At 34.7% G+C, this 67443-nt stretch overlaps 5 protein-coding genes and 1 non-coding gene across 9 annotated transcripts; 1 reads left to right on the top strand and 5 right to left on the bottom strand.

Moving 5' to 3' along the window:
• Positions 1-7186: 7186 nt before the first annotated feature.
• Positions 7187-10023, bottom strand: LOC112091736. Of its 2 annotated transcripts, none has more exons than XR_002902285.1 (3): positions 9644-9664; positions 7579-7712; positions 7187-7488 (listed from the first exon to the last, which is right to left on the bottom strand). XR_002902285.1 is itself a non-coding variant. In XM_024166010.1 (3 exons), the coding sequence occupies exons 1-3, from the start codon at positions 9988-9990 to the stop codon at positions 7354-7356; spliced, it is 558 nt and encodes a 185-aa protein (XP_024021778.1). In that variant the 5' UTR covers positions 9991-10023; the 3' UTR covers positions 7187-7353. The 2 variants fall into 2 exon arrangements, 1 of the variants encoding a protein (XP_024021778.1); XM_024166010.1 differs by having other exon boundaries at positions 7579-7654; positions 9644-10023.
• Positions 10024-19195: 9172 nt separating this feature from the next.
• LOC21387156 (kinesin-like protein KIN-12B) lies at positions 19196-30176 on the bottom strand. Of its 2 annotated transcripts, none has more exons than XM_024166007.1 (2): positions 29639-30176; positions 19196-19429 (listed from the first exon to the last, which is right to left on the bottom strand). In XM_024166007.1, the coding sequence occupies exons 1-2, from the start codon at positions 30107-30109 to the stop codon at positions 19379-19381; spliced, it is 522 nt and encodes a 173-aa protein (XP_024021775.1). In that variant the 5' UTR covers positions 30110-30176; the 3' UTR covers positions 19196-19378. The 2 variants fall into 2 exon arrangements, with proteins under 2 accessions (XP_024021775.1, XP_024021774.1); XM_024166006.1 differs by lacking the exon at positions 19196-19429 and adding an exon at positions 29041-29245.
• A 2586-nt stretch (positions 30177-32762) lies between these two features.
• Positions 32763-32834, bottom strand: TRNAH-GUG. The gene has a single exon. It is a non-coding gene; the product is annotated as a tRNA-His (tRNA).
• An 11160-nt stretch (positions 32835-43994) lies between these two features.
• LOC21387157 (transcription factor bHLH110) lies at positions 43995-47506 on the top strand. Its single transcript, XM_010098729.1, has 7 exons — positions 43995-44149; positions 44576-45269; positions 45937-46065; positions 46209-46274; positions 46412-46477; positions 47111-47170; positions 47396-47506. Exons 1-7 carry the CDS (start codon positions 43995-43997, stop codon positions 47504-47506), a joined length of 1281 nt encoding a protein of 426 aa, XP_010097031.1.
• Positions 47507-48155: 649 nt separating this feature from the next.
• On the bottom strand, positions 48156-51874 carry LOC21387158 (phosphatidylinositol/phosphatidylcholine transfer protein SFH12). The gene is made up of 13 exons (XM_024166005.1): positions 51732-51874; positions 51539-51638; positions 50776-51042; positions 50616-50693; positions 50398-50499; positions 50264-50313; positions 50074-50173; positions 49878-49976; positions 49673-49750; positions 49120-49243; positions 48636-49021; positions 48336-48419; positions 48156-48212 (listed from the first exon to the last, which is right to left on the bottom strand). The coding sequence occupies exons 1-13, from the start codon at positions 51857-51859 to the stop codon at positions 48195-48197; spliced, it is 1614 nt and encodes a 537-aa protein (XP_024021773.1). The 5' UTR covers positions 51860-51874; the 3' UTR covers positions 48156-48194.
• Positions 51875-64563: 12689 nt separating this feature from the next.
• Positions 64564-66967, bottom strand: LOC21387160 (thioredoxin domain-containing protein PLP3B). Of its 2 annotated transcripts, none has more exons than XM_024166009.1 (9): positions 66856-66967; positions 66631-66733; positions 66323-66397; positions 66147-66194; positions 65877-66019; positions 65697-65769; positions 65443-65504; positions 65085-65179; positions 64564-65013 (listed from the first exon to the last, which is right to left on the bottom strand). In XM_024166009.1, exons 2-9 carry the CDS (start codon positions 66712-66714, stop codon positions 64904-64906), a joined length of 690 nt encoding a protein of 229 aa, XP_024021777.1. In that variant the 5' UTR covers positions 66715-66733; positions 66856-66967; the 3' UTR covers positions 64564-64903. The 2 variants fall into 2 exon arrangements, with proteins under 2 accessions (XP_024021777.1, XP_024021776.1); XM_024166008.1 differs by having other exon boundaries at positions 64565-65013; positions 65085-65182.
• Between the last annotated feature and the right edge of the window lie 476 nt (positions 66968-67443).

Here is a 67443-nt window from a genome sequence, read left to right on the forward strand (position 1 = left end):
TTAAAAAAATTCCCCCTTTTCCAGAAAAAAAAAAAAAAAAAAAAAAAAAGAAAGAGGACCAATTTATCCTATCGAATGACAAGAAAGCAAAACATTATCCTTAAAATTGCATTTCTTGCTTATGGAGTTACATGACCAAATGATCCCGAAAAGTAAGAATTTTTGCTTGAAGATAAGCCAAAAGAAAGTCAGACATTCAATTAAGGCATTTGAGCATCGTCTTTTTCTCAAGCATCTTCAATCTTAAGGGACTTCTTTTGACAATAATAGAATTGTATAGAACCTCTCCTTTCATGGAAAAACCTCATCTTCGATTTCTAATTCATCGGCGGAGGTGGATGGTCGCCGAGTGAAGGCGCTTGATCTTGCAAATTGTTCACCATCGTTGAAATCTAGAGAGGTGAATGTATTTGTGGAAATTGGAGAGTAATGCCGTAGCCTTGAGTTGAGGATATTGGTTTCAGTAGAATACACATCGGTGCCATTATTCATTAAACATTCATGCATATAATATGATAAGAATATTAACAGTAATATATCATATGATACTATTCTTAATTTGACATATATCCAATGCCAATAAGTCCGTGAGAAGTTCTTTACAGCAAAATTATAGCTAGGCGATTAAACTAGACTACTATTCTAGTGATCTATTCGCCTTAAAAAAAAATTTGTTGATCAATATATAGGACTCTCCATAGCAATATTAATATTATTCTCGCTATATGTCGAGTAAGTAATACATATCAATTTGCATATGAAGTATTCATAGAACTGATCTTGAGATATGCTAAGAATAAGATTAATTACTCGGTTTAATATGGATTCGATCTGTGTATAAGTTAATGCGATTTATTATATGTTTTTCATAAAAATGTGATTTTGACAAGAAAAATGAATTAAAGAATATTGTGAATGTCCCTTAAAAAAAAAATATTGTGAATGTTGTAAATATATACAAACTATTTTAGGACGCACGATCACCTTGGTTGGAATGCCAAATATATCTCTGAATTAATTTTTTATGAGAAAATTATAGTAAATATTATATTTATGAAATTAAATTAAGTAATAATAGATTTTAAGGCCCCGTTCATTTCGCTGATTCGAGTTTAGAATTCGAGTTTTGCTACAGTAAAAAGCTCTCACAAACAATCACATTTAACTTTTTTGCTACAGTAAAAAGCTCTCGCATAAAATCACATCTCAACTCGAATTAAAAACTCGAATCAGCGAACTAAACGAGACTATTTAAACTATTTAAACTAAGTAGTAGTTTATTATGTAAATGTTTCATTACGATAAGTAAAAAATAATTTACGTGGTAAAAAAACTTTATTTACGTAAAAAAGAAAAATTTAGGTCTTCACTTTTGAGGAGAGAAGTGATTATTTTTATTTATTTATGTAAGATATGATATTAACTTTTATATTTTAAATTTATAGAGAGAGAGGTAAATACATTTTTATTAAAAGGGAAATTTCATTTTGTTACCTTATGTTATATTGAAATATGTCTTTGGTATTCTCTGTTTTTAATAATTTCATATTGGTACCTTTATTTTTTTAGAAAACCTTCATTAATTATATACAAAAAAAGCTTTTTAAAAAATCTCAAACCTACAACCAAGATTTTTGCTTTATGTTTGGGACAGAATGATGTTTGGGTGTCTGGTTGCAGCTTTAAGATTTTTTAAAAAGCTTTTTCAGATTTAGTAATAAGGGCAATTTTGTTTTTTTTTTGTTTTTTTGTGTCCCAAAAAATTGTCCCGAGGTACCAAAAGAAAATTTTCTAAAAAGTTAAGGTACTAACATGAAATTATTAAAAACAGAGAGTACAAAACTCATATTTCAATATAACAACAGGGCACTAAAATGAAAATTTCCCTTTATTAAAACTTTATTGAATTTAGGGTGCGTTTGGTTATAGTGGCAGAATGGTAATGAGAATGGTAATGGAATTGAATTGAAATGTGCTGGAATCATAAACCGGTTCTTTAATTTGGTTGGAGTTATGGAATTAATACCTGAATGAGGATTATGTTGTTTGGTTGACAATGGAATAGAATGAAAATAAATTATATTTTGACAAAAATACCCTTGATTAATAATCCTAAATAATTTAATATTCTAATTAATTAAAATAGTTAAAAATAATTTAATTATTAAAAAAACTTTTTATTTGAAGGATAAAATTTAAAAACTATATTTCAATTGTAAAAAAAAATAATATTTGATATTTTAATATAATAATAAATTATCACAAGCTCAAATACGATCACTTTTGACATTTACCATGATATGTTTCCTAATAAATATAACTTTGGCCCCTGTCAATAATAAAAATGACAATATATCATTCAACTACATATATAATCTCAAAATATAATCATATGCCAAGTCAAGCAAGTTCCTAGTTAATACAATTTAACAAAATTAAGCATAATCCTAATTAGTCACAATATCAAAAGAGACATGCATAGCACATACATTACAATATCAAAAGATAATCCGGCTATGTTTTTCCATTGAAACTAAACAAACACTCCTAAATATCACTAGCAAGCAAAGCTCTAGCCCACTCATCTCTTTCATCTCAGGGATACTAAAAAAGTATGAAACTAAAGCATCATCCTTTATCATCATCCGAGCTACCTTATGCCGTTCTATTGTGTTAATGGTTGTGGTCTTTTTTAGCTCATCTCTAATCCGGCTATATTTTTCGAGCACGTCTTCACCAACAGCCCGACTTAAATGTTCACTTGCCTTTTCAATAACAAAATGAGTCTTCAAAGCTTTCATTATTGACTCTATGTGTGGCCTAACTAGTAAGTCACATCATGACAACTTGTTATGTAACTTTTTCTCAAGAGCTTGCAGATGTCCAGCTTTGAAATTACCTTCCACTTTATATATTCCCTCGTTATGTAACTCCATTAAATGTCAATTAAGAATTTATCATCATCTTCATTCCAAAACCTTTTATTTTGATCTAGACTTCTGGATTTGGAAGTGTCCATCCTAACAATAACAAAGAATAAACATGTACACAATCAAGAATCAACATCCTCTATGACATATAATTAGTAACTTGCAAATACTATAGATAAAAACATAACAAAGCGACACATTATTCGAGAAAAAAACATGACAAAGCAACATAAGTTTGTCCTAATACAAGCAAACACAAGTTTTATTACAACTTCCAAAGAAAAAACACAAGTACAATTGTTATGCATTCCTACGATGCCTCAAGTCATTAGGGCTGGCAATTTCAGACACGACACAATGAAACGACACGAAAACGACACGAGATAAATGAGTTTGAACCGCACGATTATTAATTGGGTCGTTAATGGGTTGGCACGAATAACACGAAAATAAATGGGCTGGATTCGTACCAACCCGTTTAACACGCTTAACCCATTTAATTAAATGTACCATTATCGGGCCGACACGGCACGACCCAGACCGACCCATTTAATATACCCAAATATATATATATATATATATATATTAGACAAAACCCTAAGTCTAAGTGTCTAACTCCCTGTCCCTACCCTGCCTTAGTTCTCTCTCTCACTCTCTCGAGTCTCATCTCACCGCCTCACCTGCCTCAGTCCTCAGTCCTCATCCGCTTCAGTCCTCACCGCCTCAGTCCTCACCGCCTCAGTCCTCACCCGCCTCAGTCCTCACGCCTCACCCGCCATTTCAGGGTCAGCCTTTCACCATTGAGATTGATTTTGGGGGGCGAACGACCATTTGGATTTTGATTTTGGGCGGCGGACGGGACGGGGCTTTCTCCATCTCCATCTCCATCTCCATGTACATACTCCTCCTTCTTCTTCGCATTCAATTTCTTCTTCTGATTATTGTGATTATGAATTTTGGCATCTTTTCACCATTTGGCAACAGTTACAGAAGTTTGTTTTCAAAATGGCTTCTCGAGCGTAGGTGTGTTACTTTTCTCTGATTAGGCGCAAATCACTTCTACATTGGGTCGTGTTTGTTTCTTCAATCCTCATAGTTCCTATTTCTTTTTTTAAAATTGGTTGTCCTTTTTAGTATTGCCCACCAAATGATTTCCTCAGCATCCGAAATTGTTGGTTATTTATGCTCATCAAAGTTTGTTTGGCTGTTTTGAATTCTGTTATAATCTTATTTTGGAGGGTTTTTCAAGGCATTTTGCGTCACGATTTCCCAAGAATACAAGTGATTTGCTTAGAATTGGATGTGCAAAATGTTCTATTACACTGGATCTTGGATCAAAAGCTACTGGCTTTATTAGTAATTGATGGAATCCACAACAGATATTTATAGTAGAGCATGTTATTTGGTCCATTAATTCAAGATAGAATGACAAAATTGAAAACCGTGTTTTCTCTTTAGGTGCCTCATTCACAGAGCCAAATAAACCAGATCGCTCTAAAATCCAAACCGTGACTTTGTAGTTAGACTTGGCTTCTCTTTTGTTGCAGGGACAATTAAAAACCGTGTTTTCTCTTTAGGTGCGGTTTAGAGGAATTAATCTTGTTTTCCTGCTTCAAACATGTTGAGGAATTAATCTTGTTGAGTATAGTCCAGAACTTGGACAAAGCTGCAGTGGCTCCAAAATATGCATCCATAATACTTCTTTGATGCTTAGCTATGGCTGTAAGCGTAAAGTAAATCAGCTTTTGACAATATGCCTGTGATTTTGTAGCTGTTATATTTTTATGCATGTGGTGATGAATAATAGCATTGAAAAAAAAAAAAAAGTGTGTGTCATTCTAGAAGCAGTCAATTGTGAAATAACTTGCTTGGTTTGGTTTGGATGATTTGCAAGATGGTGTTTCTGACTTGCTTGGTTAGGAGTCATGAGAAGTAAATATGTAGTTTCAATTGTGAAATAACTTTATGTCTTTCTGCTTGATTTTGCTAAGAAACAAGATAATCTTTATTTTTTCTCTGACTTGTAGATGGATGATTTGCAAGATGGTGTTGGAGTAAATTTAGAGTCAGACAGCACTATCGCATCTGCTGCTGCTACTGGTGATGCACCTATTGCATTGGAGTTGGAGGTGGATGTTGAGCCTAAAACTAATTCCAAGAATCTGACCAACATTTCTAAACATAAAAGGAAGCATACTTCTGTTGTTTGGAACCAGTTTGAAAGGCTTCCAATGGGTGCAGATCAGGAGCTAAAAGCCAAATGCAAGGAGTGTGGTGTGGTGTATATGGCTAATAGCAAGAATGGGACTGGAAGCATGCGACGTCACATGCAATCATGTGTACGTAGAGACACGCGTGACGTGGGCCAACTATTGATATCACAAGACAAAGGGACTTTAGCGTTGAGTGCAAAAAGGTTTAATGTTGAACACTTTCGTGAATTGATAACAACAGCAATCATTTTGCATGACCTTCCATTCTCCTTTGTTGAATATGAAGCTATTAGGGCGACTTACCAATATTTGCATCCTGAGATAAATTTGGTAACTAGAAATACTTTAAAGGCAGATGTCCAAAAAATGTTTTCTCAGAAAAAAGCAATAATGAAATCTATGTTGGAGTTGAGCCCCGGTAGAATTTGTTTGACATCTGATTTGTGGACTTCCATAGTTACATATGGATATTTGTCATTAACTGCCCATTTTATTGATAAAGATTGGGTATTGCAAAAGAGGCTTTTGAATTTTTGCTTCATGCCATCACCACATACTGGTATTGCATTGTCTGAAAAGCTTTATGCATTATTGTGTGAGTGGAGAATTGAATACAAGGTTTTCACTCTTACTTTGGACAATGGCTCTGCTAATGATGTGTCTGTTGATCTGCTGAAGAATCAGTTGGTTGAAAACAATGCACTTATTTCTTATGTTTCTTTTTTTTTTTCATATTCGTTGTTATGCACATGTTTTGAACCTTGTAGTGCAAGAGGGGTTGAAAGATATTAATTTAGTGGTTAAAAAGATTCGTGAGAGTGTGAAATATGTAAGAGGATCCCAAATTAGAAAGAAGAAGTTTTTAAAGTGTGTAAATCTTGTGGGTCTTGATTCTAAGAGAGGTTTGAGGCAAGATGTACCTACAAGATGAAACTCAACATTCCTCATGCTTGACAGTGTCTTGTATTATCGACGAGCATTTTGTCATTTAGAATTGAGTGATTCTAATTACAAGGACTGTCCTGATCCATATGAATGAGAAAAGGCCGAGAAAATTTGTGAATTTTTGAAACCCTTTTATAATATCACATGTGTTTTTTCGGGATCTAAATACCCCACTGCAAACTTGTACTTTCCAACTGTGTACACAAGTTATTTGTCATTGAAGAAATCCGAGACAAGTGAAGATGCATATTTGTCTGCTATGGCAAAAGCAATGCTTACCAAGTTTGAGAAGTATTGGAAAGATTTCAGTTTGATATTGGCAATTACGATTGTGCTTTATCCTCATTACAAGTTGAATTTTGTAGATTATGCTTATGGTAATGTTTATAAAATGAAAAGGTCACCTCAATTTTTAAAGTTAAAGAGAAATTTGAAGTTGTTGGACATTCAACCTCAAGGCTCAAAGAATACATTTTTCTATATTTATCTTATGTTTTATGCACTTAAATAATCAAATGTTTGGTTATGTTTTCAAACGTATTTAAATGTAATTGGTTATGTTTTCAAACTTCTTTAGATGTTTAGTAATTAGTATGTTTTGAAACATGTCATAAGTGATGTTTTGGATATTTTAATGTGTGTTGACTATTATACATGATTTTAATTATAAGTGATATTAAGTAGTTAATTAATATAGTTTTGAATACAATATAAAATTCCACTATTTTTGCTAGTTCGGTCATAAACGGGTCATACACATGTTTTTTTTCGTATCAGCCCGTCACGGCACGTTTAGTAACCGTGTTCGCGTGTCGTGTCGTGTCGTGTTAACCGTGTGTTATTAGCGTTTCGTGTTCGTGTTTGGGTTTCTGACACGTTTATTAATCGTGTCGTGTTTGTGCTCACTATAATCGTGTCGGCCCAAACACGGCCCGCGAACACGAATTGCCAGCCCTACCAGTCATTAAACATATCGTGTGCTACAGTATTCCTCCACTCAGTCCACCCCTCTGAAGGTTCAACGGCCGTTATCAAATCATCATTATCTTCTTTTTCATCTTCTTCGTCATTCTCACACTCATCTTTTGGTATTGAATATGGAACGTCATTAGGCATTTCGCACCTAATAAAATTATGTAACAAACATGCCAAGATAATGCAATTTTGAGTTTTAATTGGAAAGAACGATGGACTACAAAGAATCGCCCAACGACTCTTAAGTACACCAAAACATCTCTCAATCACATTCCTAGTATGTGAATGTTTCATATTAAAATACTCATGTGCATTCTTAGGTTGTGGTCCATCTTCCTATTCCTTGAGATGGTACCGTTGGCCACAAAATGGAGCAAGAAATCCTTTACAATTGGTGTATCCAACATCAACAAGATAGTAACATCCTGTTAAAAGAATTGATAAATATAGATTTAACATTTTGTAGATGTAACAAAGAATGGGTAATCTACTTTACTAGTAACTAACAAACTTACCATTTGGAACACGTAAATCATTTGCCTACGTAGAGCATCGCGTAATACTCTACCATCAGCTGCAGAGCCTTCCCATCTAGGCAACACATATATAAATTCCATATCTCGTGTGCACACTCCCAAGACATTTGTTGCTACAGAACCATGTCAATTACGGTATTTTGGTCTCTCTGTCATAGGCACTCTTACCCTAATATAGGTTCCATCTAGTGCACCTAAGCAATTCTATCATAACTAAAAGATAAAATTACTAATTTAACAAAGGGAGTTGCCCATTTCTAAGCATACGAGACAAAGATGTACATACCTTAAACCATTTTCACTTCTCGTCAGTTGCATTTGTGAAAAAATAGGAGAAGAAAAAATATTTCTTATTCTCTGAAATTAATTCTATACAGCCGGTCTACTTAGGGTTTTTATACACAAAAGTAGAATCTCCTAGATTACACCTTATCCTATTATTCATGGGATATCAGGAAACTAACTGATTACCTTAATCTTAAGGATACAAAATATAAATTTCAAACTTTCCTAATATATCCTATTTACAAAATCAATATATTGCGTTTTCCACAACATTATCTGGAACCGGCTCGGGTTTAACAAATAACAGAAGTCGAATGATTGAATGCAAGACATTGTGAAAGTACTTACTAAATATTTGCCCAGATCTCATAAAATGGAATTTTATAACTCTATTTTTCTCATGGTGAGCAATGGTATGTAAAAACATAGCCACTTGCTCATCTACTTGCAAATTACTGAAAGCGTTTCTATTCATCCTTAATTGATCTCTACATATGACATCACTTGTGTAAGCTAGTTGATGAACGTATTGCCTATGAACAAACACGTCAAGCACATAAAGTTGTCTCCACACAAAGTTTGATTCTAAATCCTCCATCACTACTCTTTCAATCAATTGAAAGAACCATTGCACTACATGCATAATATTCAACCAATATAAAAACAAAGCAACTATCTTCCTCTTTCTCAAAGTTTCACTTTTGTCTAATCTTAAGCGAGCCATTATCCTACAATAAAACAACCAAATTAGTACATTTAAACTCCGTTGTCTAAAATATTTGAGCATGAAAGAAAAAACACTAGCAACAAAGAAGCTAAAGTAAAATTTTCTAGAATAACGACACCAAATTGTTGACGCCGGTATAATCAAAGTCAATTGTCATATTGAGTACTAACATGCAATTAATGGTGACAAACATACAAATGCAATTCTAAAAACAATCTTTATCAAATTTTAAATAACCTGGACCTGGTTAATGAAACATAAAACCATTTGCGTAAACTTCCCTGGCTCTATACTAGGAAGCAAGTTTTAGAGTTTCAGTCATCTGGGTAATCCACTAAATTCATCGAATAAACAAGATCTAACCTGAGGAATCCGAAGGAAGAGCTCGATGAAAAGCTCAAAAATTAAACTGAATCTAGTGTGTAAGAATCTCTCGTCTATAAAAATAAAAAAACTAAGAATTCTAAACAGACAAAATCCGAAGATCAGTGAAAACCGAAGATCAAATAGTGAGCAAGCCAAAGATTGAACAAAACCAACCACAAGAGAAAGACAAACAGAGATAATGGAAATGGAGACGTACGGGTCGATGCCAAAGATTGAACTCCACACTCATCTTAATGGATCCGCCAGAGACTCCACTCTCTTGTTAGTTAGTTTTTTTTATTTTTTATTTTTAAAAATTTTTTTTATAGTAGTTTGATTCGTATACTTGTGGGTTTTAGATTTTTCATTTTTTTTTTGTTAATTTTGGTTTGCAGAGAACTTGCTAGAGGGTTGGGCGAGAAATGTGTCATAGTTTTCAGAGGTTTCCTAGCAAATTCTTTAGCGTGTCAAAGCAATGTGCACATTTAAATTCAACAAAAAACAGATCCAATGAGCAAAGCAAAGCAAAGTAAAGCAACCGCGAAAAAAATTCATCACACGGGTTTTCAATGAGCAAAGCAATAAATCCAAGAAACAGATCCAAACAAAAATCACTCGAAAAAAAACGAAAAAAAATTCAACCGAGATCAAAGAATGGAGCCTGACCTTGCCGGAATCAACCGCGACCTGACCTTGCCGGAATCAACCGTGACCGTCTCCTCCAATCGTACGCCGGCAAACTTCGTCCTGGCGCGGCGAGAACCTCTTCGTTTTGGTCGGAACGAGCCAAACAGAGTGGAGGAAAGGAGAAACGCAAGAGAGAAGGCGAGAATCGATAGGCCGAAGAACGGCTCGGGTCGCGACGGCGATGGGAGCTCGCGTGGTCGCGACGGCGATGGGATCTCTAGGGTTTGTCTCTTCGATTCAAACTCAGGGACAAGATGGAGAAAATGAGAAAAAGGGCTGAATGGAAATGTTATTCCATAGACCCCCCCGAGTGAATGTCCATTCATTCAAATTGAGTAAATGTGCTTTCCAACTGAAAGTCCATTCCAACTAAAAAATGAAACCAAACAAGAAAATTGGGGATAATGGTCTTTCCATTCCAATTCATTCCCCCCAACCAAACACACCCAAAGGTTTAAAGCTTAAGATATCTGCATATCAAGGAATCTTGATTCCTTGCAAGTTCAGTGCTCTAGTCTTCACTTTAGCTAAACACAAATTTTTGTATCAAACGTTAATCCTTACACTTAAAACTCAAATATATTGCAATTTTAAGAGTGTTATTGGAAATCAAAATGCAACACATTTAAGCATCAAGATAGTTTATAGAATCATACATATTAAAATATAAAATTCAGAGAAGCATCACATGCGAGTATGTACAGGATTTTTTTTTTCCTTGGCGTATAATATTGTGAGAAGGGCAGATACCATATCTAAAATAATGGGGAATGACATGCTTATTTATACCTTGTTTAAGTTGATCAAAAGGTGCATTTCTCAGCAAGAGTGATACTGCCTCTGACATAAAATCTTGGACATAATCTTTTGGATAATACCTCAATTTCTGAGTAACCCTTCAAAGAAAAATAACACAAAAAAACGGACATGACCACAAAAGTTCACAAGTGAAATTTCACAAAAATGTTTGCTCCTGTGAGATGGAATTTTGTTTTTATGCCCACGTTGTCTAAATCTAAACATAAGGACAGCTTTTTCTTTCCCACATGGAAAAGAAATAATCAAATAGATAAGCTCGCACAAAAGGAAGCTTTAATTATATCTTGTCGTCTTCCCATAACGTTAAAAATTCATGTCCTAAAAATTTTAACTTCAAACTTGAATTTTGAAATTCAGAACAAGAAGCTGAACTTCTAGACCAAAAAAAAGATCAGAATAATAATAGTTATAATAATAATAATTATTATAATAATAATAAATTAAAAATAAAATATATAAAAGAATTTTTCTCTTATAAACAAGCATGCATCAAATTAAAATTAAGAAGTAAAACCAACAAATTACTTGAGCACATCCGCAAGGTTGTTTATAAGATATCTCTGTAAATACATCATAATGTATGACTAGGAAGTAAAAATCCGCAAAATGTAGCACCAGTTCATTTTCATGTTAGCCACTTTTTTGGTTTTATAAGAAAACTTCAGTTCATTGATGATAAAATCATATACAAGGAAAAAGGATAAGGCATTCTCAATAAACAGAAATAAAGAAAAAATGAAAAAAGTAAAACAAAAAAAAAATGCAAAGAATAATATAGTTTGCAACTAAAACATCATAGCAATAGAATCAAATTAAACCTGCTCGATAATTTTTGGTTCCCTATCTTGCACCGCTTTCTAACTATTAGGGAAGTTAATTAGTCAGTATAGTTGGCTTTCTTGTTATAGAAGCTTTCTTGTTATAAAATCTGTTTAGAGTTTGTTAGAGCTTTGTACACGTGTAAACGTCTTAGTAGATATGGTTTTGGTTAATTAGAAGTTAATCTAGCTATTTATAGCTAATATTGTACATTTAACAATATATAGAAATCAATACACAATTCTTCAGAAAATATTCGTTCTTCTTCTTTCTAATACTAACAGAGATAATAGAGACTAGATAACTTTTGCTAAGAAGCTGAACAACTCAAATATGCACAAAGTCAGCCAAATGCTCAGAAGATGAAGTAAATATTTTATGAAAAGCACCAAAGTTACGAGAGAGAAGAGTTAACACAGGAAAAAAAAAACAATTTAAGGGAAGAGAAACCTACAACATACTATCTTCTTCCAGAAGATCTCTACATAAAGCTGCAATTAGTCGGTAAATGGAATAAAACAAGTTTAAATAACATTGTAAAAGGTTATGTTAATGTCGATTATGGGAACAAGTGTTTCAACCAAAAAAATATAAATTAGGAATTATAAAAGATGATGAAATATTTTACATCCATCATTTGCTAAATTTGAGTACAAAGTAGATGCTAAGAATCAAAGTCGTATGACAATCTAATTTTTTAACTATTGGTTTCTAATCTTTTCATTTATTTTGTGACGAGCAAGAGGTTCCAGGTTTTCTTTCCTACTATAATCTGTCCCCTCTCGTAAGGGAACTTGAGAACTAGTTATTGTTGTCGTCTTCTTCAAAAAAAAATTGTTTTCTTTTTCTTCCTAATTTTTTATAAGAAATAGAAATTTTATTAAGAAATGGTAAAAATAATACAATTCAGAGGATGAGGGATAAATAAAATACACAGGAAACTTTGAAGAGACAATTACAACAACAACAAAAACCCAGAAGCAGTTGAAAAAATACAAATCATAATGACCCATTACATCATCCCAACTAAGAAGAATTAAATAAAAAAAGTGAAAAGTACAAAAAAAGAGGTTTTTTTCTCTCTTTTAGTGAGAAACTAGTTTTTTTTGTCGGTATTGCGGGAAATATTGTTATATTATAGAAGAAATTAAGAGTTTTTACATTACAGTATTATTTTATATATACATACTACATTAAGAATTAGGAATGGATATTAAACTGCTATATACCTGGAACGCTATGAACCATGTTTTAAAAATGAAACAGCAAACACTCAAACGTCAATAAGGACTAAGTATGTTCACGCAAGTAATTTGTATACACTAAATAACAGTATATCAAAATTAGTAACAATTAATAAAATCAATAATCTTGTAATAATAGTCAATTCGTTTTATTCTTTCATATATCAAGAATATTAACATCCATAACAGTCTCTTAATAATCAATATACTTAATAAATTTAGGGCCCGTTTAGTTCGTTGATTCGAGTTTTTAATTCGAGTTGAGATGTGACTTTATATGAGAGCTTTTTACTATAGCAAAAAAGTTAAATATAATTGTTTCTGAGAGCTTTTTACTGTAACAAAACTCGAATTCTAAATTCGAATCGGTGAAATAAACGGGGCTTATTGAATGACATATTTGTCAATACAATACATTTGAACTAAAGTAGTATATAAATAACTACAATGATTAGATATTTTGATTTATTTATGAAGCAAAGGACAAAATAGATATAGATCGGTAATATTTGTTAAGAACATGAAAGAATATTTCTCAAGTTTTTAAATTAGTAATATGAATTAATTATATAACAAAGCTTTATGCCAACATAGATAATTAAGTATAAATAACAAATATGAATACTACTATAATAAATTGCTACATCCACTATCAGCAACAGTTATTAAAAATACATGGAAGAAAGTTCTTAAGAACACCTCAAGCGCTGCAAATACCACTCCAAAGTCTAAATGCCAAATATGGGCTATTTACGTGTAGATATTGATGAATGATACAACGATAAGAACAGACAGTGTTAAATGGTAAGAGACCCTGAAAAATACAAATAAATAAGTGAATGATTAAATAAATAAGTAAATAAAAAATTAAAAAGGAAAACACAACAAAATGAAAACTACAAAGTGAGAAAACATGAATGTTGCAACATTTTGTTTGTTTTTTATCTAGTGATGAGAATCATAATGGATTTTCAAAGACAGTGATTTTATAAGAATACCAAGCAATAGCTAAGAAATTGGTATTTTACAATATTGAGTACGACCATTATTGCTATATGAAAACAACGTTTCAAAAGAGAATATACCAAATAGAGATATGTATGTGTATAGTTCCTTTAGCATATGTAATAGCACGATATTAATAATTTCAGTTTTTTAAGCAAACAGATGGCGTACAAATGATAAAAATATTCAAATAAATACAAAGAAGAACAAAGTAGGCCAGAACTTTATAAAAAGGAGAAAAAAATGAAAAAATAAGCAAGGTAAATATTGAAATAGGAATCACACGGCCATAACAGTTTTTAGATAAATCATATAATGTTTAACATATATAAATCAATAATGATGAATATTCGTATGCATGTGTGGTTGAAGAAGAAGTTAAAAAAAAAAATACATTGATAGATCATGGCCATTTATTTATGAAGCAAAGGGAAAAATAGATATAGGTCGCTATTATTTGTTAAGAATAGGAAGGAATGTTTTTAAAGTTTTTAAATTAACAATGTGCATCAATAATATAACAAAATTTTATGTCAACATAAATAAAAGAACATAAACAACAAATACTAAAACTATTATAACAAATTAGTATCAGCAACAGTTATTATAAATGCACAGAAGAAAGTTCTTAACAATACCTCAGACACTGCAAATACTTCTCCAAATGTCATATATAGACTAACCAAGTATAAATATTGATGCAAGATACAGCGATAAAAACATACAGTGGTAAAATAAGAACAAAAAACGAAACAAAAGATGAAATAGAAGAAGGGATTAAAAAAAAAAATCATTCTGCGAACACTACTTATTTATGAAGCAAAACATGAAATAGAAACAAATGCCTAATATTTTCGTAAGAATAAGAATAAATTCTTGTCAACTTTCCACGCCATCAATATATATCAGTAGAATAGCATAAGCATATAGGGAAAAAGATGAGACAACATAAACAACCAATCCTGACATTGTTGGAGCAAGCTGATGCATTCAATGTTAGCAATAGTAATTAAAATTGTACGGGGAAAAGTTCCTAGTAATATTTCAAGATGGATTCGCCCTCTGAAACAAGAAGTTATGGTCCTGGAGGGATAATATCAACCACTTGACGTCCATCCGATGCATCCACTATGATTATTTCGTATCCCCCTTTTTCTTTTCGTATGATTTTGCTTACTATACCCGCCGATGTAGCATTATAAACATTATTGTTACTCTTGCTCCCGTCGGGATAAATCTGACCCCTTCCCCTGTTCCCGCCTACGTATATGGGATATTTTAAGAAGTGAACGTCTTTCTTAGTAGCGGGGTCCGGGGAAAGAATAGGAAAGGTGATTTCACTATATTTTTGACCAGGAACAGGACCTATCACAAGAATATTTTTTTTCGTGGGGCGATAGCTCTGAAAAGACAGATTGCTTATCTTTTCTTTAATCTCGGGCGAAATACGATCGGGAGGGGCTAATTCAAACCCCTCAGGTAAAATAAGAACAGCTCCCACATTCAAGGCTCCTTTTTTACCATTAGCAAGAACTTGTTTCAGTTGCAAATCATAAGGAATTCGAACAACTGCTTCAAATACAGTATCAGGAAGTACCGCTTGTGGAACCTCGATATCCACGGGCTTGTTAGCTAAATGGCAATTGGCACATACAATACGGCCAGTCGCTTCTCGTGGATTTTCATAACTCTGCTGTGCAAAAATAGGATACGCATTTGAAATGGGTGCCCGAGTTATTATATATATTATGAGCGATACGGCAATGAATCGAATAATCTCTTCCTTTATCCAAGAAAAGGTATTTCTCATTTGCATGGTCCAATCATTGATCCCGAAGATTTCTACAATAAAATTAGATAAGTCACTAGTATAGTTCCCTATCTATGATTCTGTTATTTACTGAAATAATTTGACTCGAATATTGAAGGAATCCCCCGAAAAAAGAAGTACAATTTTGACTGTTTTACTTATGTTACAAAGTAACAAACATTATAATTGGATCGGTCGATCATTTTTCAATCATTCATTGAATGATAAATTACTACAAGTGACGGAGATACACGATTTAAATAACGAAAAATCCAATATTTAAAAATTGTATCTAAAATGACTGGAAAAGTAGAAACAACACCGGATATAATTTGATCATTATGAGCAAATCCAAAATCTTTGTAGATAGAGCCAATCATTAGTTCCCAACCATGTTCCCTAGCCTTACAACCTAGGCCAACAAGAGGCTGCTTACTTGACTCGCTCTGCGCAAGGGTCCAGGCGCGAGGAGCACTCAAGAGAGAAGTTCATGCCCCTAATGAAACATGGCTCGGATATTGGATATTTTCATTAACGTGGGATGAATAAACAAATTTATATATTCAGTCATTTTATGGCTACCTACTATGGGTAACTGCATAAAGGCACGAAAATTAATAAGATGTTATATTCATCACACGGGTTATAACTTGTATTCCACCCAAAAAAAAAAAAAAAACAGACCAGAATAAGATATAGATCCGTCTAGCAACTTCCAGGTGAATAAAAAGAAAGAAGGACAAATAGACCAAATCAAAGTAAAAGGAGGGAAAAAAAGCTGAAGAAAAGGGTGGACGAAACATAAAACATAAGGAAACTGGGAAAGAAGTAAGGCCTAGAAGTTTACTTGCCCCAAGAGAAAAAAATGGTAAATCAAGCTTAGAATATTATAAGTAGACTTTAAAGTTTAAAAAAATCTAAAATTGCTTGCTGAGGAACAGGAAAAAGGGAAGAAAGAAGGGGGTGGGGGGTGAAGTTAAACCAATAAAATAACATGAGCCTTTAGGATAAGTAAATAACTATATAACATTTTATATAAGTAAATGAAGTTCTATTTACACAGTGTAAATGTAAACACCTAGGATTGAAAATAATTTAAAATCATTAGAAAATATCATGGCCAAACAGAAATAGTTGAAAAAACCAGAATTTAATTTTGAAAAAAAAAACTAATATATATGTAAATAACTTATGTATTAAATATTGGTCATAAGAGGGTAAGGACATGAAAGTACGGAAAAACAAAAGAAAAAAAGAACTTAAAAGTTTTGAATAAAAAACAATGGACAAAAATAGAATAGAATTAAGATGGTATATTCACAGCAATATTTGGACGGATTATATCAAACTTAGATAAAACAAATACAATTTCAGATATAAAATTATTAAATACTAATGGTGCTAGAGATAGGAAAAGTTCAAGAAAATTGTTTCCCCTAAAATTATTGGGAATTCCAGATAATATAAACGAAAGTTGTCAAAATTTCCAGAAAATAGAAGGAGAGAAAAATCAACAGCTCATTTGATATATCTATAACAAAAGCAGAACAAATCATCAACCTAGGAGATCAGATGACCAATACAAATAACCCAACTCATCAAGGCAATAAATGAAACAGATAAAACCAAGAATTACCGATATACAACATCAAACGAACCAAGGGAAAATTCACTCATGCAAATAAAATCCCTGCACAAACAAATCCATCAAAAGAAAAGGTCAAGTATCCCAAAAAAATTTCAATAAAATAACATTTGTATTACTCAAAAAAAAAATAATAGTTGATAAAATAAGAGCAAAAACTTAAAAAAAAAAAAAAAGTAAAAACTAAGGGCAAATGATGTAACCGATGAAAAATACGCAAAAGGCAGAACAAAAAATGTACAACAAAGAAAAAATTTGAGACACGAAGATCAAACGCAGAAGAAAAATGAAGCATAAACCTCAAAGGGATTCCAACCAAAACCAACCAAAAGAGATAAATCAAAGCACCTGCAAAAAAAGAGGGGGAAAAAATAAAGCAACTCAGAAGGCAAAAGCTGAGAAGGAAAGCAAACATAGTAAATGACCACAAAACCCACATCAGAATTAACCCCAAATCAAAACTAACGAAAGAAAATAGATGAAATCAACAGCAAAACAGGAAAAGGGAAAAAAAAACCACCAAAGTCACGGAGAAGATCCAAACTGAGAAAGGAAGCAAAAGTAAGGTTTCATAGACATGAAATAAGCACAAAAACCCACACCAGAAACTCCAAGCAAAAGCAAGAAGAAGATATGGATGAGATGAAGATCAAAACAGGAAAAGAAAAAAAAAAAGCCAAACAACACATATCAATAGGATACCAAATTACTGAAGGACTTTCAGAAAAAGAAAGCGAGTTTTGGGGAACATTTGTTTCCTATATTCGTCATTGATTTTAAATCATGATTCATGGTTCTCTACAGTGTTTTTTCTCACTAAAAAATACACGTAAAATGAGAATGGTTCTGAATCATAATTCTGAATATATAAACCAAACATCCTCTTGGAGTCCGGAGAAGCCACCACGATAGGTGGAGACCTTCGTCTTTGCGTCTGCGTTCGCCGGAGGAGAGAGAGAGAGAGGATTTCAGAGGCACGTATTGTACGTGCATAGGGAAGTATCAAGAAAGGAATAGAGAGCTCCATATGCACGTACAACACACTATAGGCCGAGAAAAGACCAAAAACCCTCTGCCCAGAAACAGAGGAAAGGAAAACAAAAGGGGCAAAACCGTCTCTGCACTGCTCATTTACTGTATAATGAATAGTATTTTGTAAATGTGTGAACAGTAAAAGATCACCCCTCCTTTAGTATATATAATAATATCGAGAGTTTATTAATTATAAATGGAAAGGTGTACAACAGGGGACAAGGACCCAAAACATAAAACGTAAAACCAATACCCTTGACCTAACCCAAGGGGCTACTTATACAATAATCGTAATCTCCTCATAATTGCAAAATCAAATCCCAGACCCCTAACAAAACATTGTTACTATCAGGGGAAAACAGAAGTAATAGAAACAAGGAATGCTGTAAACAAACCACAGCTAAAATATTTGATGTCCCAATGCAAGACACCAGCATCCAAAGAGGAAAAGCAGGGGCGAGCTAGCATACCTTAGAATGGGCTCTACTAAAAGAAGTCCTGACATAATAGTTTCTTTGTGAAACAACACCAAGGTTAATGATTGCACCAAGGGTGTCATTTCTTTGTGAAAAGAAGTGAAATCCTCTGCTGTTTTTAGTTCATGCAATTAAATATCAAGAGATAACCAAAGTAGCCATGTGTCCGGCAAGTATGAGAAACTAGATGTTATGTTAAAAAATAAAAGCAGGGCATGTACATAAGCCTCTATCTGAGACAGTAAATCATTTTTACAATGTAGATGGATGTCAATGAAACAATGACACATAACAACTTTCTCTTTTCTCCCAAGTCCAACTTACGAAACACATAACTGCTTCTATAAGGAAAGTTAAAAACCTGTCAAATAAAAAAGTACTATCAACTGATACTTGACCTCGGACTCAATATATTAAAAACCAACTCGCACCCAAATAAACACCAACTGAGCTACCTTAATTGGCTGGTTGAAAACCAATCAAATTACAAATTGTGTACAATCTTAGTGAGACATGGTTCAACTGCTATATTTTTACACTTGTGCACTACTCTCTATTGAGTATAGCAAATATACGTCACCATTAATAATAACGAAGGAAAAAACTATTTTGTTATTCGATACAACACGGGATCGAACCTGTAACAACCCCCAAACCCCATCCCACCCAAAGTCTCTCCGGTGCCACTAGATCGAACGGTCTTAGGCACAAAAGAAAAAAATATTTTACGAATCATATATAGGGCCTAAAGCACGAATATCAATCTAATATGATTAGAGTAATAGGAACACACCCTCCATTCTACAAGGCAATCCCAGAAGAAAGAGAACCCCTATGATGGCCCAGCCTTAGTTTGTCGAGGCTTCAGTACACGTCAACATCAACATCTTCTAGCCTCTGAGAGAAACTCTTAAACTGAAATAATACAAAACCAACACCAATTCAGCACTAAACAGAATCAAAACAAAACAAACAACAATTATGAACAAAGAAACGAAATATTGGCTTCTTTCCTTTTTTACAATCCCAGTTCAACTTGAATCAGTCAGGAACAAACACAAAACTAAAAAACTGCGGATGCCTATGAACAGCATCAACTCATTTACAAGCATACCCCAAGACCTTCAATTTGAAAAAGCTAATGTAGCTTAGGATCTTCTACATTCTCAAATATATCTACTGTACCTTCTTCATTTATAGAGACATTATAAAGCTAGTTCTAGAAGAGAATACTACATATTTTGGAAAATACCATCATTTGAATTCATTCAAATATCATCCTTCTCAAATCGGTCCTGTAACAATGGGCTGTTGTCTTTCTGGAGTCAGAAGATTCTGTCACTGCTTGAGATCCAGGCACTTCATGCACTATCTTTGAGATCGTGTCCGCTTTTCCATTGGAACTTCCATAAACGTTTCATTTTGTCTCGATACTACGATAATCTGTCACAACCTTGTTTCACATGTAGTCCATGATGTGGAATTTTTTGCTCTGATAAACAGAGATCCATCCCTTTAGAGGGCTAACTAGATGTGCAGTAAAAAATAAGGCAAAAAACCTTACTGGAATCCAGAAGCTTACTAGCGCAACAGGGACATTCCATATATTAATTTTACTTTTTAGCTACTTTTTACTCGATATTTTTTGCAGTTGGGATGCAAAGACACGTGTAATGGTTTAAATTATATGCCTCACTATTAGAGTGTGTTTGGTAGGAAAGAAAAGTAGAAGGAAGGAAGAAGATGGAGGGATTTTGGGAGGAAAAATGAAAATGTAGGTTGTTTGGTAGGAGAAAAAAGAGAAAGGAAGAGAAAATAGAGTGGAAAATAATACATGTGGGCCCCATCATTTTTTTTCTTTCCACAAGAGGGCAGAAAATGGTATAAAAGTAACTTACGAGTAAGATTTTTTCTTTCCTCCCAATTTAACTTCCAATACCAAACAAGTGAAAGTAAACTCATTTTCTTTCCATCTTCTCATACCAAACAACATAAAAGAAAATCAATTTCCTTTCCATCATTGCTATTTTCCATCACTCCCATATTTCCGTTCTATTCTATTTTCTTTCCTTCCTACCAAACATAGCATTAATATGAGACACACGTAAAAGTGATTGCTTATTTATCTAATACTAGTGTACATGCCTCAAATTTATGTTTTTCTATTCTATTTAAAAGTGAATATATCGCATTATAGTTCCATAAAAAACAAAAAAACAATGAAAGAATATATCTCATTAGTTTTGGCTTGGGGACAGCTAATTTAATGAACTGCAAAACGAGACAATATGAAACAAAATATAAACATATGGGAGCACCATTCTGACCGAGCAATTAAACATCTAACCCGTAAATTGAACTCTTATTTGTCTAAAAGCTAAACTCACAACGAAAATTAAAAATAAATAAATAAAAAGTGTTAATTGATATTTAGGGTTCAAGGAAGATAGCTTACAACGAACCGACGGCGGCCGGCAGATTTGTTGAGCCTCTTGATGGCTTGAGCCTCAGCCAAAGTCACCATTGTCAGAAAAAGGAAGCTCAAAGTTTCTCCACCAAATAGTTCTCTTATACCTTTTTTTCGTTATCTTCTGCCGCCTCCGATTCTAGGGTTTTTTATTGGCTCTCAAGGTTCCAAAGATTAAAATGAGAAAAAGAGTCCAATTTTGAGGAAAATTTTGATAAATTCTGAATTGTCTTTCATATAAATCATTTATTCAAACATGATGTATAAAAAAGATTTAATTCACAAAGATCTAATCTATCATTAGTATTTTATTTTTTAAGTAAATAAAAGGCAAGCGGCGGCTGTTTAGTGATCAGAAGATCTACAGTTGAACCCAAATTTCTCAGCTCCCAAACAGTTCTCTTTTAGCTTGTATGTGTCTTAGCTTTCTTTTTTCTCTCTTTTTTTTAGAAGATTCTCTAATACGCATGGTGTACCAGTAGGACAAGATTTTCTAACCGTTACATCTGCATACTTTTGACTTTTATGTGATTTTATATAGATCTGACGGATAAAAAACCTGACCTACCGATATATTGGCGTACCGGAGAAGGTCCCCCTTTTTTTTTAGTAGAGAGAAAGTATCAAAAGATACAATCCATGGTGTAAAGAAATCAAACCAAATAATGTATTTTTCTATCTAAATGGCAAGTAAGAATAAATCACGTGATGTAAGAAAAACAACATATAAGATTTATTTAACTGTTCAGAAGAAGAAAAAATACATAAAGATCCTAAGATCATGAGGTTGTTGAAGACATCATTTCGGACCTACAAAATATAAAAATATTAGAGAAGGTATAAAGAACTAAATTATTGAAATGAGAAAAAAAAAAGATTAATGAACTTATCTTTTTTTTTTTTTTAAGATAGGTAGAAGTATCTCTTAATACAGTACAATCTATGGCAGACAAAGATCTAACCATTAATGGCCTTTTTCTATCCAAGAAACATGAAAGGTAAACCATGATAACCATGATTGCCTTTAAAAAAGAACAAAATCATAATTAACTGAACCGTCCCGAACAAGAAAAAGACATAAGATAGCAGCAACCGTGAAAAAGAATTACACATTGTTACAACCGAGCCTAGGAGGAATAAATACGAATGGATGTACTCTAGAGGAGCTCACAACGTTTTCGGTTGGGGAAGGGATGTGAGTGCGTGAGTAGGTTGCTGAGCTGGCTTAGACGGTTAGGCTACTAGGGAATAGTGCCTAGAGAGTAGGGACGTTACAAGGGAGTGAGGGGAAGAGCGAGAGCATTATCGAACTAGAATAATTCTTACTATTTGTATTCCTGGCCGAGCTGAGCTCGTGGATTTCCAGTGACAATTAATGAAACAAATCCTTTGGTTAAGGTTCCTTCAGTAGTCTAGCTGTGGTGTTGGTCTGTGTTGCTTGTGTGTATTTTGTGCTGCAGGCACTCAGTGATCCAACAGTTTGGTATCAGAGCTACGATCTGGGAGAAGAGAGAATGACGAAGGGTGGAACTCGTGGTGATCGCGTGGAGGAATTAGAGAAGAACTTGGATGAATTGACCGCGAAATTGACAGGGTTAGACCGATTGGAGGAGTGTCTCAAGGGCTTACCTCAGCTGGTGTCTAATCTCGTCAAGGAGAGTGTCGAGAATTTCAGTCGTGAACTACCGGATTCCTTGCCAAAGGGAAGAGGGAAGGAGGCAGTCGATGCTCTTGCTGCAGAGTGGAGGAGGCCACCACGGGAGCAGGACAGAGTGAGCCTTGGGATCTGACGGCCACCGGTGTTCCTCCTGGCCGACAGCCGCACTATACAGTGCGAACAGATGGACTGCGACCACGAGGGGCAGCACCTGGGAGGTTGGAGGTGATCGACGGCAGTTCGGAGAGGAATTTCCGCCGTGGGCTGGAGGCGAGCCCTCCAACCCGTTTCCTCACCGACGGAGGACTAGAGGGAGTCCACCTCATGTGGATTTGCAACCCTTCGACGGCGAGGGGTGGCCGGTCTGGGAGAGATGGGCGGAGCGCTACTTTCGGGTCAACATGATCCGGCCGGATGTTCGCGTGCAGGTGATTGCTGATTTTCTCATCAGAAGGGCATGGGAATACTATGAGTGGGTCTTGGAGGAAGAACTGGGCATGGATTGGGAAGAGTTGAAACTTGCCTTCGGGCAACGTTTTGGGCCTAGGGAATTCAGGTCCATCCAGGAACAATTGGTGGGCCTGAGACAGAGGGGCTCCATGGCAGAATATGGGGAACAATTTCAGGAGTTGTCGGCCTGTATTCGTGGAATGGACCGGGCTACAACCCTGGGAATTTTTCTGAATGGGCTGAATCAGGAATTGCAAGATGATGTCCGGATGTGGCAACCCAGGAGTGTACATGAGGCTATTCAAATTGGGCCTCCAGCTGGAACACAAATTGAAGGCCCAAGAAGGGGAGGCCACTTATCACCACCAAGGCTCCACTCCAAACGACAAATCGTTTGGGAACCAATAGATGGGGGTCGGTTTCTATGAGCAGCCCGCGTCCCTCTCTCGGAAATACCCAGAAGCCTGTTGAAGGCGGTGGTCCGAGCGCAGCTCAACTAGAACGGCAGCGGCGGAAGGACAACCGGGATTGTTTCCGGCGTGGAGAGCTGTGGACCGGCGGCCACCGGTGCAAGACAGGAACCCTCAAACTCCTGGAGATCGCGGTAGAGGATGACGACGAACCAAAAAAAAGGACGGCGCCACCAGAGGAGAGCCGTGGCAGTACGGACTCGGAAGAAGAGGAAGGGTTGTTGCTCCTCCAACCGGATTTGAGGTTGCAGGCGTTGGCCGGGATTAATGGGGGAAAGACTCTCAAATTGTACGGTCAGATACAGCGGAAATAGGTAACCATCTTAATCGATAGTGGGGCAAATTCCTCGTTTATCAGTTGGACCAAAGTTAAGGAGCTGGGGTTAACGGTAGTCTCAATTTCGGAATACACGGTCAAGGTTGGGGATGGTTATTGCATGACTATAGATACCATATGCCGAGGGGTGTGTTTGGAAGTGTCGGGTTTAGCGTTTGAGTTGGATTTATACCCTTTTGAGATACAGGGAGTAGATGTGGTTTTGGGGGCTGGATGGCTTAGGACGCTGGGAACCTTTACGGCAAATTTTCGACAGATGTGGTTAGAATTCGAGCTGGAGGGAAAGGTCCATCGGCTGGTTGGGGTGTCGGCCTTATCCCGAGAGCCTATCTCGATTACCGCCGTGGCCAAAATGGCCAAGAAAGGGGAAGAATGTTATTTGGTGCAGTGGCAGAGCACTCTTTCACCCAATGCCTGGAAGGAGGGAGCAACTACGACTTATATGGAGGAGTTGGAGAAGGAATATGAATCGGTGTTCTCGGGAAAACTTGGGTTGCCACCGTCCCGAACGGGGGATCATGCTATTGTGCTACACTCGGGTGCAAAACCCCCGAATATCAGGCCCTACCGATACCCGCATGCGCAGAAGAATGAGATTGAGCGTTTGATTGCAGACATGACATTGGCCGGAATCCTTATTCGAGTCTCGCAAGGACGAAAGTTGGCGTTTTTGTGTGGATTATCGGGAATTGAACAAATTGACGGTGCCGGACAAATTCCCAATTCCTATAATCGAGGAATTGTTAGACGAGCTACACGGAGCATCTTACTTTTTCAAAGCTTGATCTAAAGAGCAGGTACCACCAAATACGCATGAGGCGGGAAAATGTCGAGAAAACGGCATTTCAGACGCACGAGGGGCACTATGAATTCTTAGTTATGCCCTTTGGGCTTACTAACGCTCCGGCTACTTTCCAGGCAATGATGACCGAGTTGTTCAAACCATTGCTTAGGAAATTTGTTTTGGTATTCTTGGATGACATTTTAGTTTACAGCCACAGTTCACAGAAGCATTTAGGCCATTTACGAACCATGTTGGGGTTGTTGAAGGATGGGAGTTTTGTGTTCAATTTGAAAAAATGTTTGTTTTTTCAGGATACCGTGGAATACTTGGGGCACTACATATCCCACGGGGGTGTGGCAGCAGACCCGGGAAAGATACGGGCCATGGTTGAGTGGCCCGTCCCAACCACAGTGAAAGGGGTGCGAGGCTTCTGGGTTTAACAGGATACTACCGTCGTTTTGTGAAGAGATACGGCGCCATAGCGCGGCCCTTGACTGAGTTGTTAAAAAGAGGGGAGTTCACTTGGTCAGAGGAGGCGCAGCGAGCATTTCAGGAACTTAAACGGCGGATGACGGAGACCCCAATCTTTGCATTACCCGATTTCAAGGACACCTTTGAGGTGGAGACGGAAGCATCAGGGGCAGGGATAGGGGCAGTCCTATTGCAACAAGGGCGACCGGTGGCCTACTACAGCAAGGGGCTGTCACCTAAGACAATGGCCAAGTCGGTTTACGAGAGGGAACTTATGTCCCTGGCTCTAACCATCCAGAAATGGAGAGCGTACCTTCTTGGCAGGAAGTTTGTGGTGCGCACCGATCAAAAGTCTCTTCGTTTCCTTTTGGAACAGCGAATTAGTACTCCAGCACAACAAAAGTGGCTGGTGAAGTTGATGGGGTTTGAGTTTGACATACACTACCGAGCAGGAAAAGAGAATATCGTGGCTGATGCGTTGTCTCGTCGAGGTGGTTGGGCACAAGGGGGAGAGCTCCTGGCTATCTCGGGGCCCCAATTTTTAGACATGGCGTTAGTGGAGCGCGAGATAGCCGCTGACGCCAAACTTTGCACCCTTAAGGAGCAGTTGAGCCGCGGAGGGGCACAAGAAAAACACTATGCTGTGGAGCGTGGGGTGTTGCTGCACCGGGGACGGATAGTCATTCCAGCGGGCTCCCAACTCTACTCCGATATAAGCGAATTAGCGCTAACGTGTATTGGCCGGGCATCGCAAGGGATGTGCAACGGTTTGTGGCTAAGTGCGGGTTACTACAGCCGCTGCCCATTCCCGAGGCAATGTGGGAGGATATTTCGATGGATTTTATCGAGGCTCTGCCTAAGTCCAATGGGTATGAGGTCATTTTTGTGGTGGTGGACCGCTTAACCAAATTCGCGCATTTCATCGCTCTCAGGCGGCCGTTCACTGCGAAGTTGGTAGCAGAGGTGTTTTGTCGGGAGGTGGTGCGCCTTAACGGCATACCTCGGAGTATAGTAAGCGATCGGGATAAGGTGTTCACTAGTCTTTTTTGGAGAGAGCTATTCTGCCTCCAACAGACAACCTTACGCATGAGTTCAGCATACCACCCTCAAATGGATGGGTAGACAGAAGTTCTTAATCGTTGCTTAGAGGCATATTTGAGGTGCTTCACCAGTGGCCAGCCTAGGCATTGGAGCAGGTGGTTGTGCTGGACGGAATATTGGTACAACACCAATTTCCACGGTGCTACTCGCATGACGCCCTTCCAAGCACTATATGGTCAGGTTCCCCCGACTTTGATACGCTATAGAGGGGGCAAGACCGCAGTGGGCTCAGTGGATATGCAGCTTTCAGAACGAGATGAGCAACTGAAACAGCTACGCTGCAACTTGGAGCGCGCTCAGGAACAAATGAAGCGCTATGCGGATCAGAAACGGGTGGAGCGGGAGTTTCAGGTGGGAGAGCTCGCTTGGCTGAAACTGCAACCTTATTGGCAAGGATCCGTGGTCAGGTGCCCCAGCAACAAGTTGGCCCCAAAATATCACGGTCCTTTTGAGGTGCTCGGCAAGGTAGGTCCAGTGGCATACAGGCTTCGGCTGCCAGAAGGTTCCAGGGTGCATCCAGTTTTCCATGTGTCTATGCTTAAAAAAGTGGTCGGCAGGCGTGCGGTTTCACAGGAACCGGTTGTTGTCGACATCACGACGGACATTCCCGAACCACTGTTTCCAGATACCGTGTTACAAGGGCATCTGAGGAAGCAAGGAGGGCAGTCCCTTAAGGAGGTGCTGGTGAAGTGGCAAGGTCTGACGAGTTGCAAGTCCGTTTCCCTACCTTCGACCTTGAGGACAAGGTCTCTTTTGAGGAGGGGAGTAATGTTACAACCGAGCCTAGGAGGAATAAATACTAATGGATATACTCTAGAGGAGCTTGCAACGTTTTCGGTTGGGGAAGGGATGCGAGTGCGTGAGTAGGTTGCTGAGCTGGCTTAGACGGTTAGGCTACTAGGGAATAGTGCCTAGAGAGTAGGGACGTTACAAGGGAGTGAGGGGAAGAGCGAGAGCATTACCGAACTAGAATAATTCTTACTGTTTGTATTCCTGGCCGAGCTGAGCTCGTGGATTTCCAGTGACAGATTAATGAAACGGATCCTTTGGTTGAGGTTCCTTCAGTAGTCTAGCTATGGTGTTGATCTGTGTTGCTTGTGTGTGTATTTTGTGCTGCAGGTACTCAGTGATCCAACACGCACCAACAAATAACTAGGGATCACCAATAGCATAATTAGTATAGAAAACAAAATATATAGTAAATAATAATACAAACAAAAAAAAATAGAAAAGTATAGAGAAAATAAAATGGGACTTATCTTAAAAGAAGGATAGCATGGTTGAGAAGATCCTGTAAAGTGGTGAATTTCAACTCAGAAAAGATAAACAACATATAAAAGGAAGGAAGGGTGAGTAAAAACCCTTCCATTCTTTTTATATCCGTACTTAGTGTAGGTCGCCGAGATAATGAAAACAAAGTAATAGGAGATAAATTTTACCAAAGAACCACATGTATATCACAATAATAACAAAATCCATCTTTACTTATGAAATTCTCATAAAGAGAGACATAATAATAGATTACTATTGAACTCTCATATGGAGAGACTGATAATGAAAAACTTAATAAAATAACTTCTGAAACATAGATTACTTGTAACTTTCATTAAAAAAGACTTTCAATAAATTTCTAGAAAAATCCATAATATAAATACCAATAATTGAAACATTTGTTGTGAATTGGCATATAAGAAGAAACGACACTACTTTATAACTCTCAAAAGGAAAGAATAGTTCCCAATTCCGATAATATAGTTTTTTTAGTACGGAGAGAATATTATTGATGAATAATGGAAAAGATAAGGTACAACAGGGGACAAGGAGTCCACCAAAGCATAACAGAACAAAAGAGGACTAGAAGCACAAAACTAAAGTAGGACTAAATCCTATCCTCTACGTAAATCTGAAAAGGAAAATGAATTGAAGCCTTCAACTTGAGATGACCACGGTAATTCCTCCCTAGCCAAATAGCCCAAGTGATGGAGAGTGTGCAATTAATCTCATTAATCATGTATATATAGCTATAAAAAAAGACAGTTTTAAAAAAATAAATAAATAAACAAACTTGGAGTCATTGGACCAACACGTAAACGAGAAGATACTAAAGAGGAATGACGTGGCAATAAAACATATTTTCATTTGAAAGGGAACTTGAAGAACCATTTGAATTTAAAAATCTTGAAGCCATTCCTATATAAAAAAATAGCAACCGTCCATAACCGTTCAAGCATAGCAGAAACCACAATAGGACACTCAGAGAGATGCTTTATTGGTAACTGCTCACCAGAAGAAAACTTATCAGAAGGGAAAACCGGAAAACCCAAATCGATGCGACGAGGATGAGTTTTGGGAACTCTGGAAGTCGTTTCTCTCAGGAGTCAAAGTGTCAAACAATAATCTCAACGAGCAGCACAAACCAAACTAACGCGGAAACAACACTTTAACCTAGTTCAATCAAATAATAATTTCCAATTTCTGCTTTGATTAACCAAATCAACTAATACATTAAACGAGCTAGAGAAAGAGAGTTACTGAAATGGAAGAAATTCAGTTGAGAATCATTATTCGCAGTCAAATCAAGAAAAAACGAACAGAATTCAGCAATTGAACAATCGAGCAAAACGCTACATATAGAAACGGATTAACAACAAAAGTGCATTTTATTTTTACCAAATAAAGGAAGAAAGATTACCGGAAATAGCGAAGCTCTATAAACCAATCGAATAAACAATCCAGATTCTTTAGAAATCATAACCGAACAGAAATTTGATGATCAAAAGAGTGCAGTGTACTTTGGATTCGTGTTCCTTAGAAGTTAGGATGAACGGTTGAATTTAGATGCATCTGGGTTCGGGTGTTGCCGTTGGCAATGCAAGTCTCGCAGCGCAACCCTGTGTCGCAGCCATTGTCCTTCAAACTAGTCTCCCCGATAGAGAGTCGATGGTGAGGCGACCGTCGGACAAACAACCGGTGAATCGGCAGAAGAAGGAACGCCTGTTGGGGAGATTGACGGGTTTACTTGTGTCTCTAAGGTTCCTTATTATTTTAACTAATCAAATCCTCTCTAGTTTCTTCAACCAATGAAATCCCGAACAATACCAAATACGTCAAGGCTTTTCAAATTCTCAAAGACGAAGAAGAAGGAAATTGAAACCGCCTAGTTTCCCTTTCATTTCGTGGCTTTCCCTTGGAGAATAAAGGCATACAATTTGAATAAATTGAAAAAAAAAAAAAAAAAAAAAAAAAAAAAAAACCCCTATTTCAGACTCAACCAAATTCAAATAAAACCCTAATTTTACTCTCCAAATACAAAAATAAACTTCATTTTTCCTTCCGCAGCTAAACAAAATAAGTAACTCCACAATCAGAATCCACACGCAACCATACCTGGACACCAGATTCGCAAGTTCCAATAACGGAATGCTCCGGAACCGTCTGCATGCTCAGCTTTTTCTTGAGAGGGTTCGACGACAGCGGTCGTGGCGGGAGTGGGCTCTTCAACTTGGCGGCGGAGATGGCCGGCGAGCGCTCCGGAATCGGGGGCAACGAGCTCGGATCCGACGGCGGAGCGTTATCCTTGGAGCCCCTTTGCTTCCGCGAAGGCCGGGCCTTGGCTGCGCTAGGGTGGGGCGAGGCCGGAGAGACTATCGTCGTCTCCCTCAAGATCGCATTTCTTGGCTGCATGAAGTGCTTCATGGCTGCGAGATCTAGAGAAACAAAGAGAGAAAAAACGGAGGAGAGCGAGAGAGAGGAGGAGAGAGAGACCGAGAGGGTTTTGGAATGGAAATGGAGGAGAACACAAAGGAACGAGAGAGAAGGGAAATGTAGCCGTTGGAGGAGGGAGACTGTGGGAGACATGAGAGATTGGAATTTTGGGGGAAAAACCTTTGCACGGGCTTTTTTTGCATCGATTGTACGTCTTGCTTTCTGCAGCCTCTCGTTGGGGACTTTTACCTTTGCGTTTGGGGGAGCAGGGGAATAAACGACTTCCTAAACAATGACGTACGTAATTTTCAACAAAAAAATAATAATAAAAATAAATGATGGCGTACATAAAGAAAGTGACCAAAGGAAAAATTGCACTTATCACCTCCAAAATCTAAATTCATGTAAAATGTAAATACTAGTTGAAGCCCACCTGCTATGCACGCGAGCAGTTATCTTGTGTGTTAAATTTTAATTATTGTATTGTTATTTAAAATATATACAAGGTTTGTTTATTTGTATCTAAATTTAAAAAAAATTTAGACTCAAGTTACCACTTTATTAAAATTCATGTTCTCTTATAAAATTTGAGTTTTAACTTGAGTTTAGGGTTAAAATCTGAGCTCAAGCTCCCCTTTAACTTAAGTTCTTAAACTCAAACTCAAGTTAATGAACAGTATTTTTTCTATATTAAAAATGTCATAACTTTTTCGTTTTAATTCCGATTGAGATGAATATTTTTTTATACATTCACAACGAAGAAACGAATAAAACCCCACACATATACCCTATTACAATTTTACATCATCATTGAGTTTTTATAAAAATACTATCTAAATACAAACTCAAGTTTTGACCCACCTAAACACAAACTCAAATTAGTTTCTCAACTCAATACACCTTAACTCAAATTAAGATCTGAACTCAAATCACCATAACTCAAAAATTGTAAATGAATAAGTCCAAAATCTCAAAAAGGAAAAAATGGAAAAAAAAATAAAGTTCTAAAGCAAGAAGAAAAAAAAAAGGTAAAAAGGACTAAAATGAAGAAATAAACAAGTTTTAAGACAAAAAGAACCAAAACAGGAAAAAATATAGTTTTAGGGAAAAAATAAATAAGGGGTAAAAAGAGGCTAAAATGAATAAATAAATAACTTAATTACACTGACAACCTAGATTATTGAGAGTTTAATGAGAATCAATATGTCATTGAATACATTAAAACAAAATTAACCATTTATATCTATCTATTTGTTATGAACCCATGTGTGTCCTCATGAGGATTTATCCTTATAGATTCAAAGGGTGCGTTTAGTTACAGTGTAAAAATGATAATGAAAATAAGAATGCTAATGATAATAAAATCGAATAAAAAAGAAAAGTGATGCATGTGTTTAGTTAATTTTTTTAATATACACATATATATATATGAACGATTTGTTACACCTAATTTCCTTTTAAAACAAACAATTTTTTTAAATGGAAAAAAACTTGCATCTTCTTCACATCGGCCAAAGAAGCACCATTTAAGTTATAAAATTAAAAAAAAAAACTAGAGAGGCCACCATGGATGATAACATCTAGCACCCATAAATCTACACCACCGTCGTCATCTCTACCACGGCTTCACTCCCACCAAATTTGTCAACACCCTTCAACATCGCTGAGGTCTTTGTGTCAAAGATCGAAGATCAAAGATCGTCATCGCCGGAAAGTTGTCGAGGAACTTCGATAAAGTAACGGCCACCTAACAGGGTCGTTGATAATTTCTGGGGAGGAGGTCGACGGAGAGGTTAAGTGTACTAGAGAGAGACTTGTCCTCACCTGGTTGCTTAGTTTTTTTTTTTTTTCTTTTGTTTTCAGATTGTCCTAATCTAGATCTAAAGGTTGTTGTTGGGTGGTGGGTGTAGGCAAGGACGATGATTTGGGCAAGGAGCTGCCGGAGGACACGAGAATCACGTTGGAAGAGGCGAGGGTTCAACGAGTAGAGTGGTGGAGATAGCTTACTGGAGCGATGACTGCGAGTCTACTAGCGTGGGTCGGAGGAGGTCGGCAGTGGGGGCAGAGGATGAGCAGGAGAGTGGTGGTGAACTGGTGTTTCAACTTTCAGAAAAAGGGAGGAATGATGATTCAATCATTTTAATGGAGAAGTCATTCTTGTAGAATGGTTATTCCTTGCGCAAAAACCAACCAAACATCATATTTGAGCTTTACTTCTTTCCATTCTATTCCTTTCCCTCCAACCAAACGTACTCTTAATTCCTTAAAATATATTATTTTTTGGGAATATTTCATATCGGTACCCTAGTGTTATAGCGTAATTGTCTTTTAGTACCTTGTGTTTTTAGTAATTTTAAATTGATACCTTAACATTTTAAAAAATTATTTTTTAGCACATTGAGTTCATTTTTTAAGATGTAAAATGTCAAATTTACCATCTCATTATTTTACCAAAAACTAATAAATTTAAAAAAAATTCTAAATTTTTTTTAATTTAAAGAATTATTTTTTTAATTTTTAAATGTTTAAAAAAATTTCAGAGTTTATCTAAATTTATTATTAATTTTTTGATTAATTAATAAAAAATAAATTTTACATTTTCTATTTTAAAAAAATAACATTAAAATATTTAAAAATAATTTTTTAAAATATTAATATACCAATTTAAATTATTAAAAAATAATTACGCCGTAACACATAATACAAATATAAATTTTCCCTCGTTCCCTTCGTTCTGTACCACTAATGTCAGCCCGTAATCCGTATGACGGGTAGCAATTCAGAAAAATTGGAAAAACGAAAAATTTGTGGCTGCTGGGATTCGAGCCCAGGTCTCCACGGCCACAACGTGGAATTCTTACCACTAAACTACAGCCACTTTATTGTCACATCTATATTTATTAATGGAATCACTACAATAGTACATGCTTTTTCCGTTATCCATGACGAATAATTCAACGGCTCAGCTTTGTTGGATTGACACTGGGGCCGTCAAATTTTTGCTAATTGAAGAAAAGTGACACATTGGATTGTTACCAGTTTCCTTATGTCGGGGCAGGTTTGAAGGGCGCATTTTTTTTTATTTATAATTTTAAATTTTCCTCTATAGGGGAAAGCTTGTTTGAAACTTTGATATACAGGGTGTAGTGGTGGAACTTTAGGCGGTGGATCTGTCTGAAGTTCAAAAATTTTTAGGCTCGGTGGGCAGATACCTATCGCCGTCCGTCCACCTAAATATCCCGGGCTCGGGCACAGGCAATCTGAGGAAAAAAGCATTCCCCGCAGCCCGTCGCCGGTGGGGGGGCCGTGATCGACGGCCGCTATTTTTATTTTTTTTTTAATTTTCCACCGTAACCCGAAGCCCGAATACCCAAAAAATTGCTAGTTTTTTAATTTTATGCCCGAACCGACCCGAACCCGATCTAATAATTTTTTGATCGTTAGCTTGATTTTTGCCCGAACTTTTGAATGCAACGGCTGTAGTTGCCCGACCCAACCCGTCGCCCGTTTTGTTCGACTCCAACGGCTCTATTTTTTACCGTTGCCCGAACCCGACCCGACCTGTTGAAATTTAGTTACCGTTGGAGCTGAATTTTTTAGGGGGAAAAAAAATTTCAAGCCAAAAAATTTCCTATAAATACCCTCCCTCCACTAACCATTTTTCTCACCCAAAAACTCTCATCCTCTCTTAATATCTCTCAAATATCTCTTAATCTCTCTCGATCTCTCTTAACCTCTCTCAAAGCGCTCTCGATCTCTTTTATTTTTCATAATGGATTCTTCCGGTTATGGTGGTGATATTCCCGATGATGTCCAATTCAACATTGAAGAAGGGCAATTTCCTATTAATGTTTTTCAAACGTAGGAATCGCAAACACCAGAAAGATTTGCTAAGGAAACTGCAAATTCGAGCCATGGTGGACGTACTAAAGGTCGTGGACCTCGTGGTCGTAATGGTGGTGGGCGTGGAGGAGAGGCAAGCGGAAGTGCTAGTACAAGTGTTGCAAGTTCTAAGAAGAAATGCAAGCGCACCTCAACAGTTTGGGAGCACTTCAACACATTCGAGGATGTCGACAATAACGGTAACAGTAAATACATGCTCAATGTAAATATTGTGGTGATAAATTACAAAGTAACATTATTCACGGCACAACACACTTGAGAAGACACTCTAAAAAGTGTCTTAAAAAGCAAGGAGGGGGACCCGATCTCCACTAAACACAATTATCATTTGACTGCCAAACCGGCGGTCTAACCACTTGGAAATACGATCCGCAAGTCGATCGTATGGAAATAACACAATTAGTAGCCACATTAGATCAACCACTTAGTTTTACCGAACAAAAGAATTGGCAGCGTTATATTAAAATTGCGCATAATCCTAATGCACCATTTTTTTTTCAAAAACTATTCTTAGGAAAGATGCATTAAAATTATATAAATAAGAAAGGGAAACATTAATCAACATTTTACACTCTACTAGTGGTTGCGTTGCGTTAACGGTATATATTTGGTCCGCCGTTACCAACAAAGATTATTTAGCTGTAACCGGACATTATTTTAAAGGTTTTGGTTTAGATAAGAGAATATTAGATTTTAAATGTGTTATAGGATCAAATACTGCCGATTTAATATATAATATAATTTTATCTGTCATTGATGAATATAGTTAAAGGGATAGAGTGATGGCTATAACATTAGATAATGCTACTGCAAATACTAAAGAAATATAACTTTTTGAAAAGGTTTTAAGTTTATTCTGTAATAATGATATATTTCACCAACGTTGTGCATGCCATGTAATTAATTTAATAGTAAAATCCGGTTTAAAATCAATGTCAGGTCATATTAAAAGAATTAGAGATAACATTGCATAGATTCAATGTAGTAATAAAAGAATACAATATTAGTTTAGGTATCTACAAGCATGTAATCAAAATCCTAGAGCATTAGCCTTAGATATGCCCGTAAGATCAAACTCCACTTATATAATGCTTGAACAATGCATCCCCTATAAAGATGCTATAACAAATTATGTTAGTGCAAAATTAGGATCATGATTTATAAACGAAACAGATTGGCAAAATTGCCGAACTCTTGTATAACTTTTTAGGTAAATTTCACGAAGTTACTTTAAAGCTTAGTGGAACATATTACTCAACATCACCATTAGTATTAGGAGAACTTTTAAGAATGACTATTTTATTTTCAGAATTTAGGACACACAAGGTTTTAGGAGTTTCTATCGCTTCTATGGAAAAGAAGTTTAAAAAATATTGGGCTAAATTACCAATGTTGTATGGTTTCGGTGTTATTTTTGATCCTATATTAAAATTAAAAGGTTTAGAAAGTGGATTAGAAAACTTAGGTGACGTTTTAGATATCGATTGTTCTGACCAATTTTCTATTATAAAGGGAAAAATATTATTTCTCTATAGCTCTTATGAAAGTAGGTTTAGAAACCCACCTCGTGTAGAACAACCGCAACAACGAGACGACAATCCGCATTCATTCTTGAATGTTTTCGGGTTGAAAAAGAAGAAGAAGACGACGATTGAAGGTCAAGAAGAATCAGGGAGTGGATCTTCATCAAGAGGTGGCGGCAACAACGGCGGTTTCAACGAGTTAATGCCGTACCTCAGCGAGGGCTTAGTAGTTGACAATAGTGCAATGTTTGATTTGGTTCGGTGGTGGAGGGCACGAGCATTAACTTGGCCGATCCTAACTCGACTAGCAATGAATATTTTTTCAGTCACAGTCTCCACTATTTCATCCGAACAAGCCTTTAGTACGACCAGCCGAATACTCTAGGAATGCAGAAACGCATTGCAACAGGACATTATTAAAGCTTTGGTGTGCATTAAGGATTGAGATCATTTCGACCAACGCTTACATGATATAATTTCGTCGACAAGCCAAGAATGGATCGATGAATTTAATAGATTTTTTTAATTTTGAAGACTATCATTCAGCTTCAAATTAAATTCGATTATTGTAATTTGTAAATATTTATTTACTTTGTACAATGTTATTATAATCTTGTATAGACTTTGTAAGTTCGTCAAATTTGTAATTCGTCCTAGAATGATTGCACTCTTTTTTCCTTACCAAGTTTTTATTCCAATTGAGTTTTTTTTTGTAAGATTTTTAACGAGACAATCATGAATTATAAATTTAAAAATTAAAAAATAAATAATTTTTTTATATAGTTCGTGTTCATTTTAAATTTCAAATTGCAATTTCCCTTATAATTTTTATATAATTTTTATAATAAATAAGTTAAAAATAATTTATATACATACCATGTACAATTAATAAACAAAATTATATATAATAGTGTATAAATATATAAAAAATATTAAAAAAAAATTTGGGCACTCGGGCGGTCTCGGGTAGCCAAAACTTGCCCGAAGCCCGTCCATGGTCTTTCTCAGATCGGGTCGGGTAGCCCAAAAATTCAGGCTTGGGTTGGCTCGGGCGGACTCGGTCATCAGGTAAAAATTCAAAATTTTCGGTGGTCACGGGCGGACCCGTCTAAAGTTTCAGCACTAATTGAGTGCGTTTAGAACTCGTTCCAAAATAATTTTGTTTTTTATATGAAATTGAAAATGAAAACGTTTTCAATCTCAGACTGAAATTATTTTTAAAAATGCGTTTAGTTTTATCAAAAGATTATTTTCAGTATAAAAAACTCATTAATGTCTATCTTTCTCTCTCTGCTTGAGAGAAAAAAAAACGAAAACAAAAAATGATTATCTATCTCTTATTTTACACTAAATTAAAAAATTATTTTTATTTTTATTACGTCTAATGTTTAAAAATATTTTTATTTTTTCTTTCTTAGTGAAAAATAAAAATGGAATCAATTTCAAATTAGGCATTTTTCTTGGTCGTGTGGATGTTGTTTTTCCTTAACAGGGTTTGTATTGAAACCTAAAGAACATTGGAAGAAGAGAGATTTGGGGATGGAACGGAAAAGCTCATCGCATTGTCATCGGAGGAAGTGGGTTCGCACCACCGTGAGGGGTGGGTTCTTGCCGCCATCGGAGGAAAGAACAACTTCGTGCCGCTGTCGGACGGAAGGCTTGTCGATTCGGCTCGTGTGACGAAGAAGGCGAGGACAACGTCTTTTTCTTCAAGATCTGAAATTGAAGTACGGTTTTTTGAGGGTTTGTGGTATTGAGAGAAACCCAGGTAGAGAAATTGTGGATTTATGTGTGGTTGGCAATTGGAAATCGATTTTTACTATGGTGATCAGCTAAAATCAATATGGCGTTCTTTAATAGTTTATTTATTTATTTAATTACTAGCTGGAATCTCGTCGCCTGTTGCAGAGGACGGAAAAAATGGGGGAGATGGGCATTTGGATCGAAGGTGCAAGGAGAGAGAAAGGCAGTTGGCAAAGTGATATTGTTTTGGTGCAGGCTAGATGAGTTGGACAACTCAATTTAAAACCATACATCTAATCCAACGGTTGGAAAATGGAGCAACGTACGGTAGCCATTCCATTTTATTTTATGGCAACCTCTACGATAGAACTAAAAAAAAAAAAAAACCATCGGTAGAGTCTTATTTTTTTATTGTTAGATAAGTTATTTAAAAGTTAGATTTGGAGTATGAACAGTTCTGTATAGTGTGTATAAATTTTTGATATAAACTATACAAATTTAATTTAATTGTTAAAAAATTAATCTAACAGCTAAAAAATAGAGTTTGTGCACCGTAGAATTTATCTCATTTATCTATAACAATATATTAAAAATGAATGCACTTATTATTCACTTAGACACACAAGTATTATCTAAAGTTTTGGTAAAATTATTTTGTCTTCTTTTAGACGCCATTAATTATGTGTTTTCTCAGTGGAATACATTGTCGTTGCATTAATGGTTCACCCTTTTAGTTTGTCACATGTCAGAATATTATTTTTAGAAATCACGAGCTCACGTGGATCACGATGTAAGAAATCAAAAGCTCATTGAAAGTGACTGACAAGATCGTCACGTGTCGCGTTCTAATTTACTGATTTAAAATCATGGCGGGACCTATATGGTGCATGCATGTTGCTCCACTCTCCTTGGTTTGCGTGTACTATTCACGCCTACATCAAGGATGTTGATAAGCTTGATCCAACAGTCGAAATCATTTTTAATTTTATTTTATTATTATTTATTACATTTATTTATTTATTTTGAATTGATTTGTGGTCAGATTTTGACTATTTTAACACCGTTTTGCGCTAAATTTCTGATATTACTCAAATAAAAATACTATAAATAATTTGAATAAAAATAAAAATAAACAAAAATGCATAAAAATAAAATAAAATCATACAAAGCGAAATAAAACTTGTATAAAATACAAGTAAACAAGTTAAAATCATTTTTCCGTGTCTTTTACTTCATATCTTTTTCTCACTTTTGTCTTCATTTCCCTTATGTTATTTTTTTTCTTCTTTCTCTTTTTTTAAAGCAACAATTTATATAACTACTATTTTAAATGAATCACGTACGTGACACGCGTTAAAGACTGGAGAAAAGTGTACTTATATAAATAAAACTTTAAATAATAATGTATTTGAAATTATTATTTGAGTGGGGTAAAAAAATATTTTAAGAACTATATTTGTTAAATGTATATTTTAGAGGATTGAAATGAAGGGTTAGGAAAGAAACTAAAAGGAAAAAAAAATTCAAATGAGGATGTATTTGAAATAATTACAATGGGGGGAAAAAAAATTTAATTTATTTATTTATTTTGAATTTGTTGATGGCCGTTTTTTTATCAGGCCTATACAAGGGGCCAAGCCTAATAATTCCGTTCCGTGATGAGATTGGCCTCGATTCGTAGACCTAAACCACACTCGGGGAACTCACGTGGGCCATAGGTAATCGAATAGACCCATTTGTTTCTTAGTCTGATCTGATTTTAAGCCCTGAAGCGGGGGTTTTAAAATAATTAAGCTAAGGAATGAACGAGTGATGGAGAATCCAACCATAAAATTCTCTGTTTGCCTTTTAGGGGCCTTAGAAACCCTTTTCTCAGCCTTTGGAGACTCAAAAGTCCAGAATTTAAGTTGTGGAACATTTCCCTTTGATGTCAGATGATAAGTTTTCTTGTTCCAAAGCAGCTTCTTCCAGAGCTGGCAAAGATTTGTCTCCGTCACAATTGTTGCTCCGAAGGCGTCACTGTAGACGCCCCCACGGAGGCATCACAACAGATGCCACTATGGAGATACTTCCCATGCTCTAAGAGACTTCTATGTGACCGAAAATACCTTATATGCTCTTCGAAGGTTCTTCCGTCCTGCATGGAGATTAAATGCGTCAGGTGCTCTAGCGACGATTGTTTAGCTAAAATCAAAAGACGACGCTTTGAAGCTGGTTTGACACGTGTTCATACCTCCGAGAATAGAAGCGTCCACGAAGCACTAGATTTAGTGAAACACTCAATGGTCTCCTGAGGGAAATGGTTCGTACAGGGCTCTGGCAAGGCGTGACTATACCGCTCAAGAGCAACCACCCAAGACTCTCAAACCTGTTCCTATAAATACCCCTTAGCTTATTCATTTCTAGGGGGACCGGGGAGACCTCCCTTGGGACTTTTAGAAAGTTTTTCTAACACTTGAGTTCATCCCTCTAAGAGTTATTCTTCAAACTTGTGCGCTTCGGGTTTGAAGCTCTTCGTAGAAATTTCACTTAAAAAGTCTTAAAACACTTCGTTTGATCCATCCAAACTCATCTACAAGCTACATTTGAAGTTTATGAGGTTTCTCCAAAGGACCGAAAATCCGCCTCTGTGGCTGGACTCCATCGTCCTGGAGTACGCTTCCAGAAAACCATAAACTTCATCTGCTGATACACATTCTCGGAGGCAACTCGTGTTTTTTCTCTGAGTACTCCACTGAAACAACCTTATCTGCACTTTATGAGTCAGATAGCTACTCCGGAGGCAACCCGTGCTTGTCTTCAGAGCATTACTCATATGAAACAGCTTTATCTACACTCTTTGAGTCAAATCTCCATCAACTGCTCGGTTACTCCTCTCACCATACTTCGTCCATGCGATCTCCATGACTGAGTTCAACATCTTCCCATGCACATAGTCGAGAGTGCCTCAGTAACTTGGCAGCAAAGTGGGTCATAAAATCTGATTTCTTTGGCTTACTTTAGGCCTAATTGATCCCTTATTTTTCATTAGAGGTCCTACCGTAAAAAATTCCTCTGTGAACACCGCGTATTTCGTCCATGTCAGCATCGACACCACCGACTCCGGTACTTGCACGTGTATACCTTGTACACGTCGTACCCACCAAATCTACCAGGCCCTAACATAAGTGATTTTTAGTTCAATTTTACCTGTTTTAGCACCGTTTTGCACTAAATTTCTGATACTACTAAAAAAATACTAAGAATAATTTGAATAAAAATAAAAATAAACAAAAATGCACTAAAATAAAATAAAATCACACAATTAAATAAAAATAAATTAAACAAAACGAGATAGAACTAATATAAAACACAACAAACTAAGTTAAAATCAATTTTCTGTGTCTTTTACTTCATAGTTTTTTCTTGCTTTTGTCTTCATTTCTTTTATGTCCTTTTTTTTTTCTTCTCTCCCTTTTTTTATGCAAAAAATTATATAACTACTATTTTAAATGAATCATGTGTACGGAACGCGTGTAAAAAACTAGAATATTGTAAAAGGAAAGCACACAAACACTAAGGTAATTAAATTTGCCTTCACCAACGAATCTAGCGCCATAAACTTGTTCTTAGTCCTCTATTATGAAAGCATGTTTTTATACAGTGTTGAGGTCATAAATTTTTGTGGCGGGAGGGGGGCTAATCACTACGGAAAAAATTTAATTAAATGTAATTTGATGCAAAAGATATGTAAGTTTTATTTAAGAAAAAAAATTTGAGGAGAGGCTAATCAAATTTTCATGTTTTTTTTTGGGGATTGTAATGTAATTTGAGATAATATATCTACAGATTTTAAAAAGAATAAAAAGTTAATAAGGGGGCTTAAGCCCCCCAGTTCTTAATTCCCTCCGTCCCTGCTTTTATACTTTTAATTATTCTTTAAAAAATAAAGAGCTAGAGATCAACGTGAAAGGATTAATTTAGTCAATTGAATGAGAAGAAAACAGAAAATTATCCCTGAAATTGCATTTGTTGCTTAAGAAGCTGCATGACCTCTAATGGTCCCAAAAGTTAGAATTTGTATGCTTGAAGATAACCCCAAATTAAAGTCAGACATTCTATTAAGCATTTGAGCCTTGTCTTTTTTCTCAAGCATCTTCAATCTTAAGAGACTTCTTTTGACAATATTAAAATTGTGCATATAGTCTCTTTTCATGGAAAAATCTCATATTCTTAAATTTCTAATTCAATGTTAAATTACTTTTACCGACATGTGATCACTGATCACCAATTCTGCTTCCATATATCTAATGTATAGCAATCACTATACAATTAATTTGAGATTCTATAGCAAATAAATTATATATATGTGAATGTACATCCTTGAAAAAGCTGGGTTGACTCCCACAACTGAAAAGCCGTCGTATGAGAGGACTAATTAATATTAAAAATAAAGTTCAACCATAATGCATCCAACGTGGATTCCAATTTCTGGCTATACACATATGCAAGTGGATTAGACAAACTAGGGATCGACTTGCACTTACAATTTAAAACTCATGATGAGTGTCACTTGGAACATATACAAATGGCATCTTGGAATCCCAATGTTAATTCGTGCAATAATTGGGTCATAATTATTTTCGGGCGGATTTATTATAATCTGATTTATTATAATCTAATAAAGTTTTTATCTCTATCATATATATATATATATATTGTTGGACCCTATGGTATTGTGCTTTTAAGTCTAACCTAAAAGTACATGTACATTATAAACAAGTATATATATGTGTGTGCGTCTGTAATTTAGATGTGTATAAGTGTATATGTAGGTAGAACTTCTCCATAAATATTAAGCTTGAAGAGATGGGCAATCGGCTGCTTACAGCTATATATTGGAATGAGTGAACACTTGAAGAATTTTTCAAGCAAAAAAAAAAAAAGAAAAAGAAAAAAAAGTGAGACTGAAGAATTTAAAAGGACGAGAAAAGAGAGGTTGAACTAGGAGGCAAGTACGACAAACTTGCCCATGCATAATATTCTCTTTTTATATATTTTCACATTCTTTTCCAACTTTTTCTCTCTGACAACTTTTTATGGGGCAAATGCGAACATATAATAATCTTAGGCGTTTCGATCCCTTGAGTGAAAGACAGCTTAGTCGACATAAAATAATTAATAAAACCCTAGCTAGCCCTAGACCCCGCTTATACTATCACTATTATAGTATTCCAATTATTTGATGAACAATACTTCATGATTATCCTTTCGATTGTATCTCCAAACTAACTCAAATTTTGAATCACAATATTTTTGTTTCTGTAAGCTCAAAAGAAGAAAATTCGTATTTCGTTATTAGCTAGGCATATATATGATATGATCTCTTACCTATAGTTCACGATTTTAGGCTTGTAGATGATGTTGTTGCAAGTGGGTGCATGCGTGATAAGGGTGGGGGTATATATGCATGCGTGTGTCAGGGCATGTCATGAGGATTATATATATATATATATATATATGTATGTATGTATGTATGTATGTATACATATATATATTAACACATAAGAAGTTAATTTCTGCAAGGGAATTTCGTTAGTTCATTAGGCAGTAATCACTCACTATAACATATATATGGTTACAAAAAGTGCGTATATATAATTATTATCCATGCTTGTTTTAATATTGCTAATATCTTTAACGTTTTTCCCTTAATTTTCCTTGAGACGTGCCTAAGCTTTGATAAGGAATTTTAAGATTTTCTTCTGCAGGTGTAACTTGTTTGTTTGGAGCACCAATGCTAGCCAGTTGCAACTTTTACACGTGATTATTCACCACTTGCTTGCAGTACTAATTAAATATTTCCACTTAATTTTCCTGACCACTTTGATACTTCAGAATAATACCAATATAATATATAGTTATACTAACCTCATTCAATTCTCCAAAAAACAAAAAAAAAAAACACACACTTGAAATATGTTTTCTGAAAACCTATGTGCCGTTTATTTCCTAAGTTTGAATTACAATTCAAATGTTTTAATTATAGTATTTTCTTTTGCAAAAATTTTGAATTTCTTTTCAAATTTCTTGTTCAAACTTGCACATTAAATGGTACCCTAGTTGTTTAATTAGAATAAATGTATAACACAGATATTGGCATGACTATAACTTTTGATTGATACCAAAAAAGTTAAAAATAAAGAAAGTAAGAAAGAAAGAAAGAAATTGGGGGCCAAAAATCTCTTTTCAAACCGGCGGTGCCGCGGTGGGTCTTTAGTAATCGTTATTAAGCGAAGATTGGAGTTGATATTGATGTTGCCCTCTAGAGGAAGTACAAATATATACGCTTCAGTGATTGTTAGGGCACAAAAACAGTTTTATATATTAACGATAAAGTTACATAAAGTTACCCTGTAAATTAACTTATTATATAATATATTTACAAAATACAAAGAGAGATAGAGACAGAGCTGAGAGAATCATCTTCAACATCCTTTTACAAAGTTCACTTTTAGTTTAGACTTTAGAACATCAAAGAGAAAACTAAATATTTTCTCTCTGATTAGGAGCTCATATTGATTATCTCACTTGTATTTTCCCTTCCCTATTCACAGAGGTTAGTTGTGATTGAAACTTTGGAAAAAGAGCTACATAAAGAGGAAACCAATCATCAGTACGCATACATATTGATATATATATATGTGTGTGTGTGTGTGTGTGTGTGTGTGTGTGTGTGTGTATGTATATATATGTTATATATATTACAAAGGCTACTTCAAATAGTTGAGAGATGATCACTTTGGGCTGATACGGCAACAAGTTCTTGTGGGATTATCAACTGAAAAGACAATAATCAGGTACTGATATATATATAATTCATATTCAGCATGGAGTATGCAAATCTCCATACGCAGCATCATCATCATCAGCTGCAAGAGCAGGTTAATATTGGGGCTCCGTCAGCTTCTTTACCAATTATAGCTCCGAGCACACTAGTTACTACAACCACTAGTAATTGTAATTGGAATCCAAGCCTCATTTTGTAAGTATATACACATACATTAAACTACACTATTCGTTGATTTCTCATTTTAGATATTGCTTTGCTAATTTCAGTAATTAATTAGATTAAAAAAACATGATTTATATGAGGAAATATAATTAATTGCTCATGCATGTCTAGTATGATAATCAGTTTTATGAATTCTACATATTTACATGATGTATATTACAATAACCAATAGTAATATTAATATTATGAAGGAGTACTAAATATTGATCAATAAAAACAATTAAGGCAAATAGGCCATGCACTAGATTAAGATTACTCTAGTTTAATTATCGTCTAGCCATAGTTTTGTTTTTGTTAACTTCTCACATGCTTATTGGTATTGGCTATCAAATTAATATTAATATGTAATTGATTATTGTTAATTTTCTTATTATCTGATATGTGTGAATGTTTAAGGAATAATGGCATAGATGTGTATCCAACTGAAGCCAATATCCCCAACTCAAAGCTATGGCAGTATAACTCTCCAATTACCACAAGCACATTCACCTCCCACGAATTCAACTATGGTGATCATCATGCAAGAGCCTTCAGTGCTCAGAGATCATCCACCGCCAGTACCGAAGAATCGCCCCTTTCGAACATTAAGGAAGAGCCAAATTCGGATTCTTTCTCGAAATTGAAGATAGCTAAGGCCATATACAACAACAGTACTTTCATGGAGCTCATGAGTACTAACTCATCATATAATTCAGCTCCGAATGAGTTGTACTCTAGTATTGCTCAAAACAGTAGTATTAATAGAAATGCAAGTTTTGGACATGTTTTTCCTTGTACTAATACTAATAGTACTAGTAGTACGGCAGCTAGATCAACAACAACAGGTTCATTGTTTCCAATATCATTGGTGTTGTCTTCTGGGGGCTTCATGAACAAAAATTCACAGGCTTCGGATCTTTTGTCGCATACCGCTTATAGTCGCGATCGCAGTCAGTGTTATAGTCCCTCTTCACAACATTCTAATAACAGCAATATTGGCTGCGGTCTATATAGAGATCAGCCTTTGTCTGTGCAGGGGCATGGTCATCATGATCCTGACAATATGCAAGAATCAAGATCAAGCCCATCAAACAGCTCCAACAATAATATGGTATGCCATTAATTAGCTAATTCCTAGATTATTTTTGGACATGAGTGCTTCTCATTTCATGTATATTATTATTGATGTTACAATTATCACGGCTATTTTATTATGCAAGCACTGATTGATGATTCTTAGCAACATGAATGAATATATACAGTCAAACCCTGGTACTTGACGTAACTTCTTCTTCTTCTTCTTCTTCTTCTCTCTCTCTTTTTTCTTTTTTTTTTTTTTTTTTTTTTTTTCTAATAAAAAAAAAAGGGTCCTAATAGAAAAAAAAGGGACTTAGACGTAAAAATTTATGTGATGTGAATTTGTATCAAGTTTCTTCAAGTATAGAAATCTCTATCTGTACACACACAGATCACTCCCGTCAAGATTCTAATTTCTCATGTCAAGCATTACTTTGTCTACTATATTTTAATTAAGATATCATGTTTGTAATAACTCTGTAGCTATATCTTTAGTTTTCTTTCACCTCGATTCAGTGCAAGCAACGCATATGTAGTACTGCAGGAGAGTTACAATAGATTATTTTTAAGTGATCAAATTAATATTATATATGTGTTTACATGTCTACACGCGCACGCGCACACACATATAATATATATGTCAGTCTTAGTTTTCTTGATCTATAAACTGAAATGTATTGATTCAATTTGCATTTATAAAGACGTCAGCTTTCTTCAACGAAGTTACAAGAACGAAAAGACAAAGTAGTTTTTCAGAGCCGAAGGAATCTCATGCAGAAGCTAATAAGAAGTCCAAATCTATATTACGATCCTCAAATCCACCATTAAAGGTATATATCAATCTTACTTTTCTAATGATTCACTTTGTTTTCATTTTTTTTCCTAATAATTTTACAAACCCCACATTTTGGAAAAAAAAAAAAAAAAAAAAGTTTCGAAAATTTCATAGTGAGGTATTGGATTTAACTTGCAGGTGAGGAAAGAGAAACTAGGGGACAGGATTGCAGCTCTTCACAGGTTGGTGGCACCTTTTGGCAAGGTACAATCTCTACATTTATTCTTGAATAGTGAAATAATCATATCCCACTAATTATGTGTTTAGAGAGAGAAATAATTATAAATCTATTTGGCCATGCTTCTCTGAATTCTTTATCCCTTTGTATGGAATATTTTCAGACGGATACAGCCTCTGTACTAACAGAAGCTATTGGGTACATCCAGTTCCTCCATGACCAAGTCCAGGTAATCACATATATTTCCCATCCCAATATCTATATAATCTCTATTCACAATACCAACTAATAAATTATTGGATCAATCTTATATGCGTTCTCAAACTTTAGAGTGATTTCTGTTTTGCGCCTTGAAGTTTGAAAACTTCAACTTTATCTATAAACTTTGAATTCATCGCACTTAAGCCCTTCTCTTAGATCATATTATAAAAACAAAAGTAAATTATTCTCAATTAACCCTTCATTGTTACAATTAATGTTAAGAATAAACGAAAAAACCACATGAAGTCCTCTTTTTCCGTATGTTTATAAGGGATTAATTCAAAATTTATAAGACAAAATGGGGTTTTTAAAATTCACGAAGTAAACTGGGAATGACGTCCCTAGAGTTAACTAGGCACGGATGAGAATCAACCTAAATTACTTATCCAAATGAAAATATTTCTAAAATTCATTTTTTTTTGTTTTGTATATCATTTAGTGCTCAGAAATTTATTAAACAATTTGGTGTCCCTAGCATTTGTACGAAGTACGTGAGTGTGGTTGAAACGTACTAATTAAAAATATTACAGCAAAGAAAAAATAATTGCATTCGAATAAGTTTTACACAAATTCTAAATTGAAAATGAAGTTTGTGTTGCAGACTCTAAGCATGCCTTATATGAAGTCCTTGCAAAGCAAGACATCAAGAAAAATACAACAGGTAATTTGCTAAAATGCTTTTGGTATATTGTGGTGTATATATACTTTAGCATTGTTTACTTCATTTAATTATGTGATCTGTGAAGAATGATGTGAATTGTGTTTTAACAAATTGCCTAAACACATCTTGACTGCCTTAATTAAAATCTTTGCTAGATTTACAACAAGCTTTTACTTTGAAGTAAAGACAATTTGATTTGCATTAATTTTTTTTTAAAAAAAAAAGGTATATGGATTGAGCAATGAAGAGGAAACAGAATTGAAGATGGATCTTAGGAGTAGAGGGCTATGCCTTGTGCCACAATCTTGTGCCTCATATTTAAATGGTTTTGATTGAGGAGTTTTGGACTCCCCTATGGATAGTGGGAACAAGTGAAGATTGCATTCAACAGTTTCAACAATTTCTTACTTCTGCTGGGAATGCAAAAAAAAAAAAAGAAAAAAAAAAGAAGGAAAAATAACTGACAATATAATGATCATTATCATGCACTTCAGAATAGGCTCATCAAGTTTCTTCACACATACAAGGAAGTAGGATTATTGTAGGCTCTCTTTCTTTGCTATTTACTGTACCTTTCTCTACCTGAATCAAGATTTTATCTTGTAATAAAACTATGGTCTCTCTCTCTCTCTCTCTCTCTCTCTCTCTCTCTCTTATTCTAAAATCATCGTTACCAAATTTTTATTTGATAACATTTAGTTATGTTGTAATGGTAAGTTAAACTTAACAAAATGGCTACATATGTTTATTGATCATAATTAATTTTCCGGGGTGTCATCATCACAAGTGCTCTGCTCCTCAGAAAATAGTCAGGAATTGATATTATAAGACGCCCAATTTTATTTAAGATACATATAATTTGGGAAAGACTGGAAATTTTATTTATATACTTGACCAAAACTTTTGACTTTTTTTTTTTATTTGGTAAAAGTAATAGTCAACATTAAGAGTGGCTTTGGAGAATCGAATTTCACATCACTCTTAAGGGGTGCTCAGAATCTCTCCCGGGCGTCCAGCCATTCTATTACCAGCTGAATAGGTTCTGCATTACAAAGAAAATCACCAAAATTTAAATTAAACAATCACTTGCAATTTAATGTTAATGGATATATATGTATATGTATATGTATATATAAAGAGTCAATTGAGCTTGGTCATGACATACCAACTTCTTCTTCTTCTTCTTCTTCTTGTTTTTGTCTAGATAAGCTACAAGCTCCTCCTGCCTGGAAAGCGACTCCTCCAAAGCCTACACAAACAAATGAAATCAAAATTAATTAACAAAAGGGATCTCATGTTTCTGAATAATACATTTATTGTATGTTACCATTTAATAGAACAAGAAAGTTTCTTTAAGCCAGATTGAAAATCCAAAATCTCTTACTCATTGTTCTTTTCACTTATATGTTCACAAATATCCACAAAAGAAGAAGTTCCAAAGGAATTAAGCAAGCAACATATGTACCTTCTTGGTTTCCATAAGCTCTTTCTCCAAAGCATCAACCCGGCTTAAAGCAGAATTCAACATGGCCTCCTTCTCGAGCGGCATGGTGACTTGTTTCATGCTCATGACAGTCACTCTCTCTTCCAACTCAGCCATGCGCTTCATAACAGACATTAAGTCAGCACTGGACATGGCAGCCCCTTGCAGCTGCACCTTGGCACCAGACATGCTGTCATCATCACAGTAAGTCGGGCTGGAGTAGAAGGTGGAGTCAGTTAGCTTCTTGGGGATGTTTCTTGTCAGCCTGACCATGGTCACAATGCCCATCACAACCGTCATAACGCCGGTGAAGATTTGCGAGCTAAAGCCGTCAGACATTTTGCAACCATCATGCATTGTATAGCAATCTGTTGACATAAAATCCTCATGAGCACATTTTGTGTAAGATCAACAATACAATTCTTTCTGCATATATATTGTGTAGGAAAAGGCGATGAAAATATACCTTTAGGAAGAGCAAAATTGTTGCTTTCAACCGCCTTTTGCCAAGTGGCATCCACAGATTTGTCAACCATTGGAACATAGTCGTCATACTTGTAAAACTTTTTAGACCTTTTCAATACAGGGTTCTGTAAGGTTCATATTTAAAAGAAGGAAGTGTTAGAATTATGCATGAAAGGAAGTTGGAATAGAAAAGGGTAAAACCAAGTATGACTACTAGCAGTGATGCACAAAGTTTTCCTTAGGCTTCTACGGAAGCTTAAACTGCACTAAAATGAGGTTTATAGTACACTTAATCTTATCAGTTTAATTAGATATAAAATATCTTTATGCATAATTCAATGTTCATTTCAACAAACAGGAAAATAATACAAAAGGGAAGTTAGGAACTGCATTTACTTTTCTCGTTACCCTATATCATGCAGTCATAATAAAGTACCGTTACTAATTTTATATGTAAACGCATAAATAGGTGAGAAAATGAAACACTTCTTAAGTTGTATTATAAGCATAGGAACTTTTGTTAATCGACCATTTAGTCACTCGTAGAAACTTACTTCTTCACGAATAGGAGACAATTGTGTTGTACCATCTACATCTGGAGTAGCCTCCACATTGTGAGAGTCACAATATCCCTGGATCAACAAAGATTATGCAAATCATAAATTAAGAGGGAGTTCCTCAATCTTTTGTACCAACCAAAAGATATAGGAAAGACAAAGTAATTCACAATTTTTTTTGTTTTTTATGATCTAGTGCTACCTTAGAGTATGACATCTCATCCTCTGATATTGTCTTCTCATCAGCAACTTGGATGCTCCCAGGTTTTCCCTTACATTTGTGGTCACCGTTTTGAACCATCTGTAATTCCAATTTGTGATTGTGTTAAACAAAACATGATTAATAGTTCAAACCAAACTGAGAAGTTTACTAAATCAGATTCAGTTAAACCAGGTACCTTCAGAATTTCTGGGTCCTTCCAAGGACCCTTATCCGAACGCATACATCCGCCATGTTCGGCACAAGTGCAAGTACCTCCTAGAAAGTCTGGCAACTCGCTGGTGCCCCAAAACAAAAGGCCAAAATTAGGCGAAAATAAAAACAATGTGTATGTTCAATGGCTAATTGTCAATAACTCAGAAACTTACTTGGCATCAATTATCTCAAGCAACTTGCTCTGGTACTTATTTCCCAGGACCTGGTAGATAACGATTCCTTTCACTTAAATAAGTGCACTTTTGATAAAAATTCCTTATTTTTAGAATAAAACATATATACTTACATGGATCTTTGCAGCAGTCTTAGGATCAAGGAAGGACTTGACTGTGTTCCACAACATCCTAAAGCCCGAACCGGCGTTGATGATAAACATGCGGTTCAAGGTCTGCAAAGAAGCATCAAATTCAAGTGACATAAACAAATATTGCGAAAATCAGAGAGATAATAATATCAACAAAATGTGAGCTTCTAAATTTGACTCGAAAAGTAATGAGTCAGTACCTCAGGGTAATTGTCACCATCAATCTTTTGAAGGCAAGAAATCAGTTCTCTCGCAGATTTGGTGAAATTCTTAAGTCCCTGCATATCATTAATTTGAAGGTCAACATGATCTCGAAAAACAAAAATCGTGTTGAAACCAAGGTAATGTTGTGTGACATACTACTCCTTGAACATCCAAGATGGTTGTGCTTTGATCAATATGCTTCTTTGCTGCAATTGAACAAGCTGGGAACTTAACACCAAAAGTCCTCTCAAACTCTCTGACATGATATTTCACATAGCGATCCATTGTTGTCACTTGCATCAGCTTGTTGGGATCTACTTTTCCTAGTCTCTCAATGTAGACTGGTTTTCCATCCTTATCCACTCCATGATAGCCTTGAGGATAGTATTCCAAGACTTCACTCAGTTCCTTGAACTCAAAATCCTTTAACATAACACAAATAAATAGATAAGTTCAAGAACTACATTTTGATCAAAACTTAAACAAAAAAGGTTTTGTATCATGATCCCACTACCTTATATTAAATATTGAAAAGGTACCTTGATGTTTTGATATAATATTAAAATGGTATCCTGTAGTTTAAAAAAATATCATCTAAACACCTCAAATCTGTTTTTCGGAACACAAAATTAAGTTATGAAACAGCGATAATCATTCGATGTTGATTACAATTTTTTGGCACAAACTCAATCTTTTGAGAATGGTCATTCCCTTTTGTTTCTAATTAAGTGGAATAGATTAAAATGTGTTCATAGAACTTAAAAAGTACAAAATAAATATTTTATGTCCTAAAAACTTGGAACGAGACATGTTAATATAATCTAAGCAACGAGGTACCTTTTCAGCAGTACGTTAAAATACATAATACCTAATTAAAAAGAAAAAACCATGATACAAGTAATTCTTCATTGGTTAATACCTCCATAATTGTGTCAGCACCAAATTCCTTCCTCCACTCAAGCATGTCAGTCCACATCTGTTTTGCCTTGTCAATGTCGAATTTCCTCGCTTTCAAGAATCTGCAATTGTGAAGAGAAGAATAAGAACGTTTTAAATAACTTGTGGAGCAAGAAACCTAAGATAGGAGAGCATATCAAGAAAGAGAAGACTACCTAAGCATCATGTGATAATCATCGTGCTTTGCAGGCAGTAGCTCCTCCAAGATAAGTGCCTGGCGGAAAGCGTCAACGGCCTGTACCTCCTCGGCGTCATGGACGTCCTCGATTTCGATGACCGACATGACTTTGCTACTCCTCCTGCCCTTTATTGTCAAAGAATGCCTGAACTTGCTGGAGGCATTGATCGCTTTCTTCTTCAAAGATCCGATCCTAGTCTTTCTCTCGTCCTCTGAGTTTTCGAGTGCATCGAATCTTTCAAGAACTGAATCATGCTCAAAATTGTAGCTATGTCTCAGCATCGTACAAAAACAATCTATAACTCTGCCTTATGAGTTATGGGATGGATTTCATCTCTATACATGAATTAAATGACATGATATCATATAAAGGATTCTATAAGGGACATCACATCAAGTAAGAGATTGAATCCTACTAGGATTATTAACTTCTCGTGTACTAATCATATAAGTACCACATGAATGCCTTTATTTATTTGGGTTTTTTTTTAATCTTTTTCTAACTTATATTTTTATTAGGTTATTTAATATATATATATATACCATTTGTTTTTTTTATCGTATGTCTATTCCGACTACAAAACGATTAAATTACGTAAAGAGATTAAAAAAAAAATCAAAAAAATTAAAAATAATTTAAAAAGAATGGTGGATTTTGTGGTTCATGTTTTTAGTTTTTTTTTTCTTTTCTAATTTTCGGATTTTTAGTATTTCTTTCGTTTTCATTTTAAGGGTATTTTAGTCATTTACCAATCAACATTTCCTATTAATCGAGAAAATATATACATTTTCCTTTTAAATTCAATTTAACGGTATATAGTTATAACAATCGTAAATAAAAGATATGCTTTTGATTTTTGAATAAAACTAAAATATAGGTAAAGAAAATTTTTTTATTCGTTCTCCGTCTTGGAAAGTATTCACTACACTTACCAAAACTTAATTATAGATTTTAGCCGAGGGCTTTGTAAAAATAACTCAATAGAAAAGTTTTATTAATAAAATAACTTTTTAAAAATTTTTATTTGTAAAATGACTACAGAACGACCACTTTTTACAAAGAATGATTAGGTGGTCATTCTTCATAAAAAATGAAGAAGGTCATTTTGCTAATTTCATTTTGTTGGATAGTCATTCTAGCATATTGCCCATTTTAGCCCTTCCCTTTCTTTTGTGAGGCTTCTCATAAAACTACATACATATATACATTTATAAACGTACGCATATCTATTTATGAATGCAAGTACATATGCAAACATAAGCATGTCCGAAATTTTTTTGAACAGAGGGTATAACGTAAGAGAACTTTTAAAAAAAATGAAGAGACACAAATACAATTTTTCTTATTAAAGAGTAAAAACAAAAAAAAAAAAAAGCTCTTTGCGCAGATTTTTTACAGCTTCCTAATGCGTACATTTTTACAGACAGCTCCCAAATGCGTATACATTTATAGGTTTATAAAACATATATAAGCACAGTTACGGTGCCATAACTTTTGAAATTAAACTACAACACGATAGTCCTTTTATCTTTATTTATCCATTTGTATCTTTAATGTTTTTCTTTCTAAATGAACTAAGTTCATAATGGAGTATATTATATTTTTTGTGTTTAGAGTTTAAATTTATAAATTAATATGGTAGTCTAATTAATTTTTAATTTATTAGAGATTTTTAATTTAAAATAAGAATACTAAAAATCAAAATTCAGGGTATAATTGATTTTTTTTTAAATGCCATGTAAATGGGCGAATGAAGGAATAAAGTTAACTAAGGAGACGTTTAGTTCATGGATTATAATCATGTGATTAGAATCATTTTCGATTTACAAGTATTTTTTGTGAGAGAAAACACTGTAACGAATCATGAACCATGATTCAAATCATAGTTTGAATCATCCAACCAAACATCCCCCAAACTTTTTCATTTGAGAGCATAACCTTAAAATGAGCTACCTAATACCTATACATGTACATAGATATAGGCTTTTTTTTTTGTACGAATGTCCCCTCAACTTTTTAAATTTGGCAATTTGATTCTTATTTTTTTTATGGCAATTGACATCTTTAACTTATAAATTTTTGTAATTAAGGTCGAATTGAAAAATGAGTCTATTTTTTTTATTCATGATTCTAATCACGTGAGCGTTTAGAGGATAATAAAGGTCATTTTTCACCATTGGAGCATTCAACAAGACAATGGGCCAGTTTGGTACTACTGTAGATTATGGAAAAAAAATTTCTTTTAGCTGTGCTGAAAAAAAAAAGCAATTGTTACAAAAAACAACTGAGTGTTCAATAAACTGTAATTATATAAGTATTGCTAGTTTCAAAAGCAGTGTAATAGCGTTTGGTAAATTGTGAGGTTGAATTGCTAAGTAGTTAAGATGGCCGTAATTAATAATTTTAAATTAAGATATAAAGTAATTAATTATTGATAGTTATTTAGTAAATAAAAATTAATATATTAATAAAATAATAATGGATAGATTATCATTAATGAATACATTAGTAATTAAACTATATATATAATAAATTAATATGCTAAATAATTAAAAATAGTAATTAGTAATTAATTATAAGTAATTACTATGTTAGCAATGTACTCATATTTATTAGATTATATGTAACTATTAACTTTTAGTTATATAATTAAATAATTAGTTAATTAATTACTAATATTTATTTAATAATCTATTATTATAACATGATGAATTTTTGATAATTATTCATTTTATAATGATTAGTTATTAGTTATCAATTATTAATTATTATTGATTAATATATTACATATTGATAATTATAATTTAATATTCATTATTAATTGAGTCATTACTATTTATTTTTTATTTACCAACTATTTACTAATTAAAAGATTATAATTAAGATAATATATGATTGATATATTAATTATTTATTATTTATTTAATAACCTATTATTACTTGTTTTATTTTAATATGTTATATAATTAATTTTTGGCAATTAATCTTTAGCTAAATAAATAATTACTATATTATTTATTATTTTATTAACAAGATTAAAAACTTAATAGTAATAATTTAATATTTAATAAATAATTAAGTAATTACTATCTATTTATTAGTTTTTAAGTATATCTATTTATTAATTAATATATAATATAATTAGTAATTAATTATTAATTATTTAATATTACTTTGTTGATAATCATTAATTGTACTATGCTGATTTCTAAACAATCTAAAAGTCAAAGTTGCCTTTGAGCTGCTTCTGATTTTAGCTGTAGATTTTTCAAAAATTCTTTAAAAATCACTTTTTACGGTTTTTACCAAACACCATTCATCAGCTTCTGATGGCTAGAGACGTGATTTTGGACTTCAAGAAGCACTACCAAACGCACTCAATAACCTTTAGAAATCAAGAGTTGTTTATCACAGCTGATTGTATTTAAACACATTAAATAACTTAGTTATCAATATAACCAAACAACTAGGGTGAGAAATAATCTTCATTAGCCTCAATAGATGCTCATGTAAGTATTTTGTGATTAGAATCATCAAAAACAAGACACCCTTTATAAAGAATTTTAAGTTAAAGGGGTCAATTGGCAGGAATGAAAAAACAAGGACCAATTGCCAAATTCAGGGGATGTTAAAAAAAAACCATAGATATATATACATGCAACTACGTGATAATAGTGTTCATAGCGGGACATACCAATTTCACATTGACGTGTACACACACATAGACACACACCAGCAAATATGGAATTACCAACCTGGCTTGGGAGATAGAGGTCCTGAGATTGTCATGTTTCTCTCTTTTTTGGGGGCTCTTTTAAAACAATGAGTCAACCAAGGGGCAGAAGAAATAATTCAAGCACTCATATCACCAAGCGCCAGAAACCAACGCCCTCACAAAATGCCTGCACATAACATTTGGCAGATAATTAGGGAAAAAATATGTGAAACCCAACTGAACAAGAAGCTTGAAAACATGAAAACGAATTATGAATGAATCTGGGAAAATGAGTTATTACGGACAGCCAATGGAGAAAATGCAAGAAACGGGGAAAAAAAAAGAAAGAAAAAGAAAAACAGGATGGTTTTAGGGAATGACGAAGAAGAAGAACAAGGCTAAGGTCCCCCTTAAGTCAAGGTCCCTTATTATTAGGATCGTGAACAATTTACCTTTACACCTCAAGATTCTTTTGTTAGAAATACTTGACTAATTATCTTTACATCTCAAAACATCCAACATGTTAATTAGTTTTCTTTCTTAAAAAATCCTATTTTTTAGGTCTTGGTTTAATTCTGTAGAACTCATAAAACCACTATATTAATACTCTAAAGAAGTTTGTTTTTCAATATTTGTTTTTCTTTTCAAACGTCTTTTGTAGCATATTTGATATTTCGTTTCAAACATTGTGTAATCATCTTTGCTCGGTTGAAAACACGAACAAAAAAAAAAAAAAAAAAAAAAGTCAATTAATTTTGCTATAACTAAAAGGGCATATGCAACTTTTTTTTTTTTTTTTTTTTTTTGTAGGCATATGCACTTAAATTTTAGTATAATAATTTCAATTAATTTTGCTAGAACTAAAAGAGCATATGCATATTTTTTTTTGGAAGATATATGCACTTAATTGAATAATTTCTTTTTAACTTTGTCCTTTATCACGCACTTTTTAACTTTGTCCTTTATCACGCACTCTACCAAAAAACTTGTTTCAAAGGGTTTGAAAAAAAAAATATCAATATTTAATTATTTGTTCTTAATTTTTTTTAATTATTTTTCTCTTTACTATTATATTCATGTCTATCATTCTTAGCGTGACTTTTATTATGTTAGAGATTTTGTTATTTACATTTTTAGTAATAAGATCACTTATATAAGAATATAAACATCCGCCCTCCCCTTTATCAGTCTTAAGCGAACTCTTTCTCGACTGGCATCTTAGAATAAAGGAATATAAACTCTTCCAGATCTGGAATTTGCAACATCAAGAATAAAAGTAGAAGCATTCTATGCTAGCATAGAATAGAAGTCCCGAGTGAAAACAAGTTTCCTTAGAATGATTGTGTTAAACTAATAAGGAAAAGTACGTCCCACTAAAAATTCTACTTGAAATCCTAAGATGTCTCTCAATCCTTAAATGCGACCAACATTCATAGCAATATTGGTAATTATGAGTTATAATGATTTAGCAAGTAAATAGGTGTGTCGTCAAAATTAGAAGTCAAAATCCGTTTAGGGGAATGGTGTTCAAATCCATAAAAAAAAATGAGGCCTACATCTAATAGAGAAAACATTATTGACAATTAAATTTTTCTATTTAAAGGCTTATAAAAGAAGATGTCAGTGAAATTATTTAAGAGATTTTCTTCAATGTTTCTACTTTTTAAGAACACCGGTATTTTTTATTTTTCAATCGTTAGATTTGTATTAAAATCTTTCTGTTATGTATATTTTTTTAATCTGGTGTGATTTTGACAAAATCACACGACTGAAAAATAAAAAACACTAATGTTCTTAAAAAAAAAAAAAAACATCGAAAAAACTCATTATTTAAAAGACATGTTTAAAATTTTGCTTTAAGACCCCTAATCAGATTAAGACGACTTTGATGTGACTATTATCATTGGATAGATGTTAGAAAATGGCAAGGGGAGAGAGAGAGAGAGCGTGGGGAGTTGTGTGTTATATTTTTAGGTCTCTTTCAGTTTATCAATTTGAGTTGACATGTGATTTTATGTGAGAATTAAAATTAAAAAGAACGATAACTTTGAATTTGTTTTAAGAGTTTGACAAGATGTTGACACCGTATTTTGGACTTCTTGTTATACATTCTTTTGGCATTTTGTTGGTTCATCTCATATATAACCTTTCTGAGTGCCGACAAATAGAGAAAAATCGGTGAAATACAAGAGCTCTCGTTACCTACGTTGTAGTAAGGATTATTTTCTTAAAAGCCTCTCAAAATATATATCATATTTCAAAATGTCTTTTAATTTTTTAAAACATGTCAAAACAGTTTCCAATGTATAAAAAAACAAAACAAAACAAAACACTTTTTCTGTCTAGCTATTAGATGGAACTGATGGCATAATGCATTATTTAAAATTAACTAAAGATATTAATATCTAATTAAATTTATTACAATGATTAATATCTAGTTAATTTTATAAAAATGATTAAAAATAACCAAACAAATCAAACGAAAAAAAAGAGTAAAATTATAACCACACAGATCCAAATCTGTTCTTAGTTCTGCTACTACCATTCAAAAAAAAAAAAAGTGAAATCAAAATATGAGAACACAAATCAAGAAAAATCAAGAAACCCAAACCCTTTTCCTTTCTTTATGCAATCAAACGAACCCCATTTTCCATATTGTTGAGAGTTGAAACATGGGTTGGGAGAGGAGGGGATGTCCAGATTTGGGCTGGGGGGATAGGGAGTTGTGGGAGATTGCCGAGTGGGGGTATGAGATTTGGCCGAGAGGGGGGGATTGGGGAATCTTGAAGGGCACCGGCAGCCGACCATTCTTCTGTGACGATGATGATGTGCTTTCATGGACGATGCTTTCCACTCGAGCCGTGTGCAGCATGGTCCTCGGAATCTGAGCCAGAGTCAAGAGAGCAACTCTTCTCAAAATCTCAAAAGGTGCTGAGTTGGAATCCCATTCTAACTAAGGATTCTTGTGGTTCCGGAGGATCTAGCTACAGGAGAACCAGGAACAGAGAGCTTTCCCCCTTTTTACACCCGACTTTTTGGTCTTAAGAATGCTGGTTTTAAGAATGAGTGATTGGTCGTCGAGCTTTGATCTGACCATCGCACCAGTTCGACTACTTCCGGGGTTTTTTTTTTGGATGGAAAACTGCTCTTATTAAATCAAAGCCAAATCGGCAGAAATACAACCCAGGAGATCTAGACAAGCTTTAGCAAGGGTGTGAGCAACAGAATTCCCAACTTTAGCAATATAATTACACTTCCAGCCCAACACACTAGACAAGAAAGTGAAAATAATATCACTGATAATAAATCGAGAAATTTTGATGAAAGAGACCGGAAGAAAATAGAAATTGGGGATCTAGACCATTTTTTTTCATAACAAAAAACTATTGACGTGTATCTTACGTGTTAAAAAATGGACTCCATTTTAATCTACGTGTACATTTTAATTTTTCTTCTCTCAAAATTGAACATACCCTCACCCCGACTCACCTTTTTTTTTCTTTTTCCTTCCATGCCCAGACCCCCTTTCCTCTCTCTCTCTCTCTCCTCCGGTTCTCACCGACCACCCCAACGTTGAACGACCTTCCCCAAATGCCGACCGATCCTCACGAACACCGACTGACCATCCCGAACGCCGACCGACCCTCCAGAACTCCGACCAGACCAAGAACCGACCACCGACCAAGAACCGACCACCAGACCAAGAACAGACCAATAATCGACCACCAAACCAAGAACCGACTAAGAACAGACCAAGAACCGACCACCAGACCAAGAACAGACCAATAATCGACCACCAAACCAAGAACCGACTAAGAACAGACCAAGAACCGACCACCAGACTAAGAACAGACCAAGAACCGACCACCAGACTAAGAACAGACCAAGAATCGACCACCAGACCAAGAACTGACCACCAGACCAAGAACTGACCACCAGACCAAAAACAGACCAAGAACCGACCACCAGACCAAGAACAGACCAAGAACTGACCACCAGACCAAGAACAGATCAAGAACAGACCACCATACCAAGAACAGACGAAGAACAGACCAAGAACCGACCGACCAGACCAAGAACAAACCAAGAACCAACCACCAGACCAAGAACCGACCACCAGACCAAGAACAGACCAAGAACCGACCACCAGACCAAGAACAGATCAAGAATTGACCACCATACCAAGAACAGACTAAGAACAGACCAAGAACCGACCAACCAGACCAAGAACAAACCAAGAACCAACCACCAGACCAAGAACCGACCACCAGACTAAGAACAGACCAAGAACCGACCGATCAGACCAAGAACAGACCAATAACAAACTCTAATAAAACATTAAAAACATACATTTTTACATATATTTTGATTTTTTGGGTATGAATAACCATTGTAATTTATAAAAGAGAAAAAAATTTGGTAAAAAAAGAAAAAACCAAGAACAGAACAAGAATCGACAACACTTAATCAAGAATAGGCAATGATGTTTTTTTTTTGGAAAGTTTCAAACTAGTCCCGAAGATTGGAGACATTTAATTTATAAAAGATAAAAAAATTTGGTAAAAAAAGAAAAAATCAAGAACAGACTAAAAACCGACAACACTTGACCAATGATAGACAATGATGTTTTTTTTTTTTTTTGGAACGCTTCGAACTAGTCTCGAAGATTTTAGAGACATTTAATTTATAAAAGAGAAAAAAATTTTGGTAAAACAAGAAAAAATCAAGAACATACCAAGAACCGACAACACTTGACCAAGAATAGAGAGTGATGTTTTTTTTTTTTGGAAAGCTTCGAACTAGTCCCAAAGATTGGAAAGACATTTAATTTATAAAAGAGAAAAAAAATTTGGTAAAAAAAGAAAAAATCAAGAACAGACCAAGAACAGACCAAGAACTGACCAAGAACTGACAACACTTGACCAAGAATAGACAGTGATATTTTTTTTTTTTTTGGAAAGCTTCGAACTAGTCCCGAAGATTGGAGAGACATTTAATTTATAAAAGAGAAAAAAAATTGGTAAAATATTAAAAAACTAAGAACAGACTAAGAACATACTAAGAACAGACCAAGAACTGACAGCACTTGACCAAGAATAGACAATGATGTTGTTTTTTTTTTTTTTTGGAAAGCTTCGAACTAGTCCCGAAGATTGGAGGGATATTTAATTTATAAAAGAGAAAAAAATTGGTAAAATATTAAAAAACTAAGAACAGACTAAGAACAGACCAAGAACTGACCAAGAACTGACAACACTTGACCAAGAATAGAGAGTGATGTTTTTTTTTTTTTTTTGGAAAGCTTCGAACTAGTCCCGAAGATTGGAGATATATTTAATTTATAAAAGAGGAAAAAAAAGTTGGTAAAATATTAAAAAATCAAGAACAGACTAAGAACAGACCAAGAACCGACAACACTTGACCAAGAATAGACAATGATGTTGTTTTTTTTTTTAGAAAGTTTCGAACTAGTCCAAAAGATTGGAGAGCCATTTAATTTATAAAAGAGAAAAAAAATTTGGTAAAAAAAGAAAAAACCAAGAACAGACTAAAAACAGACCAATAACCGACAACACTTGACCAAGAATAGCCAGTGATGTTTTTTTTTTTTTTGGAAAGCTTCGAACTAGTCCCGAAGATTGGAGTGACATTTAATTTATAAAAGAGAAAAAAATTGGTAAAATATTAAAAAACCAAGAACAGACCAAGAACCAACAATACTTGACCAAGAATAGACAATGATGTTGTTTTTTTTTGTTTGGAAAGTTTCAAACTAGTCCCGAAGATTGGAAAGATATTTAATTTATTAAAGAGAAAAAAAATTGGTAAACAATGAAAAAACCAAGAACAGACCAAGAACATCTTGGTCTGTTCTTGGTTTTTTCTCTTTTTACCAATATTTTTTTCTATTTTATAAATTACAGTGGTTATTAACACCTAAAAAATCAAAAAATATGTAAAAATGTATGTTTTTAATGTTTTATTAGAGTTTGTTATTGGTCTGTTCTTGGTCTGGTCGGTCGGTTCTTGGTCTGTTCTTGGTCTGTTCTTGATCTGGTGGTCAGTTTTTAGTCTGTTCTTGGTCTGTTCTTGATCTGGTGGTCGGTTCTTGGTCGATTCTGGTCTGTTCTTGGTCTGTTCTTGATCTGGTGGTCAGTTCTTGGTCTGTTCTTGGTCTGGTGGTCTGTTCTTGGTCTGTTCTTGATCTGGTGGTCGGTTCTTGGTCTGTTCTTGGTCTGTTCTTGATCTGGTGGTCGGTTCTTAGTCTGTTCTTGGTCTGGTGGTCTGTTCTTGGTCTGTTCTTGGTCTGGTGGTTGGTTCTTGGTTTGTTCTTGGTCTGGTCGGTCGGTTCTTGGTCTGTTCTTGGTCTGGAGGTCGGTTCTTGGTCTGTTCTTGGTCTGTTCTTGGTTCTTTGTCTGTTCTTGGTCTGGTCGGTCGGTTATTGATGACGTGGAATAGCTGATGTGGAAGTTGGCCTATTTACTCAATTTATTTTTTTTGTGGTTTATTTACTTAAAAATACTTTTTACTTAGTCTATTTATACAAAGGGCCCTAATAAATCCCCTCTCACTTCTGGTTCTTTTGATTCTGAAATTACTTGATATTATTATTATTATTATTATTATTAAATTAGTGAACGTTTTGACTTGTTTTGAAATATTAAGAGGAATTTTAAAATAAAGTACATATTTCAGGGTATTTATGAAAATAATTCTTGTACCAACGTGTGCCATTTATCGAGGACCGTAAAAGGTTGTTTAGTTAGAGAATTCGTACCTCGATTCGAATCATGGTTCATGATTCACTACAGTGTTTTTTCTTACAAAAAATACACGTAAATCAAAAATGGTTCTAATCTTATGATTCTAATCTATAAACCAAACGTGTCCTTGACGTATGCCACTGCCCACGAATAATAATAATCAGTAGAGTCTAAAACCAAAAATAATAATCGTGATAATAATAATAAAATCTAAAGTTTTAATTTAATTCAAAGCCTCCCTTGAATAGTTTTTTCTGACTTCATCTTGAGGATGCTTATGGGTATGGGTTGAATTAGAAGAATATGTTTCTAAAAAATAGAATTGGAGGAATCCACCACCTTTAGAGTCTAGAGTATTGGATTTCAAATACGTTAAGATGGATGGGTAGACGTCAAAAGTATAGCAATACAACCTAATTTACATTACGGTTATTTTTGTTTAGTGACATTTTAATATAGAGTCAAAACATGGGAGCATTTTTTTTTTTCATTGGCCAAGCTGTGGAGGATTCTTTTGTTAGAAGTAATACACGAAATAGAAGTGAACATGTTTAGTAATAGTAACAGAAAAATTACAAAGTGGAAATAAAAATTACAAGAATAAATTCAACCTTAAACAACCTAAACAGAATTTAGAAAGACGTGAGGCCTGCGAAAATATCACGAGCAGTGCAGAGATAACCTCTTGGGTGCAAGTTCTTACATGAGCTCAATAGTGCAAACTCTTAAACTTTTATCAAGCTATAGTTCCATGTGGGACAACAAATTCTCCCTTTTATGTTTTCCAACCTTCTATTATAGTGGAAATACTTTGAGCATCAATTTCTCATTCATTCAAACATCATTTTGAGCAATAATATACTGTTTTGAAGATCTCATGGAGGAGAACTCGATTCCACTTTAATTTTCCACAATGACCAAGCGGGACCCACTCAAAATCAAGCTTAAAAATGGCTATTTAACATGGTTGAAAAATCATGGGTCTGTTCTTTTAGAGCGTAATTTGAGTGTAGTTTTTGAATTGAATTTGAGTTATAATTTGAGTTGAAGTTGTAACTTGAGTTTGTGTTTGGTTGTGTACATTTGAGTTATGGTTTGAGATAAAAATCTTTTTTTGAGTTTGTGTTTGAGTGAGTCAACTTAAATTTGTATTTAGATAGTGTTTTACTAAAAACTCAATAGTGATGAAAATTTTTAATAGGGTATATGAGTGGGGTTTTATTCGTCTTTTCGTTGTCAACGCATAAAAAAATCATCTCAATCAGGATTAAAACGAAAAAGTTACAGCATTTTTAAGAAAAGAAAAAATATTGTTCATTAATTTGAGTTCGAGTTTCTGAACTCGAGTTGAAGGGGACACTTGAACTCGAGTTTTAGTCCCAAACTCGAGTTCAAACTTAAAAGAATATGAATTTAAATAAAGTTGGAACTCGAGTTGTATTTTTTTGAATTTTTTTAACAGCCGAACACACCTCATGTTTTCCAACACCTTTTCCCCTAAACCTAGGCATGAATATATGAAACAGCTAGTTTTTGTTTTTATTTTGTTCTTGATTTTGTTTTTTGCTTGTTGAGTTTGTTTCCACGTTTCTTTCTAGTTATGTTTCTGCTTTTAGAAGGAGACGCTGGTTGCAAACTTGTGATTTGTAAACTCAAAACGTAGTTCACTGAAAACTAGTCATGCCTTTAGTTTCATAGACACATTGCCAAACATAACCTGCTCCTTCAATCCCACGTGCACTACTAGAGCATTATTAAAACATTAAGGGTTAATCGCATTGATACCTCCTTAAACTTTGAAGTCATTCCATTTTACCACCTAAACTTTAAAAACTCATCCCACGTGCACTACTTGAGCATTATTAAAACATCAAGGGCTAATCTCACTAATACCTCTTTGAACTTTGAAGTCATTCTATTTTACCGCCTAAACTTTAAAAACTCACTTTACCACCAAAATTTTGAATTTTTCCTATTTACGCCCTTTTATAAGAATTTTCTGTTAAAATCAAACCAAAAAAAAAAGAATTAAGTGTTGTCACGTGTTTTTTATCAATTTGATTTTAACAAATATTCAAACAAAAAGATAATGTAATTGCATTACTCTCTTTTTTTCTATCTGTTTTTAACAAAAATCTCAACAGAAGGGGTTTCAAAAGAAATCCCAATAGAAACAATTCTAAATTCAGAGAACTAGTGAGAGTTTTAAAAATTGGGGGAGCAAACTAGAGATGATCCCAAAGTTCAAGCACCAGTGATAATAATTCAAACATCAAATATTTACCAAGGAATTTCCTAAGCATATCAGTGTCTAAAAACAGGAGTACAACTTCTTTCAAAAGCTGACGTGCATAACAAATAAATTGATCAATAAAGAGATGCAAATTCTCTTTGGAAAAGGGGAAAAAAAATGTAAGGCGGCTTGCCACAACATAGTTATATAGGGTGTAATAAAGCTTGCCACTGCATCTGTAAGCCATGCAACAAATTGCTCGAATTTGCCATCAGAACTTTCACTCAACTCAATTCAAGAAGTTACTTTGTTCTGAGACCTCTTGAATAAATATGGATTGAACATGTGGCGCTCAATTTCGTTTACGAAAAATACAATGTAGTGAAAATAATTATGCATTCATTAAACTCCTGAGCGTTTAACTAAGGTATCATTCTCAATCAGAATCGGAATCAGAATTTACTGAGGATCTCACTGCCCAGCGCCTATTTTCATGATTACCATCGTCTTCCTCATCTTCATCTTGTTTCTTCTCGCTAATAAAACCTGCAAAAGGATGAATTAGAGATACTACTTCATAAACGAAGCACCACAAATACACTGGACAAAGGACTTACCCTTCTTGATAAGCAGATTCTCAAGCGCCTTTGTGCTGAAGTCATCTTTCCCTCCGAGATCTTGAAATCCAATTAGCCTGTCTACTGCGATCCCTCTTCTGAAAGAGAACCCCTCTCACTCCATTAGTTAAATTTCGATGCAAAACTAACAAATCCAGTATTAATGTTTACTAATCAAACACATGAACTACATTTACTTTGGCCAATCATTCAAACTGTCATAATCTCCAAAAACCGACATAAGAATGAAACTTTGATCGCTTTGCTTGCAGTAAAATGAAACAAATTTATTAACTATCCCTTATCCCCACCAGCCCAAAAAGGAAAAGAAATCCAGCAGTCGAAATAGCCTGATCACCTGAAGAGTATGACACAAGGCAAAGTTTTGATTCCTAGCTTGGTGATGAAGAATGGTGCATTCTGCAATTCATAAAAGATAGTTGATTGCACATGGATCATCTTAGCTGTAAGTTTACAACAAATCATTAACAAATTCAAGGATGCAATCAAGCAGGATCCAATCATTGAAACAGGATTCAGGCAAGAAAATTACCAAGACTAAGTTAGAAATCAACTTGTAGGACAACAAACAAACAAGTCACGAATTCTTACCTCGGCGTCCAACTTGATGAACTTTGTATCAAGATGCCTCTGAGCAAGGGACTTCAAATGCTTATCCACTATCCTAGAAACAATTATTAGCATAACCACGATTATTTCTAGTTTTCTACACAATCTGAAGAGCAGAATCATACTATAAGAAAGCAAAAGTGATTTTAGTAAAAGCTTTACTTGCAGCGATAAAATTCGTGGTGATAGAAGTGGCAAATGGCTTTCTCACTCCCAGTGACTTCACCCAAGAAATCTCCCTCAGTTATCTCTCTGTATTCCCCATGTCCTTTCTTTTTCATTGCTTCTCTCTTCTCAGCTTCTTTCTAATACGCATTACCAAAAACAAAAAAAAATTCCACAAACATAAATATTGATACCAATCAAAGAAAGCTCCCTATGAACTACATACACCTGAAATTAAAAATTAACATTAAAAAAAAAAAATCAAACCTTGAGAGCAGCAATTCTATCTGCATGCAACTTTTCCAACTCAGGATCCTAATATGATCAAAACAAAATATTTAAATATTTAGAACATAACAATAATGTTAACAACAAAAACAATATACAAAAAACTATTATTATGTTGAATTGGAAGGTCAATACAGGAACAGAAACGCACTTACATCCATCAATTCATCAAGATCAACCTCTTGGCTGACAGAGCTTGATGCCTGCGACTTCTGCTGAGCAACCAATTCCTACAAAATCCCCCAAAAGTAAAAAAAGAAACCCACATTATTATCCATAAAATTTGAATTCTGACACCAAAAAAAAAAAAACTCAATTCAATGAAAATATCATTTTCACTATGCTCCAAAAAAAAAAAAAAGAAAAAAACAGACAGGGATAGATCTGAAAGCTATCCTTTTTTGAAAAGCAAAATTAAGTTTTGAGAAAAGAAAGTAAAATAAAATAAAATAAAAAATCAAACCTTTTGATAATCGCGAGCAGCGGCTGCCATTACATTTCCAAAAGCTAAATTGGAGAGAGTCGATTTAACTGAATCTGGATCCATGTATGGATTCTTCACTGAGCTGCGATTTATAAACAAAACAAGCAATGTTTTATCAGTTTTTTTTTTTTTTTTTTTTAAGAATTCTTCAGCGCGATTCGTAAACTGTTTTGGATGTGAGGAGATCTGGAAAAAGAATCATACCTAACCTAGGGCAGTTTCACAGAACAGTGGAAGAAGCAAATATGTGAAAAGTTTCTCTTCTCAGAAGGGTCTGAGCGCCAACACAGCAACACCGGAATCAATAAAGTTTGAAGGACAGAATAAAAGAGAGATTGGATTTTCGGGCTCCGATACTCCAATATAAACGCCTAACAATAAAACGACAGAAAATGAGAAAAACGACAACAGTGTCTAATACGACAACAGATGAAACGACAATTAACAAGAAACGGCTATTGGTAATGAACGACAAAAATAACCAAATTAGACGACGACTCTTACGGGCACATGATAAATATAGGCCCGTTTTTCATGGATTCAATCAAACAAGATGGTTTAAATTAAAATTAAAATTTTATGTGGCAAAAAACATAACAAAACTATTTGAACTAGATTTTGAACGCCTTTAACAAACATGTTTATAATTAGTGGTGGAACTTCGGGCGGCGGGCCTGCCCGAAGTTTGAAAATTTTCGGGCTCGGCGGGCAAGCAACTATCGCCGCCCGTCCACCTAAATATCCCGGGCTCGGGTAGCCCGAGAAAAAAACATTCCCCGCAGCCCACCGTTG

Source organism: Morus notabilis, unplaced genomic scaffold, assembly GCF_000414095.1.
Source record: "Morus notabilis unplaced genomic scaffold, ASM41409v2 Scaffold844, whole genome shotgun sequence".
Taxonomy (NCBI): domain Eukaryota; kingdom Viridiplantae; phylum Streptophyta; class Magnoliopsida; order Rosales; family Moraceae; genus Morus; species Morus notabilis.

Bases quoted from the DNA above. Each gene is read 5' to 3' on its own strand.
- LOC112091736 (XM_024166010.1), bottom strand. From the start codon at position 9,990: ATGAATGGACATTCACTCGGGGGGGTCTATGGAATAACATTTCCATTC. The intron at 7,655-9,643 runs GTCAGGCTCCAT...TGTGTTGCCTAG, and splicing joins TCGCGGTTGATTCCGGCAAG to ATGGGAAGGCTCTGCAGCTG. The intron at 7,489-7,578 runs GTAAGTTTGTTA...TTCTTTTAACAG, and splicing joins TGATTTACGTGTTCCAAATG to GATGTTACTATCTTGTTGAT.
- LOC21387156 (XM_024166006.1), bottom strand. From the start codon at position 30,109: ATGTCTCCCACAGTCTCCCTCCTCCAACGGCTACATTTCCCTTCTCTC. The intron at 29,246-29,638 runs GTATGGTTGCGT...TCTCCCCAACAG, and splicing joins CTTGCGAATCTGGTGTCCAG to GCGTTCCTTCTTCTGCCGAT.
- LOC21387157 (XM_010098729.1), top strand. From the start codon at position 43,995: ATGGAGTATGCAAATCTCCATACGCAGCATCATCATCATCAGCTGCAA. The intron at 46,275-46,411 runs GTACAATCTCTA...GAATATTTTCAG, and splicing joins TGGTGGCACCTTTTGGCAAG to ACGGATACAGCCTCTGTACT. The intron at 46,478-47,110 runs GTAATCACATAT...TTTGTGTTGCAG, and splicing joins TCCTCCATGACCAAGTCCAG to ACTCTAAGCATGCCTTATAT.
- LOC21387158 (XM_024166005.1), bottom strand. From the start codon at position 51,859: ATGTCGGTCATCGAAATCGAGGACGTCCATGACGCCGAGGAGGTACAG. The intron at 49,751-49,877 runs GTAGCACTAGAT...TTGTTGATCCAG, and splicing joins ATGAGATGTCATACTCTAAG to GGATATTGTGACTCTCACAA. The intron at 48,420-48,635 runs GTACATATGTTG...TTGTTTGTGTAG, and splicing joins AGCTTATGGAAACCAAGAAG to GCTTTGGAGGAGTCGCTTTC.
- LOC21387160 (XM_024166008.1), bottom strand. From the start codon at position 66,714: ATGGATCCAGATTCAGTTAAATCGACTCTCTCCAATTTAGCTTTTGGA. The intron at 66,195-66,322 runs GTAAGTGCGTTT...TGATCATATTAG, and splicing joins ATCTTGATGAATTGATGGAT to GATCCTGAGTTGGAAAAGTT. The intron at 65,770-65,876 runs GTAAAGCTTTTA...AATTGTTTCTAG, and splicing joins CACGAATTTTATCGCTGCAA to GATAGTGGATAAGCATTTGA.